The sequence below is a fragment of the Oryzias latipes genome, chromosome 7 (assembly GCF_053564925.1).
Source record: "Oryzias latipes strain Hd-rR chromosome 7, Olatipes_Hd-rR_3.1".
Lineage (NCBI taxonomy): Eukaryota > Metazoa > Chordata > Actinopteri > Beloniformes > Adrianichthyidae > Oryzias > Oryzias latipes.
In genome coordinates this window covers 21509770-21574657 of record NC_136243.1, presented here as the reverse complement: position 1 = coordinate 21574657, position 64888 = coordinate 21509770, and the positions used below count along the sequence as shown (strand labels likewise).

The 64888-nt window shown below is 39.3% G+C and overlaps 3 protein-coding genes across 3 annotated transcripts; 2 read left to right on the top strand and 1 right to left on the bottom strand.

Moving 5' to 3' along the window:
• Window positions 1-16381: 16381 nt before the first annotated feature.
• LOC101162528 (deoxynucleoside triphosphate triphosphohydrolase SAMHD1-like) lies at window positions 16382-25656 on the top strand. The gene is made up of 16 exons (XM_011477190.4): window positions 16382-16511; window positions 16782-16794; window positions 16877-17037; window positions 17110-17225; window positions 19103-19224; window positions 19426-19584; window positions 19665-19777; window positions 19904-20024; window positions 20117-20208; window positions 20336-20463; window positions 21475-21587; window positions 21938-21970; window positions 22246-22323; window positions 23753-23860; window positions 23967-24095; window positions 25056-25656. The coding sequence occupies exons 1-16, from the start codon at window positions 16501-16503 to the stop codon at window positions 25062-25064; spliced, it is 1506 nt and encodes a 501-aa protein (XP_011475492.1). The 5' UTR covers window positions 16382-16500; the 3' UTR covers window positions 25065-25656.
• A 1554-nt stretch (window positions 25657-27210) lies between these two features.
• samhd1 (SAM domain and HD domain 1) lies at window positions 27211-35800 on the top strand. The gene is made up of 16 exons (XM_004070493.5): window positions 27211-27575; window positions 27665-27731; window positions 27835-27907; window positions 28726-28886; window positions 29130-29245; window positions 29519-29589; window positions 30287-30442; window positions 30844-30944; window positions 31044-31152; window positions 31231-31322; window positions 31404-31519; window positions 32389-32528; window positions 32774-32869; window positions 33017-33121; window positions 34115-34252; window positions 35082-35800. Exons 1-16 carry the CDS (start codon window positions 27392-27394, stop codon window positions 35238-35240), a joined length of 1884 nt encoding a protein of 627 aa, XP_004070541.1. The 5' UTR covers window positions 27211-27391; the 3' UTR covers window positions 35241-35800.
• A 1777-nt stretch (window positions 35801-37577) lies between these two features.
• Window positions 37578-49956, bottom strand: LOC105354388 (deoxynucleoside triphosphate triphosphohydrolase SAMHD1-like). The gene is made up of 14 exons (XM_011477191.3): window positions 45074-49956; window positions 44887-45002; window positions 43906-43976; window positions 43546-43704; window positions 43353-43465; window positions 43106-43226; window positions 42921-43012; window positions 42681-42793; window positions 41504-41616; window positions 41156-41188; window positions 40815-40892; window positions 39318-39422; window positions 39067-39213; window positions 37578-38360 (listed from the first exon to the last, which is right to left on the bottom strand). Exons 6-14 carry the CDS (start codon window positions 43184-43186, stop codon window positions 38274-38276), a joined length of 849 nt encoding a protein of 282 aa, XP_011475493.1. The 5' UTR covers window positions 43187-43226; window positions 43353-43465; window positions 43546-43704; window positions 43906-43976; window positions 44887-45002; window positions 45074-49956; the 3' UTR covers window positions 37578-38273.
• Window positions 49957-64888: the final 14932 nt, after the last annotated feature.

Here is a 64888-nt window from a genome sequence, read left to right as displayed (position 1 = left end):
CTTGGGGGCCACGGTCAGTCTGACCTCTGGTTATCAGGAGACTGAGGTTCTGGTATTTCTTTTCTGGCTGGCGTGTGGCACATCTTACGGTGTGGCTTTTGACATGCCACGGTCCACTATGAGTGGCGATGTCCACAGGACGGCAGACCGCATCCTCCAGCTGATAAGCAAGGTCATCCGTCCTTCCCAGTGGGAATGAACTACCATAAGTCACCTCAGGTTTTTTAGCAGGTCGCTTGGTCTTGGGGAGCATTGATGGCTGCTACATAAGAACAAAGGCCCCAAAAGAAAATACAACTTTTAACAGGAAGCTTTTTTATTCCATTCAAATGCAGGCTGTATGTGATTCTAATGCCAAATTTATAGATATTTTTGTTGGGAATCCAGGATCAGTCACGGGTTCTACGTAAAAGCCCAATTTATGTACTGTAAATCAAACATACCCACGTGAAGGATCCTTTTTGGTGATGGTGGGTATCCCTGCATTGCTAATTGCCTACAGGGAACCCATGAGGAATGTGGTTGAGGCCCAATACAACTAGCACCACGCCACGGCACGCTCTGTGGTGGGGAGAGAGCATTTGGCATGATGAAGATGAGGAGCAGAGCAATATTTCTGGGGGCACTGGAAGTAAAACCAACCTTTGCAATGAAAATCATTGCCTGCAGCGCAATCCTGCACAATCTGTCATCAGCGAAGGGGACTGCTTGGAGCCGCAGATGTTGAGCCACAGAAGGACGACACCAGGAACCAGCAGGACAAGCAAAGTGGCATCTGTCTGCGAGGAAAAATTTCTGGTTTCCTTTCAGCTCACATGACTCTCGAAGACCACGATTATTGTTAACATGTATAAAAATAAATGTTAACATATAAAAACGAAATTGCAAATATGTACATTTGATATTTATATGAAAATCCTTTTGAGATTGTTAAAAATGGCTCAGATTTAAATAATACATGTAAATAATTCGTTTTTGTTTATGCATTTATTAAACAAATTGCAAAAACAATGACAACCTTACATTTTTTTGAAAAATATTTTCAACTCAAGTAGGCTAACAGACTCTCCTGTCGCTCTTCCTCCCTTCTTGGTCTTTCCTCCTCTTTTCTGGCTCTTTCAACAAAAACATTTACCCCAATATGACAACGATTAACAGTTTAATCATAAATGAAGACAAATCTGTGTGATTTCTTACTCCCATCCGGCACGAGCTTGCCTGAAAACTAACAGGCTATCTTTCTCCATCCGCAGATGGATCAGATTTTCCTCATCTTCCTCTGTCCCTACATATATAAACACATTTAAAACGTGTGTTAATAACTTATGACTACGGTTAGAACTCACTCCTTTTTTATGTAATATCAACAGGGTTTGTTTTTAGCCTTTGACGCTAATTCGCGTTAGCGTTAGCATTGCCGAAATTGATGAGCTTCAAAACAATGTAGATTGTCGATTGAGGAATATAACACATTACACATGTCATATTACATTTACAAATATATTTTACAACAGATACTTGATACTTTTTAATATACTTACATTTTTAAGTCCTCTTTCTTGCGCAACCATCCGCCATTTTCAAATGATTCAAATGTAATTCTGTCATTCTGGTACATACGCAATGCATTCTGGTTCGTACGCAGTGCATTCTGAACAATATTCGCCAATCGAGTGAGCATGGATCCACACTGGTTTTTCGTAGAGACGTCTGGGAAATTTCTAGTGCACACGATTTTTGACCTGTATTCGGACACAGAGCGGCCAAGATGGCATCTGCGTAGGTACGTAACTTCTGAGCTCCTGCAAAAGTTATCGGATATAACATCCATTTCATCCAAAAGACAGAGAAAACAGCTCAAAATGTTTCTGGAAGAGAAAGGATCTTTTGATTTTTGACCTTGATGTTCAGTCGAGAGAGAAAGAGAATGCAAAAAAGCGAAAAGGCTGTAGCACTGAGGACTACCACGGGTCATGACAACGCTAAATCGTCACCAACTTCAGACATGGAAGCTTTTTCCCCTTTTCCTAAAACTCCAATTAAGCCCCCAGCTGCAAAAAAAGCTTTGTTGGCAGCTGGAGAAAGCTCTTCAGATTCAATTGAAGTCATTGCTGTTTTATCTGAGCTGATGAACAAGCGAGCCGACTCGTTGGAAATGCGTGTAAATTCCTTGGAAAAGCTACTAAGTGAAAACTCAAAGAAGATAGATGAAAACACCCTGAAGTTTGAAGGGATAAGGAGAAGCTTAGAATTCCCATGCAACGAAATAAAAGACACTCAAAAGTCTTTGAAAGACGCTGACCAACGTTTGAAGAATGAAGAGAAAACCGTGGCAGCTCTTCAGGCCCAGGTTCTGGAATTGGATTCATATTCAAGGAGGTGGAACCTGAAACTCTTTGGTGTCACTGAAAGCCCTAATGAAGATGTAAAAGCCAAGGTCACTGAGATATGTCAGAGCATCATTGTAGAAAACTTGCAGCAGGCTTTTTCTGCCATTGATGTTGCACATCGCCTTGGGAAATCCAATCCAAGCAGCACACGCCCTAGAGCGATCATCATCCAGTTCTCCCAAAGATCTTACAGAGATGCAGTCTGGAGAGCCGCTAAAAACAGCTCCTTTCTTTGAGAGAAAAAGCTCCGCTTTGCCGAGGACCTTTCTACAGTTGTCAGAGAAGCCCGGCAGAAAGTGTGGCCCCTCATCCAAAAAGCCAGAGAGGAAGGAAAACGAGCTTACTTTGTGGGCAGCAGAGCCTTCATCAACGGTCAAAAAGTCAAGTAATCAGGTCACTGATGGTTATCTGATACTCTGACATGTCTTTAAATTGAAATTGTTGCCAAATCGCCAAAACGAAAACAGGATGGATTTGACTGAACTTCTAACTTACCGATGCCCACTTGGAAAACACATAACCAGCATATACTGATGTGGGCTTAGTTCAGTTTTTCCTCTTTCGGAAATGTTTTGAATACCTTCAGTATTCACAAAATATTGTTGAGCTATTGTGTTTGACACATTTACTAATGTGCAGGTTAAGCTCAGAGAATACGTTTCTTTTTCTTAGTGTTTGAGAGTATTTTTTCTTGTTCTAAATATTTCATTGTCTATTGTTTCCCTCAATGCCAGGGGGTTAAGAAGTAATATTAAACGAAAAGATATATTTTTATTTCTTAAGCAGCTGAATGCAGATATTTTATTTTGTCAGGAATCTCATTCTGTTTGTTCTGATTTAAATTTCTGGAAAACACAGAGCGGGAATGATTGATGGTTTTCTCATCACTCTGAAAAATCAGCAGGAGTTTTAACCCTGAAACATAAATATAACGGAAATATTCTGCGCACAGAATCTGATGCTAAAGGGCACTTTGTAGGGCAAGTTATCAATTATAATAATAATAATATCATAATTATTTTCAATATATACGGCTACAACTTGAACACTGAAAATATACAACTATTTCTTATAATTGAGAAAACATTGAAAAAATGGCTTCTAAACCCTGCAATTATTTTGGGGGAGATTTTAACATGACTTTGAACTCTCGAATTGATCGGTGGCCACCCTCGCATTATAATCGCAAAAACCTCCGGACAGCCTGTCAGATGAGCAGAAACTACAAATGATCAAACTACAGAAAGACTTGGATCAAATTTATAAAAGCAGAAGGAGCTTATATTTGATCCAGAAAGCAATGGCTCAAGCAAGGAGAACAAAATTCCTCTTATTTTTTTTTAAAATGGAGAAGCATCAAGGAAAAATAAACACTGTTAATGAGTTAAAAATTAAGACATAATTTGTAGTGATGCTCAAATAATCTCCAACTATTGTTCATCATTTTATATGAATCTGTATTCATCACAATATTCAGAAATAGAAGCTAAAATCTTTCTGAATTCTTTAAACAATACCAGAACAATTAAAGACTCTGAAAAAGAACTTTGTGATAATCCAGTAAGTCTTGGAGAAGTCTGTGACTGCATCAAGGAGTTAATACCAAATAAATCTCCAGGAACTGATGGATTAACTTCTGAATTTCATCCATTATCCTACCAACAGATGACACCCTTTTTATTGGAAGTTTACAATGACACCCTACCCTGGAGTATGACCTAGGGACTTATTATCCGTATCCCAAAACCACACAAAGATTTACTCTATATTGATAACTGGAGACCCATCTGTCTTCTTAATAATGATTATAAAATTTTAGCTTTAGTTTTTGCAAAAAGAATTAAATCTGTTCCTAACTCAGTAATAGATGAATCACAATCAGGTTTTTTACCCAACAGACATATCACAAACAATATTTGTTTAGTTTTGGACATATGCGATTACTCTTATCTAATTGCGGATGACTCTTATATGTTATTTCTGGACTTTTTTAAGGCCTTACAGTATACAGTAGAACATAACTTCCTGTATCACTCCTTACAAAAATTTGCTTTTGGTGACTACTTCTGCAAAGTTATTAAAACTCTTTAAAACAATGCCACCTGCTCTATTAAACTTAAACATGGTTCATCACCTAGGTTTGATATAAAACGTGGGATTAGACAGGGTTGTCCCATATCTACATATCTGTTTCTTCTTGTAGCTCAGCTTCTCTGTGACCACAGTAAATCTAGTCCATTACGAGGTATCTCCATCGCTAGACAGCTCACAAATTCCATTAGCAGTAAATATTATCAACTCTTTTTCCAAAGCATCAAGCCTTTCATTAAATTTGAAAAAATGTGAACTTCTCCAAATTAAATCTTGTGATTCAGATCCACTCTTTAATATTCCTGTAAAGACATCAGTCACATATCTTGGTATAATATTAAAAAACTGAAAATGATGGCTGCTCGGTGGCGCAGTGGTTAGCGCTCTTGCCTCACAGCAAGAAGGCCTCCGGTTCAAGTTCAAGACGTGAAAAAAAACTACATTAACAGGGGACCTTTCTGTGTGGAGTTTGCATGTTCTCCCTGTGCATGCGGGGGTGCTCTCTGGGGTCTCCGGCTTCCTCCCACCGTCCAAAAACATGCTTCATAGCTGAGTGTGAGAGTGAATGGATGTGTGTTTGTGGACATTCTACCCTGCGACAGACTGGCGACCTGTCCCGGTTGTCCCCTGCCTTCACCCACAAGTGGCCGGGATAGGCTCCGGCTGCCCCGTTACCCCGAAAGGGAAAAACGGTTAAGAAAATGAATGAATGAATGAAAATGATGGAGGTAATACTAACTTTCTTCCAATTATTGATAAAATGAAAAAGAGGTTTAACCTCTGGCTCTAACGTGACCTTTCCATTTAAGGTCGAATTCTCCTCTACAAGGCTGAAAGGCTCTCCAGAGTCATTCATGCTGCTCAGTCTCTTTATGTCAGCAACATCATTAGCAAAACTGTTGATAAACTGCTTTGCGACTTTGTCTGGAACAGCCGAACTCATCATATAAGGAAATCGGTTCTGATGAATTATTATAGTGGGGGTCTGAACTCCCTCGATTTCAGTACCTTAAATATTACTTTTAAAATTAATCGGACAAGAAAGTTTCTGAAAAATCCAAATTCCTTGTGGAACTTCATTCCCAAATATATTTTTCCCAGGTTGGTGGCCTCGACTTTTTACTGCTCTGCTCATACAAGCCCAACAAAGTGCCCATCAAACTGTCTTCATTTCATAAACAGATGTTGCTTGCTTGGTCCTTGATTTATAAACATAACTTTTCTCCTCACAGGTTTTACATTTGGAACAATGGTTATGTTCTTCACAAAAACAAAACTATCTTTTTTCAACAGGGGTTTGATAATAACATCGGACTAGTTAGTCAATTATTCAATCAACAAGGTCAACTTTACACTTACACCGAATTCCTTCAGTTCTACAAGATCCCTGTTTCTGTGAAGGACTTTTCAGTTGTTTTTAATGCCATTTCCCTCAACCTCACCTATCTTTATAAAGGAACTCCTACTCCATCTTCTCCCCAACCACAGCTTCACATGACGGACACTGTTGTCGGAAAACTCTGCTTCTCTGCTTTGACAAATCAAAACAAAGCCGTCCGAAGACTGTTCCAGCAGGAGCTAAAAACGGAATCCCCGGCCATAACTTTCTGGACTTCACTTCATGGTCAAATGTGTTGGGAAAAGGTTTGGCTTCTGCCAAACAAATATCTTATTAACAACAAAGTGAAAGAGGTTTCATTCAAGATCATTCATAGGTTTTATCCAACAAATCAGTATATGCAAAGGCTAAAAAGGGATATTGATAATACTGTTCTTTCTGTTCTCAGTTTGAGGAAACATTGGTGCATTTTTTTTGGACATGTAAGTACACTGAAAAAATATGGGACAAATTAACAAACCTGATAAAAGCTCAAATGTATCCTATCTTATCCATATATAAACATCTTATTTGGTCACGTTAATTATGATAATACATTTTTATCTGAATTTTATTTAAGAAATATTCTGATTTTATTAACCAAGTATGATATTCACAAATCTAAATTAAAGCTCCTAATTTTCTTGCTTTACAGCCCAAATTAGATATTACTTACATTTCATTTCCCCCAGTACAAACAAAAAAGTAATTAAAACGTATTACCTTGCTCAACTTTATAATCTAATATAAGTGTATTTTCTTGCTTGGCCCCATGGCCTTTACTGAACAATTGATGTACCGTTTATTGTTCCTTGTTCTTTTGCTGTGTGTCACCTTTGTTCTGAATATAAAAAAAATAAAAATAAAAAAGATTCGGACACCCCTACAAAATGGCGACCGACTATATAGTGCACTATATAGGGGTTAGGGCGGTAATTCGGACACGGTGAATTGTTTTTTTTCCACCGGTAGGGAAAAAAAGTCCTCATTTCCGTTGTGCTGAGGCTAATGCTAATGCTGCGGTTATGTCGTCGTGTTGCGGGAAATTTCGTCGTGCTTCAGGTAATTTCGTTGTGCTTCGGGTGATGCCATTGCGTTTTTTCTTTTGTATGTAGTGGCCGAACTTTCAGTTGGGCCACATTCCGCGATCCACCATTGCCTTGAGAGAACGGATCATACAGAGGGAGACTGAAGGACGGTTTTCCTCGTTCGAGCCTCTCTCAGCACTCTCACTGGCAGTTGCTCCTATAATAGGAGATGTCTCCATGTGCACGCGGTCACCCACGCGCGGGCCCCGCCGTCATGCTTGCGGCAACCTTTCCCCGAGGCGCCATCCGCAGACAACACCGGCACATCAGTGACAGGCAAACAAACCACACCCATTTCCACCAAGCTACTCACCAGCTGATCCTTCAGATTCTTTTTAATCAAGGGTTTGGGAAAACCGGAAAGAGGAAGTAATTTGCTATCTGCGTTAAAGTGCATTTGCGGCATTTTTGTAATTGTTTTAAGGTTGGATTAGCAATGAAATGCTCCAACCTAAAGCCAATTGCCATGGCTTACCCCTTTACAAACAGAGGCGTTGGATGAGGGAAATGAACACGTGCAAGTATCTATTTGTCTTTAAGTGGATGTGTCGGAATAGAGCAGAGCAGGGAGCTTGTTGCCTGCTGATGTCAACAACTACGGCCCAGCTACGTTTTCCCAAAGGCATTTTTTTATCTGATTGACAATTGAACATGTAAGTTCAAAGAGGCCCAAGTCCACAATTTCTTCAAAATAGAGATATTATATGTTCTATGGTCTTCAAGGGAAAAACTATCTGATTATGTGCAAAAAAGTCCCAAGTCCGTTGTAATGTGTTGACTATTCTTGACATTTAAAATGCATTAAGTGCAAGAAGGGCCAAATTCCTGGACTGGGGCCTCTCTTGCATGGGTTTAGCTTTATCCCATAGATGGCAGCACTAGTTATCCAATATAGCAGCGCCCCTGTTTAATTCAAAAAGGGCCCAAGTCCAGAGACTTTAGTTTGCTTGTCCTCTGAAATTACAAAATTGAGGTGCTTCATATTATAGCATTTGTAAACTATGAACTGGTGCTAAATCTGGGTAAAGTATTAATCATTTTGTGTGGCCTATTGCCAAGCTATGCAATTAAAATCATATCCTGAAAAAACAAACCTCTTGGGCTTGGGCCCCTTTTGAACTAACCGATACGATTTGAATGAAGAAATACTCAGAAAAGCAATTTTAATCTTAATTTTATTTATATATGTCTTCCATCATCAACAAATGCCACAAGGACATGTTAAAACAAAAAAGAAAAATTTAATTGAAGTGGATCTTTAACTTAACAAGGAAAAAAAGTTTACTCTTAAAAAAACAATTTTGATAGTTCATCTTAACAATGAATTATTTACACTGAAGCCTTTTGTATGTATTGTTTATAAAGTTTAGCACACCTACCATGTGTTCACCTGACAAGAAAAATGACATTTTTGTCTGCTATATTGAAAGTAAAGTTATGTAGTCTGATTATTAGAAGACTATATTTCAAATAAGTACTTCCTCTCACCACCCACAAGATAAACAAAAAATAAGTTTAGTTAAAAAGTGATATTGAAGTTAACATTTCTGATTTAAATTCAGATTTTAATGGTTGTCATGACCAAAATATCTTTCTAAACTACTTTGAGAATTGGTTGGGGGATTAAAACAAGTACCTTCTTCCTGGATAATCCATTAATCAAAGATACTGCCATATCTTATCAGACTTCATGTTAGAGATGGTTCTAGCTATAAATGAGCTTTGAGGGAAAGCAGATATTTAAAAAACGTTTTTGCAGTTTTGTGATTAAAAAGTTCAGCTTTTTCAACTAAGTATTTTTTTCTGTGGTGATAAGTTGTGTTTACTCCATCAGTGCATCTTACCTTAGGCTAAACTTATGTCTGGCTGCTGAGCAAATTACTTAAACAATTTTTCACTGAGACAGATGACAACTCTGTACATATTCAAAAATCTATAGCTAAAGCCTTTTTGTTTTGCCACACACTAGTTTTTTTTCTCTTTGGCTCAGCTGACACAGGCGATTTACATGTTATTTTTTAAGTTACACAACCAAACATGGAAAATAGTGGATATTTAAAATTTTCTAAATGAATGAAAGCTTGTTTGTACCTGGATTGGTTCTTTCCTTTTAGTTTAGTTTTATGCAAAAATGATGTTTAAAAATTTTGTGAATATATATACTAAAAATAACATTGATCAATTTTTTTGTTCTAAAAGAACAAGAGTTCATTTTTCAGCAGTTGGATGTGAAGGCAGAGTCTAAATGCTAATGAAAGACAAATAATAAAAGGTTACAGGCGGAGGTCGGATGGTTAACTTAGCCCGGATCAGGCACCTATTTTATATGAAAATCAATGGTGGGCAGATGGTCATGGAAATAAAAGAAACACACCAAAGGTACTATGAGACAGGTGGAGTTTTAAGCTACAAAAAGCCATTCTGATCAAACCCTTTTCTCATCGATCCTTTAACGCATAGACTGACTGCCTGAGATCCCCACCTGTCACTGATGAGATAGCGAGCGAACCAGAGATGAATGAACTGAAATCTCTTTGAAAGAATGCCCTGTTACATTTTCGAGAAAGTAAAAATACCCGTGTGTAAAATAGCTGCTCTGCTGTCGACGTTCTCCTCAATATATGTCTGCCAGTCCCTGTTTGTTACCTTGAAACACGTGAAATCAAGGCATCGGTCCGTTCTGACGACACTCACGTAAAGGAACTGATCAGAGTGCCTACAACTGAATATAAAACTGATCTGCAGAGGATTACTAGAAACTAGAGAAATCCTACTGAGATCATCATCCCATCACTGCAGCAAGGTAAGAAATTCTGAGATGTAGTTTGGAAAACACACCTGACTGAGCATGCTTGTGTGGATATTTTAATATTCCATCAATTATCAGTTTTTCGTGCAAAAAGTCAATCATTAGTCTAAAGAAAAGTTAAAAAAATAAAACATTTTTACTGAAGGTCAAAATATAATTTATGCTACACACATCTGAAATGTAATGTTTTTAATGTCTTTATTGTGAATATGAATGACTTAGACACCAGAAGGATGCTCTGTCCAGATGTTTGTGCATTTATGGTGTAAGTGTCATTGAAAGAGGAATGTTGAGAGACAAAGAATTACCAGTTAAATACTGTTGGATGAATAGTGAAATATTCAGTTTTGACAATCGTAAATCTGTCTTCAAAGGAGTCAGTGCCTCACCAGCCATTAACCTTACACCAGTGTATAGTCGCTGTGTTAACTAATTGAGGGTGGACACTTTCCTTGAAATAAACACAAGTACAATACTTGCTGTGGTATTGTAGGGAGAGGACTGTGTTATGGAAAATAATATGGCTTTAATAGCGTGTTTGTGTGTGTACGTTTTGGAAGGTCAGTGTGTGGTGTGGCTCTTTGACTCTAACAGTAAAAGAATTCGGCTCTTGGTGTCAAACTTGTTCGCCACCACTGCTCTTGAGGATTCGTTGTCATGGTGTCTCTGGCAGCTCTCCTCCCCCTCCCCTCTCTGCTCTTCTCCTGACTCAAACCTACTGTGGCCCCTCATTGGCCATTGGTCATTACCCTCCAGACCTCATAAGGAGATCCAGTTCCAGCATTCATCGCTAGTTCGTTACCCCTGATGGTGCATAGTCTGTCACTAAGTTTTGTTTAGCTCATGTGTTTTTTGCTCTTGCCTAATGTTGTTTTACGCCTCGTCTTCAGGAATTCCAAACCACGAGTGGTCACCTGAGTCTCCTGTCTTCCTGAGACAAAGTGCCTCACAGAAGCCAAGGAATTATCCCGCCACACCACAAGGCATTGCTTTACCTCCAGCCGCACCATGAGCCATTACTAACTTCCAGCCACGCCACAATCCTCCATCCAGCCTCCTGCCTCACCACGACTCCAAGCCACGCCGGATTAAAATAAACTTTATTCCTAACCTCTTAATTTACCTGTGATTTCCTTCTGGGTCCCACCGTCTGGGTCTGCCTTGCCTAGCAAGTCATGACATTTGTTACATTTTAATAAGGTAGTAACGGTTGTTTTGCAGCCGAAAAGTACTGCTCTTTCAATCTCTTTTTCAATCTGCGCCTAGTTCTGTTCTGTTTTGTTGAGGGATTTTGACATGTAGGCAACTGTTTTGCCATCTTGGAGTATAACTGCACCTAGTCCATTTTTGGAAGCATCTACCAGTAATTGGAGATGTAACTCCTTCTGGGGGTCAAAATAAGCTAGAACTGGACATAGCTCCAGTGTTATTAGGTCTTTCATTTGTAGAAATGCTCTGTCTTGAGCTGCATCCCATTTAACCCTTGTGCTATCTTAGATGACCACACCCTTACATTGACGTGTTCTCTCTACCATGACAAAGGTGGATAAAGGTGGAAAGATTTCATGTAATCCATGGACACCAGCGAAGATCACAAATCATTGAAGAAAAAAGGTTCAGTACACTGTCTAGTAGTGGGTCTAGATGACCCAACTCCCAATGTTAAAGTGCCTAGGATAGCACAAGGGTTACAACCATTGTTCTCTTTCAGCAGTTTTAGCAGTGGTGCATTGACTTCTGATAGATGTAGTGCAAACCAGGCCAGGTATGTGAACATACCGAGAACTGTCTCCAACTCTGTCTTGTTCTGTGGTGCTTGCATCTCTTAGACCACTTTTATTTTCTGTGGGTCAGGTTTCATACCTTTGTCTGATAACGTGTTGCCAAAGTAGCTTACCTCTTCCACAGATGTGCGGCATTTGTCAGGATTAAGCCTCACACCCCTTTTCCTTGTGCGCTGCAACATTGCTCTGAGGTTGCGATCGTGTTCCTGCTTGCTTTTTCCAAAAACCACAACGTTGTCCACTAAGGCAGCGACACACTTCAAGACCCTCTTGTAGGTCTCATCCACACGCCTCTGGAACTCATCCTGCGCCGAAATGATGCCAAAGTAGCCTGAGGAAGCGGTATCTACCGAACGCAGTATGAAATGTGTATAACAGTTTGATGTTCCTGTACCCTGAGCAGGCATCTAACACACTGACATATTTTTTTCTTTCAAGCTTTGCTGTGACATCCTCAAGTGTGGGAAGTGGGTAGTAATGTTTCTGAATTGCCTTGTTTAGTGGTCTGGGGTCTAGACAAACTCTGAGATTTCCTGATTTTAGTTTTTCGACAACAACAAGTGCATTCACCCATGCTGTTGGCTCAGTGACCTTACAGATGATGCCATTCTTCTTAATGCTTTCGAGCTCTTTTTTAAGCTTACTTCGCAGAACAAAAGATATTCTGTGGGGAGGGAAGCAACTGGTGTTATTTCTGGATCAACATGAAAATTCTCATTCAAACGAATGGGAAGGTGTGTCCAAACTTTTGGTCTGTACTGTACATTCCTCTGGAAACACTCCTTTGCCGCGAAACACATTTTCAAACTCTTCCCAGATGTTTTGTCAGTCTGTGTCAGTCTTTTCCTTTGTTACTGCTGTCACAGTTTTAATCAAGTTTAATTCTCTGCAGTCTTTCATTGCCAAGACTGGTTTCCATGTCGTTGACTTGTGTCAATGACACGGAGTGGCACGGAATGACACGGGTCTTTATGTTTACATCTCAATTTGCATGTGCCATCCACATTTACGGAGTGTCCACCTTAGTCTGTGAGTCTGTGGTTTGCCGGTTCCAAGGTATAACAATGTAAATAATGTTTGAAAAAGGTTCACTGAAATTGTGTTGGCTTGTGCCCCAGTATCTACTTTGAATTTAACTTTTCAAGATGATGAGCTAAGCTCCAGATCTGCATAGACTTGTTCATTACTTTGGCCTTCATTTTCAATGGTTATGCTGCCAATATAAAGTCCTGTCTCTTAATCCCTTGACTGATGGCTGTTCTTGCAGTCTCCCACTGAGTGTAACATCTTGTGATGAGATTTTGGCTGGAAAGGAATTTTGGATCTGCAGCCATTTGAAAAGATTAAACTTCTTGCACTTTATGCATTGCTTTCCTTCCTAGCTCGGCACGTGTCTTTTTGGCTGTGTTGCCATGCACATTGGCTGCAAATCTTGTAAGCAGAGACAAGCCAGAGACCAGGTACCCGGTCAGGTACAGGGGCATAGCCAAGCACACAACCAAGTACAGGAACGTTTAAAATATAACACATTACATAGATAGATATCATTGCAAACATTTTGAATTTCTAAGGTTTTTGGTGCTCTGATTTGATCAGAATGGTTTTCCGTTGCTTAAATCTCCATGTTTCTCATAGTACCTTTGGTAGCTTTCTTTTATTTCCATGACCATCTGCCCACCATTGATTTTCATACAAAATAGGTGCCTGATCCGGGCTAAGTTAACCATCCAAACTCCGCCTGTAACCTTTTATTATTTGTCTTTCATCAGCATTTAGACTCTGCCTTCACATCCAACTGCAGAAAAATGATTTTTTTTCTCTTTTAGAACAAAAAGATTGATCAATGTTATTTTTAATATATGTGTTTCAGTTCACAAAATTTTTAAATATAATTTTTGCATAAAACTAAACTTAGAGGAGAGAACCAACCCAGGTACAAACAACCATTCATTCATTTAGAAAATTTTGAATATCCACTATTTTTTTCATATTTGGGTGTGTAACTTTAAAAATAATATGCAAATCGCCTGTGTCAGCTGAGCCAAAGAGAAAAAAAACTAGTGCGTGGCAAAACAAAAAGGCTTTAGCTTTAGATTTTTGAATATGTACAGAATTGTCATTTATCTCAGTGAAAATTTGTTTAAGTAATTTGCTCTTCATCCCTTGATTGATGGCTGTTTTTGCATTCTCCCACTGAGTGTAACATCTCGTGATGAGATTTTGGCTGGAAAAGAATTTTGGCTCTGGAGCCCTTTGAAAAGTGATTAAACTTCTTGCACTTTATGCATTGCTTTCCTTCGTAGCTCGGCACGTGTCTTTTTGGCTGTGTTGCCATGCACATTGGCTGCAAATATTGTAAGCAGAGACAAGCCAGAGACCAGGTACACGGTCAGGTAAGGGGGCACAGCCAAGCACACAACCAAGTACAGGAACATATAATACATTACATGGTTAGAAATCATTGCAAACATTTTGAATTTTTAAGGTTTTTGGTGCTCTTATTTGATCAGAATGGTTTTCCATAGCTTAAAACTCCATGTTTCTCATAGTACCTTTGGTGTGTTTCTTTTATTTCCATGACCATCTGCCCACCATTGATTTTCATACAAAACAGGTGCCTGATCCTGGCTAAGTTAACCATCCAAACTCCGCCTGTAACCTTTTATTATTTGTCTTTCATCAGCATTTAGACTCTGCCTTCACATCCAACTGCAGAAAAATGATTTTTTTTCTCTTTTAGAACAAAAAGATTGATCAATGTTATTTTTAATATATGTGTTTCAGTTCACAAAATTTTTAAATATAATTTTTGCATAAAACTAAACTTAGAGGAGAGAACCAACCCAGGTACAAACAACCATTCATTCATTTAGAAAATTTTGAATATCCACTATTTTTTTCATATTTGGGTGTGTAACTTTAAAAATAATATGCAAATCGCCTGTGTCAGCTGAGCCAAAGAGAAAAAAAACTAGTGCGTGGCAAAACAAAAAGGCTTTAGCTTTAGATTTTTGAATATGTACAGAATTGTCATCTATATCAGTGAAAATTTGTTTAACTAATTTGCTCTTCATCCCTTGATTGATGGCTGTTTTTGCATTCTCCCACTGAGTGTAACATCTTGTGATGAGATTTTGGCTGGAAATGAATTTTGGCTCTGCAGCCCTTTGAAAAGTGATTAAACTTCTTGCACTTTATGCATTGCTTTCCTTCCTAGCTCGACATTTGTCTTTTTGGCTGTGTTGCTATGCACATTGGCTGCAAATCTTGTAAGCATCTGTCTCTATGGCAATTTTGATTTTTTTTTCTTTGATTTTTTTTTTGTTGTTCTTGTTTATGTAACTAAAATGTAAAGTTGTGAATAATCTATCATGTTTATAAATGAGGATAATTGATTAATTTCAAGCATTACAGTCAAAGCGATAAAGAATTCACAAAGATTTATCAAACTCATTATAGAAATGATTAAATAAGTAAAATGTATTTTTTATTTAATCAAAGTCGTTATGCTTTTTATGTTCATTTGAGCTTTTATTGTGAATTTTCTTGCAGTTACAAACCCTGAAGAAGTCCTGCACCGTTACCAAACTCTGCTGAAGGAATTTTGATGGACAAAAAGCACGACCCTCAGGCCAATAATGTGTTTTTTGAAATACTCCTTTGTACTGTTTTGTACTTAAAACAAATTTTATTGTGATAACACTTTGTATGCTGCAGACATGTATCATATTAAAGATTGTTGTTTTCACTGCTGTCTCGTTTCTCTTTAAACTTGCCTCATGTTACAAGAAGTAATCAGGCCAGAACATGTTTTTACAATGTAGTTACTTTACCCTTACCAACAAGTTAGCATTGTCTCATTTGGTGAGGTCAGAAGACCAAGTGTGTATGTACACTGGACAGGAAGGTAATACGTGAACATACCCTGCATTTACTACTGAAAGTACCATGTAATAGAGTGGAAACAGGGCTGACTTTCTTTTACAGTCCAGTTTCAGTGTACTTAAGGGGTAGTTTCTGTGGTAAATTCATGGTAAATACCATGAAACATGCAGCGAGTGCAGACCTAAAGGTCAAGGTACTTTATTTGTACTTACCTTGTTCTTACATGTGGTAAGTACCATAAAAGACACCTTTGCACAACATGTAAATACCCAGTAAGAATATTATAAATACCCAGTATGTAGCTGTTATGTTTAATGGTTTGAAAGAATGTTTCTTTTTGCGTGTTACCTTGATGAATACAGATTGAAAATAAACACATTAAACCATATTCTTTGTTTTCTGCATTTATTTAATGACATGCAAAAATCTTATTGTATTTGGCCTACTGTCCGGGATCACATTTAGATATTGGCCCTTGGAGGAAAAACGTTTGGGCACCCCTGCCCTACAGGTTAAGCTGGTGGTGCCCTAGAACAATGGATTCCCAAGAGGAAACACTGGAGTAAAAAACATCAGAATAAAAATTATCATAAAATAACAACAATAAAAAAAGAAAAGGATAAAAAATAAAAGAAGATATTACAATGTTAGTAATTAATAAATGAAATACGTAAACTGATAGCACATAGTCTCCCTTGCATATTTTGAAATTGATCTTTTCCTAAATCTTAAATTGATTTTAACTTTTTGTCTTGGTAGGTCCTTCTAATGGCGACATGGCACAATAAATTATGCAATGTAAACTAAATTAAAAGGAAAAACAACTCTAACATGCAGTTTGTCTTCAAGATCTTTACAAATGAGATTTGCAAATGAGATGGGCAGTAGTCAAACTGATGGGTGTGGCTAAAAATTGTATTTAAACTCAATCCCAACTCATTTTTGTTAGCTGATCAGTCTTCTTCGATCAGTTGTATTACATTATCATCTATACTATTTCTTGGAACAAGGAAGCAGAACATTGTTAGAACTTTAGCTTGTTCTTTGACAAAAGAGCTTCAACACAAAAAGTAAAATGGACCCAATGTAAGTTTTAATACCTATTTAACATTTTTAGAAATGAACTGTATTATTCTGAGTTAAAACATTATTAACTTCAGCATGTTTTACATGCAAATTCTGACTCAAAAGACTATGTATGAGTTTGTATAAAATAAAATTACTTGATCAGCAACCAGGTGCAGAGCCTATCCAATTCCAGAATTTAAGTTACTCTGATGGAAAGAAAATATTGATGCTTTCAGTTCATGTCTAACATTTTTCTCAACATGTCTTTCTCTTTCCTTCTGATGACAGAAACCCTGGCAAGGTGAGAAATGTTTAAATCCTTAAAAAAATCTTGATTTTATCAGTTAATCAAATGAACAACTTCCAACTTCTTCCACTGTCAGGTGTTTAATGATTCCATCCATGGTCATGTGGAGTTACATCCACTTCTGGTCCAAATCATTGACACGCCTCAGTTCCAAAGACTGCGATACATCAAGCAGCTCGGCGGGGGCTATTTTGTTTACCCAGGGGCCTCACACAATCGCTTTGAACATTCTATTGGGTGAGTGGTTATCATTTAAACAGTGACATTGAGATACCGCCACAATTTTAATGTTTCTGTTTGAATACAAAGGGTGGCGTATTTGGCAGGACTGCAGGCAAAAACCCTTAAGGAAAATCAACCAAAACTAAACATCACTGACAAAGACATCCTCTGTGTGGAGATTGCAGGTCTTTGCCATGACCTTGGTAAGGAAAACAAAACTGGTAGTTTTTATGAAACAATATTGTAAAGCGCATATTGTAGTCTAAACATTTAACCCCTCGATGCCTGAATTTCTTTCAGCTATAGAAAAAAAAAATTACCTATGATTTTGCTTTCACGAAGATGGAAAATTAGGGTAATTTTGGAGCCGAGGTGGTCTGATGCATAAATAGTTGACAAGAATCAGTTTTTCTGAATTAAGTTGTCTTACTTGTTTTATGTTAAACAAATCATGTAGGTCTTTTAGAAATTCTATTTTTTATTTTTTTTTTAAATAAAAATCTGAGTTTTCATATTTTAATCCTTTTCATATTTCGTCTCTTAATGAAAGTAAATAAACACAACAAACGTCCAGACATTCTGAGAAGAAGCTCCAATATAAACTCAAACTCAAACTTTATTTAGTTTGTATAGTGCTTTTCATTCCAGTTGAAAACAAAAAAATGCTTTACATAAAATAGTCAAAAATGTGAAAATTAATTTAAAACATAAACCACAGGACAATCTCACACACTTGGCACCACTCCCTCACCAGATTCCTCCCTCCACACACCCAGTTTCCCCGATATAACCCTGAACAAAAGCATAGGAACCGCAGCTTCCCGCTCAAACATTTTGACTCTGTACTGCTGTGAGGAGACAGTATAATGGACCAGGACCACTGGGGTCATTGCTACAGCCCCCGCCCAACACAGACCAGCCTAGGGCCCACTCCACGGCTATTAGACACAGAGCGGGACCCCAGCCAGCCTACTGAGAATGAGCACCGCAGTAACAGCACCCCCTATAGGCGAGGCCGGTAATGCCCCAGAACAATGGCTCCCCAAGAGGAAACACTGAAGTACGAAAAAAACATCAGTATATTAATATTAATAATATTAATAATAAAATAAGACATAGAAATAATATTAAAAAAATAATATGAAAAAATATAAATAATAATAAAATAAGATATAACAATGATAGTAATTATAAAATAAAGGAAATTATTGAAAATATTATGAATATCATAGTAATAAAAGGCTAAAATATCCTAATAGCCCTTATATGAGTAAAAAAAAGAATTTAAGTAGGGAATAAAGATAAATCAATAAATAGATAACGAATAAAATAATTGGGCAATTACAAAAGTCCTGTTAAAACAGGATTAAAAAGGTCAGTCTTCAGCCTCTTCTTAAAAAGCTCCACAATCTCTGCGGCCCTAAGGCTCTCCTGGAGACTCCTGCATAGGCGAGGATCATGATGGTGGAATGAGGCCTCACCGTGCGTTTTGGTCCTCATCTTGGGAACAAGTAAGAGGCCTGCGCCAGAGGACTGCAGTGTCCATGAGAGTTCATATCTTAATAACAGGTCTTTAAATTTGAAGATTATTGTATGAGTTACAAATCAAGAAGTATGCACATACAACTCGGTTGAGACTATTTTCTCTCCATAAATGCTAGCTTGGGGTTGTGAGGGGCTGTGAGGTAGCAGGAGAGAGTGCAAACTAAGGGATGATGGGACATCAGTGGAGGGTTACTTCTGTGCCACCAGTTCTGCCCACAAATGAGAGGTGAATTTCTGCTGCTTGCAGAAAATATGTCTTAAAAAATGACAGGCTTTTTGATTTGGGCTAAAAACTGCATAATCATAATTAAAACACCACTGGGAATAATTTTACAACATATAAAAACATTGCTAGAGTGGGGCTTTAAAATATCCACGAGTGAGAAAGTGTCAACCAACCCCTGAACAACCAATGACCACAAGAAAATACAGAAACATCCAATAGAAATGTAAAAATGAGCTAATCTTAAAACAGGATTTAAAGTCTTTTATACTGGTCCACATCATGACAGCAGTTACATTTCTCTATCTTCAGGACATGGACCCTTTTCTCATCTGTTTGACCAAATGTTTATGCCACAAGCACACGATGAAGACGATGAAGACGATAAAGAACGGAAGGTCCAAGCACGCAACAAAGACGACAAAGAATGGAGGGTAAAATAAAAGACACCTGAAGTTCTGTAATTCATGCTGGTCTTTGTGACAGAAAGATCTTTTTTACAGATATTCTTGTGCTCTTCTTTTCTGTGCCTGCACACTAAAAAAGGGTGGTTTGAAAATTGATTCAGAAGAAAAAGGGATTACTGGAACAAATTAAATTAATACTTTTAAAACAAATGAATTTTTTTCTTGTAGCATGAGGATGCTTCTGTAGAGATGTTTCAATACCTGCTGGAAAAGAACAGAGAACTTCTGACAGAGATGAAAAACTCTAGGCTGGAAGACAATGATCTGGTCTTCATCAAAGAGCTTATTCTTGGAGAGCCTCTGAAGAAGAAATCAGATAAACCAGAGGTAGTGTGAGTGTATATTGAAATCAACTTACATTCAACTCAGAAACACAGACTGTAAAGCCTTACACTTTGATTCTGCAGGATCCCTCAGATTGGCCATATGAAGGTCGGGGAGAAGACAAGTCATTTCTCTATGAAATTGTCTCAAACAAGCAAAATGGCATTGATGTGGACAAGTTTGACTACTTTGCCAGGTAAAGCCTGCACAAAATCGTGACAGTTTTTACCTCTACCACATTACTCATTTTATAATTGTTTATAAAATAATCTGAAAGTTCCAACTAGTGGTTTTCTTTTTATTTCTGCGAATTTCATCTCAGGGACTGCCACCACCTTGGGCTCAAGAACAACTTTGACCACATGCGCTACTTCAAGTTTACCAGGGTGATTGGGGTGGAAAAAAACAAGCTAAAAAGAAAACACATCTGCTCAAGAGATAAGGTGTTTGACCCATAATTCATTCTCTTCTGGCACAAAAATAGAAACATGCATTAGATATTCTTTCACTAAACCATATGGGATTGTTTTTCCAGGAAGCAGGAAATCTCTATGATTTGTTCTATACAAGAGACCGCCTCCACAGACGAGCCTACCAGCATAAAGTAACCAAGAACGTGGAGATCATGTAAGTGTTGTGGTGTGCTTTAAAATATTTTCTGTTTTATGTGATGGTTTTTTGGGCTGAAACTTCTACAATATTTGATGCAACAAAAACTGTTTCAAAAGGAAAACCGTATTCTCCTTCAATACAGGATCAAAGATGCCCTTTTAAAGGCAAACAAACATATTAAGTTTAAGGGAAAAGATAAGGAAAAAAAAGAAAACTTCTTCACTATTTCTGATGCAAAAGATAACATGGAGGCCTACACCCAACTGACAGGTCAGTAGATGCCAGCCTAAACAATCAAAATGTCTCTTTCATCCTTCAAATGTATAAACATTTTGACAGAACCACAATGGCTTTGAAAACTGTGGGGTTAAATTTTCTGTTTTCAAAATTTTGGAGAAAACTTGATGATGAGAATTTAATTTGTTTTGATGTGGTATTAATTAATAGTGGGAGAGTTGTATCGAGTCACTGATTGTTAGTTTTGTCAAATGTATTTGCAGACAGTAAAAAAACAAATAGAAAAATTCATGTCTGATTTTCTAAATGATGTTATTCAACAATAGTACTTAAATATGAAGAAAAATGTACCGCCACACTTCCCACTACAAAGAAATATGTGACAGTCAGAGGCCAATTCACCTCATTTTCTCAAAGAAAAACTTAATTTAGCTTTAAAAATGAAAAAGTATGTGTGTGCGTGGGGGGGGGGGGGGTGTTGGACAGTTTTGTTTTCTTACTGCATTTGAAATAAAGGAAAAAACATTTTTAAATATATGTTTTATTAAACTTTTTTTTCTTTTTCATTTAAGTTGTTCACCTTTCGGCACAATTCGTCAGGAGTGTCACACCGGTGATTTTGGCAAACAGTTTTTATTCTGGATGCTCTTCCTGAAAAAAAACCTGTATTTTCAAGACACAGGGAGACCCAGACCGGCAGCAGCACAAAGGGTCTTGCTGTGTTGTTTCTTTATTGATACAATGACATTAAGATTACAGCAAAGCTCCCAGGCTGTAATAACCTGCTGATGTAGTAAAAGACTGCCTTTGACACATAAAGCAGGAAGGGAGTTTGATCAAATTAAATCTAGGTGCATGCTATAATTTAAAATATAACTGGAATCATTTGTGAAATTATTTTTAAACTTGCACTCAGTGCACTCCACTCTTTCTTTTAAATTATTGCACATAAAATATCTTGTTTTACATTTATTCAAAGCTGACATTAATTTCCTCTTGGTTTAAACTGACTTCTCTTCCTCCATGTTGGTGATTTCTAAATAGACCAAGTAACTCAAAGAATACTGGAGTCCAGTAGTTCTGAACTGGAACAGGCAAGAAATATTCTAGAAAGAATCAAGACACGAGATTTGTACGAGCTGGTTGATGAAGCCAAGGTGGGTCATTTTAACAATTCTCTATACCTGAAGCACAGTATGATTGGAGAAATCAAATGCTCACATTACAAAATAACAGTAAATGATTTTGTAGTTAAGTCAGTTCAAATGAAATATTTTAGAGCACTCACCAAGTTTCCATCTGCAGTAATAATGAATATGAAATAGCTCCAAGTCATAGAAAGCACATTTTGAGTATTTAAAACATTAAAGCTAATCACAATTAAACCAAGATCCACGTCTAAAAAACGTTTATTTGGCGGATTCTCTTTTATAAATAGGTTTAAGAAAAAGGTTTTAAAACATGAAGCATTTGTTAACAGATTCTCTAATTTAAATCTCTACTTCAGGGGCAGAATAAACAACACAAGAAAATATCTAAGGTATGTGCAACATTACTGTCACTAAAGTATAACTGATAATAGTAAACTTTTTCTTTTTTTGGAGAATTTGTTAATATGGCTGATTGTCTTTTACAATGACAGTATTAAACAAAAACTTTAAAAATGAGGTATTTGTAAGCAATTCAGTGCACTATCCCTATTTTACTCTTCAGTGGAGGTGATAAAAAACAACACAAGGAATATCAACGTAATTAAAAAATGAAATAATACAAAATCTGTTGTTTCAGTTACTGAAAAACACTGTCTTATTTTAGGAGACAATTACAAACGAACTGAAAGTGGTCCTGCCAGGAGAAGTTAGAGACCATCACAACGATTACTTTGAAGTGGTGGTGAGTTCTTCATCCTATTGGTCTTACACACTTTCTAAAACAGTTTTCCTTGTTTTGTTTTGCATTCCATTACCATTCCATTCCATACCAGCTGTTGTGAATCATTGTGGTTGTTTTCATGCTCCGTAAAATAATAATTCAACCAAAGACAACAATGAGGCGTACAGTAACTGTGCAAAGGTGTTTTAAATTTTCCACAAGATCTTTAGAATCTTTTTTTGGAGAAATTGTTCCAAATGATTCAATCTTCCAATCGTTGCATTTCTGCCATTACTACTGAATCCAAAGAGAGTTCTTTAAATACAGTGTTGCTAATCAGCAAAGTGCAGGCAGGGTATTACAGCCAGCCTCCACAAAACCAAGAAAAATGACAGCAAAAGAAAACTTTCACACTAGCAAATCATGATAAGTTATGCATCTTTACTATGTGTTTCAGATGCATGTGTGGAAAGAAAACATCTTAAGTGCAGTTTGAATTATTACTACAATTAGAAATCTTTTTCAGACATGTTTGTATTCTGACAAACGGCTGTCATGCACATATGTATGTTTGTTTAATCCAGACTTTCACATTTAGCCTGGAAAAGACATCAACTATTTCAAGATTTTGCTTGTTTTTAGTAGCATTGGAAAACTGTCATGTTTTTTTCATTTTTTTTTTTTTTTTAATTTACCAAGGCTGTGTCCCACCAAGGTGGGGTAGCCTAGACAAGGCACACAACTTTAGCTCCCTCTGTCTCTTCCCCAAACCCTCCTCCTTCAGTGTGTGAGTGCGTGTGTGCGTATGTGCGTGCGACTGGTCTGAGATCTGGTCTAAGCCACACCACACTGCACCAGGGTCAGCTGCACAGCCCAGTGTGGGCACCTCCACAGCAGGGCCTCAGCCAAGGCTGGTTTCCCCTTGCCGCTTCATCCCAAGACCAGACCTCTACCACACCCATCCATTCATTCATACACAAGCTCTCTCCACCCATCCCTGTCCTGAGCAGCCTCTCTCCTCTGCACCACAGTCATCCCTCTTGCATTCAACGCTCTTCTTACACCCTCTGTCCATCCCATTCGCGGTCTTCCTCTCATTCTCACTCATATTCCCTTTTCACCAATCGCTCCCTTTCCATTCTTTCAACATGTCCAAACCATCCCAGTGCCTTTTGCTCTGCTCTTTCAGCCAACTCTCGCGTCACACCAGTTCTCTCTCGGATAACTTCATTTCTCACACGATCCATACGCGTCACACCACACATACTCCTCAAACATCTCATCTCAACTACATTCAGCTTCCTCTTTTCCGCCACTTTCAGTCCTAACTGTTGTTTTGTAAAGTAAAACATAACCAAAACAATACTTACGTTGATTATTACAATGTTGTTGACTTGAAGAATAATTTTCTAATGAATATAAACATTGGCTTTATCTCATTTTCTTTTAGCTGGTCACTTACAGTTATGGCAAAGGGGACAAAGATCCAGTGGAATGTTCTTACTTCTACAAGAAGGATGGTGAACCACCAGAAGCATTTCAGATCACCAGACAGCAGGTCAGAGCTGCACCAGACATGTCATTTTTGTGCTTTCTTTATTCTTTTGTGTTGAAAACCAGAATTATTTAGAAGTTCAAAAAGTTTGTTGATGTCTTTCTGTCAGGTGTCCAACTTCCTCCCTGAGTGTTTTTGGGAACAAACCATCAGGCTTTACTGGAAAAATAAAGATAAAACACACTGGCATGATGTTGCCGAAAAGTTCACAGTCTGGTGCGAGCACAACAGATTTCAGGTAATATTTAGGCCAGCAATGTTAAAAGTAAAGTGTTTCAAAGGAATTAGACTGAAAATTTAGCAAGGATGCAGAGGTCATTTCAGGTTATGATGGAAGAAACCCGCCTGATAGATACACCAGGGATTATGGCAGGGACAACTGTTAAACACACAGGCTGGTAGATAAGAAAGACCAGGATGTCCTGTTTAACCTAGATAAGAAAGTGATGAAAGTAACTAAATAATGGTAAAGACTTAGGGTATGGCAAACTATTGTTTGCTGCAATGGAACAGAAAAGTGAACATGCTTACTGTATAAACTTCAGCTCTACAAAACTCATCATCTGCCATCTCCATCAATTCCAATATTTTTTGGCAAATTTTGATCTTTTTAGTGTTATTTTAATTTACAAAAGCAAAAACGTTTAGCTTTGGTTGCTTAAAAGTCCCCCCGGGACATTTTTTATATAAAAATAATCCCAGTGGTGTTTTAATTATCATTATGGGGTTTTTAGCCAAGATCCCACAACCTAAATGTCTTAAAAATCCATATTTCATGTCTGTTTGAACCCTTAGTTTCCCAAATCTCCTCTACATGGGTGTTGCCATTGGTGCTGAGCTTAGTTGACCCGCCCTTGTCCCCCCCCTTCCTGATAATGATAGCTGTGTCTTGCATAAAGGAAAGGTTAGGGGTGCAAATGTTTTGTGTAACGTTATAAAAATTCTCAGGTGTAGTAAACTTGTGTAATGGATGAATATGTTAGCCTAATTACTTTCCTTTTTACATTTCTTACGTATAGTTTATGTTTTTTTTTTACTATATTTCTATCAGCTAAATTGAAAGATCCAGCAATAACTATAAAAATGTGAAAATAACGGAATATTAAAATTCAAGGAGTCATTATAATTGTCATCATTTTTATAATAAAATAGATTGAAGATGATTTAGCTTAATATCGTTTTCTTCTCGTCTTTCCAGAAATATTAGGTCAACATCTATCCTCATCAGCCTCATCAGGATGAAGCACAGCATCAGTAACCGTCCACAAAACGTCAAAAAGGAAAATAGTCTTAAAGTAAAGAATAAGAAATGAAGATGCACTTGAATTCATCACCTTGACCTCACACATGCTTAAAATCAGGTTTTTTAATGGGAAATTTACAAAAATGTTTAAAAGTAAAAAAAAATGTATATTATTTTGCTGATGTCTCCTGGGTGTGCCACTTGTGTGCTAATTTATTGCTTCTTGTATTTTATTAAATGATAATGCCTCTACAGGTTTGTTCAGGGGAGGAATGATTTTCAGTTATTCTGATCATATAAAGCAGTGAAACATTTCACGTGTCTTCTTGACTCAAAAACATTGTACCTGTATTTGTGGGTAATTTACTTGTATCTTCAGAAATATATACTTTGTTGTTACTTTTGAACTAAACTGATTTATCATAGTTGGTGAGGGGAAAATACTTATTTTCAATATATTCTTGTAATCAGACTACATAACACAGAAACCTTTCTAATTTGATTTAAATGAATAATTGTTCAAATAAACCGTTGGAAACCATTTGTTTAAAAGAAATGTTTTCTTCCCTGTTTGTGTTCATTTGAGTTTTTTTATATATATACTGTATATAAAAAAACAAAGCTATGAAAAACAATGCATTGCATTTAAGAGCATCACTATTTTTGGCTTGATGAAGAAAAAAACAGAAATCTGATAATGTGAGTTTCACAGCACATTACATTTTTTTTGACAGAACTGGACTGAGCCATCAGGTACTTCCTATTGGAACAGGGGTGGGGTGTAGATTGCTCAGTCCAATACAGTCAGTACCACCATGGAGATCCTACCACGTATCAAAGGAACACATATTTACTTAAAATTGATATAGCCACATCTCATGATGACATGGAAGGATAAAGGGAGGCACTACCTTACCTGCAGACCTTGATTTTTTATACACATATTTATAGAGAGTAGTCCAACTTTTGCTCTTGTTTGGTTTTGTCAAGATAAAGTTAAAGTAAAATGTCTGTGCATTTTGTCATTTTGCTTCTTTAAATTTAAGAAGCATCTGATTGCATCTGTCGTTTTAAATTGGCATCAGTTGTTTAATCTACGTTCCGGATTATGCAGCAGTCCCTGTATGTAAATCAAACTACACTGTTTTTAATTTTTTATAAGTGCTCGTTGTTTTTGTTTTGTTTTTTCTCTAATGCCGGATGCTGAAACAGCCTGCCAATATTTTATTTCTTTTTTCATCTTTCGGTTTCTTTATAGTGTTCATAGGAAATCCGTGTATTTTATTTAGAGGAAAACAGATTTACAAATTAGCGAGAATTTACGGTGACAACGCTCCATTTACTGCCATGCGCGATTTAAGACTCCAAAAGCAGAAGTAATCTTGCTCCGCCCTCCTCACGTCACTGAAAGCGCGAGCGCGGATAAAAAGATGCAAATGTACCGGAAGTAAGCCTTCTATCTACCCCGTATCCTGTCAAGATAAAGCCACAGTTGTTTGGTTAATAAGAAAATATGGCAGTCCAAATCTCTATTACTGTCAATGGGTATACCCTGGATATACATTGAATAGGGTCACTGATCCATTGATTTTAGATATTTTTATTCCCAATTTACCCTGTGATTGTATGTCTTTCTCTCCCCTCTTAACTTGAGGTCTGAAAGTTTGGAATTTGCAGGAACCATTCTTCCAGATGAAGCACAGCACTTATAATTGTAGCTCCCACACAGACCAATGTCTGTCAGACCTATGGTAGTTCCTGATCTTGAACATTGTTTCTCCCTGGTGATGTTATTTTTTGGGATTGCTCAATTTATCAATAGTAAGGCATTGTCTCTGTATTTTCCAGCATTATTATGTCCTGTCTCTAATTCAAAACAAATTTAAAGCACAAAATTGTGACTTTTTTTTGACTGCAAATTAAGATAAGGCAGTGTTTTCATGTTTTATGCTCTGAAGCAATAACATACCAATTAAGACAACAGTCGCTACTAACAGAGTTTCATATAAAATGTTTAAAACTCAAATGTCCCAATGTTTTCTTGAGACATAATTTTAGCTCAACACTCAATTGAAAATTCTAACGATAGTTTTATTGTGAAAAACAGAACCGGAAAGCCCGGTTCATGAAGTGATGCATTTAGAGGAAACACAAAACCCGGGATCTTTCTGTTTGGCGTGCTGCGTTGGACACCGGTAGATCAGTCGTTGAAATCGTCTCAAGACACGTTGTTTGCGACGTTGTATTCGCCCTATTAGCCGTCGATTAGCTGTCCTTTGGCCTTTTTCTGCATGGAGAACAGAAAGCGACCGCTGGACTCCGTGTTGAGCTCCAACGACCGCTTCAAAACCCCAGAGAAGAAGAGGCTGTCGCCGGTCCTGCTGCCGGGGTCTGACCTGCTGCAGTGGGGAGTGGAGGAAACCTGTCAGTTTCTGCGAAAGGAAGGTCTCGGGGAATGGGAGAATGCATTTAGAGGTGAGGTGTGCTGTGTACCTGCAGCTTCAGTATGTGTACACCCATGTTGTTGTTACTTTTCTTTTATTTGTTTGTTTTGCTGTGTTAAGCACAAAGAATCACAGGCGTTGGACTGCGCTATCTCAATGATGCAGACCTGAAAACAATAGGCATAGAGTAAGTGTAAAGAGAGAGAAATGCTTATCTTTTAGACCCCTTTCCCTTCCATCATTTGTCACAGTGTTTCTCTGGTTCATACCTGTGTGATCAAACCTTTCAGGTGTCTTGGTGTCCGCCTGCGCATCCTGCACAGCCTCAGGAAACTCTGGCAAATAGACACAGAGGCGAACAAGGTAAAGGCGTATGGGCTTTGAGGTCAAATGAGTTCACTTTCACCTTTTGGTGACCTCTGAGGAAAAAAAGTATTTGCCATGATGTTCAACCCCAATAGAGAAATCTTATTATGCTTGTGAGTTATGTTCTCTGAAGCTATGCACACACCTGGCATTTGATGCAGGTTCAAAAACACACTACATGCATGTTCTTCAGCGTGCATTAGCCCTTGGTGTTCACACTGGACAAACAGGGAGGGGCTTGTTCTTCTTTTTTTCCTACTGTTTACTAGCGCATGTTCACCACCTGCTGCTGGGAAAATCTTGGTGTGAAATGTCACAGTGGCCTAAATCAAGCGATTTGGGCACAAACGGGAAAAGGTTTGGTTCATTTCTAGCATCCTGACAATGGCAGATATGGATTACCATCATGTCAGGAGAGTAGCCTTGGTTTTTATATTTATTTGACAAACAAACGTCGTCAGGCTTGTTGGTGTGTCTGGGTTCATCAGATAAACCATATCCATAAGTCACTGCCAAGTGCAGGTCAAAATTTGATCTGGTTTACCGTTTACTTGCAACGCACATTCCATGGCCACACATTTTGTTTTTGGGCCCAAAGTGATTGTAAAAGCTTGCATAGATAGAGCGAGAGCTTTGAATGCAGAACCCGGAATGCGTATTTACATAGGCTTTTTATTGGAAGTACTTGAACGTGTGTTGCCGAGGGCGATGTGAACGTAGCTTCATACATCAAAAATGAGGATATGAGTTGTTTTCTATACTAATTTGATTTAGCTCCAGTTTTGGATCAAGCTTGTTGTTTTGTTTTGTTCCAGGTGTTCAATGACCCCATTCACGGCCATGTGGAGTTGCACCCCCTCCTCATCAAAATTATTGACACGCCACAGTTCCAGAGACTACGCAATATCAAGCAGCTTGGAGGGACATACTTTGTTTTCCCTGGAGCATCCCACAACCGCTTTGAACACAGTATTGGGTACAAACAGAATTAGATTGGAATGAATCAGGGTTTTTCACACCTTGATTTGCTGTTATATACAACTAAGGAGTAAAAACATATCAGGATTAGGGTTTAGACAGTCTGGGTTAGTGCCTTCAGTAAGTTATGGATATGGCCTTTGCCTAGAGAATTATATGACAAACCAGGGAATTCCTTTTAAATAATTGTTTGTTTTTAATCCTAATTTATGAAAGTGTTTTTCTTTCTTTCTTCACACAGTGTGGGTTATTTGGCTGGACAACTTGTTCAGGCTCTAAATGAAAGACAGCCTGAACTGCTGATCTGTCATAGAGACATCCTATGTGTGCAGATTGCAGGGCTCTGCCATGATCTGGGTGAGTAGAGAATCTGCAGAAAAATTATTCCAGATATTTTTATTATTATTATTTTTGCTAGATGCAACAGCAAATTAGTTATTTTCAAAGCCATCAAAACTTTTCTGTTTTAGCACACAAAAATAAAGACAAACAAAGTCACGTTTTATAAAAGTAAAACCTGATCAATTCATTGAACAAATTCATTTACAAACTGTTCTGTTTGTTTGTGCACCAAGGTGCTCATGATGTTGTTAATTCTGTTTACATTTGTCCTGTTGACCTGTATTTCAGGACACGGACCCTTTTCCCACATGTTTGATGGCATGTTTATCCCTAAAGCCTGTCCACAAGTTAATTGGAAGGTAGGAAAGTCACCTTGTTTCAACTCCTTTTAGAGACGAGCTTTATCTTATCTTAGTTGTGTTGTGACTCACAAAATCAACACACCAGTGCAGACAGGGGTGCTTTGCAAATGACAATAAATATTGATGCAGAAAATAAATAGCTATGCTTCTACAACCACAAATCTTTCAGCCAATATTTGAAGTTTCCATGCTAACTCAATTAACAGATCTTTTGACTAAATTCTTTTTAATGGTTTAGCTATAATTTCTGGGAAATAGTTTTGCAGAAATGTTTAGTGTTTGCAAAAGTTGTTTTTAAGAGACAAACGGAAAGCGCCTGGAGCCACTGATGAGTCATTGATAAAACACTAGCACCACCCTAACAACAGTTTAACTTTGCATCACATGAATGTTCATGTTTAATATTCCTAGAATCTTTGTATGAGACGAAATCTTTTCTTCATGTTGGAGACAAACTCACAAATTTACTCTCTTTCTTTTTATTGGCTCTTGTAAAAGAGGAGAGGCTTGATGTTTTGTTCATGAATATCATTTTATAACTTCTCAGTTGAACTTTGATAAAAATACTAAGAATGTGTTTCTGTGCAGCTCCAGTATAAGAGATGAACCTTCATATCCTATCTTATTCAAACAGAGGGAAGCTGTAAATTTGAGTCTGTGCCTTCATTTTCATCCCCAAGTCTTTGTCTTCCAGCATGAGACAGCATCTCTGGACATGTTTGATCATCTCGTGGAGAGCAATGGCCTGAAGGTTGTGATGGAGGAGCATGGCCTCGTGCTTCCAGAGGATCTGGATTTCATAAAAGAACAGATTGCAGGACCACTCAGCACTCAAACTCCAGGCCAGAAGGTTCCCATCATTCACATTGCCTTCAATTTTAATCCTAAGTGTTTAATCTTTTTTAATAAATGCAGAAATGTTCAGATATTTATGGGAGCTGGCTGTTCTAAAACAACAAAAATAGGTTTAAACGAAGTGTTGGTATTTGCAAAGGTGTGATAAGAATATTTCTAGTGGGTATTTCCAGTCATTAAATCCACCGTGCAAATGCTCTTTATATGCGTCATCAGAAAAGTCTTAAAACAAATATGTTAATTGCATTAATAGTGAATTATTCATTCTAAAAATGTTTGTGTTAAATCGGTCCTGGTCTTCTTTGTTCTTTCTGTTTCATGTCAAATCTGCTAGAATCATGTAGAGCGGTTTAACTAAGTCACCTTTTCATTCCGATTGTCTTTTCGTTTGGGCAGTGGCCGTACAAAGGCCGACCTGAAGACAAGTCCTTCCTCTATGAGATTGTAGCCAACAAAAGGAATGGCATTGATGTAGATAAATGGGACTACTTTGCCAGGTGGGCCTTTTTTGAAATACGTGTATATTATTTGTTCTTTTCTACGTTTTTGTTTGCAGTAGTTCTAAATCTTATTTACTTTCTGTCGTCTTGTTGTAGGGACTGTTACCATTTGGGCATTCAGAACAACTTTGACTATCAGCGATTCCTTAAATTTGCCCGGGTGTGTGAGGTTGACGGGCAGAAGCACATCTGCACCAGAGACAAGGTACTTTAAATTCTTATAAGTATGCAGTCATTTACAGATACATGTTTTCCACTAAAATTACATTTGTTTTTGTAACAGGAAGTTGGAAATCTGTATGACATGTTCCACACCAGAAACTGTCTGCACAGACGAGCTTACCAGCACAAAGTGTGCAATATCATTGAGACCATGTGAGGAAAAAAAGCTTTTTGTTTCCTCTCACTGCCTGCAGGAATGTTCTCCGGTCTGATGTTGATATTCTGTTTCTTCAGGATCACTGAGGCCTTTTTAAAAGCAGACCCATACATACAAATTGAAGGTACTGAGGGGAAGATGTTCACTCTCTCCACAGCTATTGATGACATGGTGGCCTACACCAAACTAACAGGTGATGGAATACAGCAATGCGTATTTATGTTTACTGCTTTTATAAATTCAGTCCAGGAGGTTTTTTTATACTTAAAGTCTCTGTGCACACTACAGGAACTGAGAAAAGTGTCTGGTTTCTGATTGTGGGAAGGAACAAAGTGAAATAGGATTTCTGACCAATCAAACCAAAACTATTGGACAAGAAAAAAAATGTTCTGCTCAGGCAATGTGTCTGAAGAATCCTCCTGAACCAAGACATCATGGGAAAGAAAGCAATCTCTCTGTTCTTGCACAGTACAGAGCTTTAAGGACAAAGCTCTTTGTCTGGATATTTACTCAATTTATTTTTATTCTGAACATGCTCATGTGAATGTATTTTATAGCATTTAGATCATAATTTTACCCTCATAGCAGTTTTGTACGAAGACCCATTCAGATGAAAATTGTTGAATTCAACATGTTCTTGTAGCATTTTTGTGATGATAGGGGGCATATGTTAAGATAATTGAGCTTTAATTGCATTTCTGAGTATTTGTTTATTTCAAATCGCTTGAAATCAAGACAAGACGAAATAATGCAGTTAAAAAAAAAAGCTTATTTGTGACAAATAATACACTGGGCTGCCGCTTATTCTGATGCATCCACTTTTGGACTAAAAAGAGGTGAATTTCTCTTGAACTACTAAAGCTCTGCAGAAAAATGAATTTCTTGAAAACAACGCAGATTTTTTACATTTTGGCTCAAAATGGCAAACTTCAAAAAACACTTAAAATGGAACAAAAGAAAATTGGAGTGGGAGGTTAAAAGAAAAAGGAATAACTTTCCAATTGTTTTCTTTTTTGCTTTGATTTTAATAAAGCTCTCATTTCTGCTCTTCCCCGTCTATAGATTATGTGTTTGAACAGATCCTCAACTCCTCCTCTTCAGAGCTCCGTGAGGCGAGGGAGATACTGCACAACATCGTCTGCAGACGCCTCTACAAATGTCTGGGACAAACTCAGCCAGACCAAACCGTGACTGTCAGCCAGGTGTGTGCTCATGTTAGTTTAGAAAACAGTTGCAGTTTTCTGGTGATACTGACACAAGTAGAAAAGCTTCCTGACTGCTTTGCACCTCTTTCTGTTTCGTACGAGTTTCTGCCTCAGTTAGAATTCAAGAAGTTTCCAAAAGATGATTCTGTTCTGCAGATTCTCATGAAACAAAAGAACCACTATCTGATTGTGGTTGGATGAAAGGATTGTCAGATATTTTCTTTTGTTTTTCATTTTTAAAGGAGACCATCAAGATCTGGGAGCAAGAGTTATCTGAATCCACTCCTCAGAATAGCAGCTCTGCTGTCAGTCTGCAACCACAGGACTTTATCGTCAATGTAGGTTTATCCCCGCATTTGACGTCATCTCATGAAGTTCATCTGTTAGAAAAATGTCACAATCCTTTTAGAACCTTTGTTCTGTCATTTGTTACATATGGTACTGAATTGTTCTTCATGCCTCATTCCAATATCAATGACTTTCAGGTCATTGTTATGGACTATGGGATGAAGGAGAAAAACCCCATCAACAATGTGCGATTCTACTGCAAGAATGACCCAAATAAAGCCATCCAGATCCGCAAAAACCAGGTTGGAACCAGTGGCTTTCACTATACATGTTCTGCAAATATTCTTGCTGAAAAACTTGACAGAGGTCTGCAATGTTCAAGATGAGTTAGCATCAACTGTAAGAATCCAAGAAATCACATTATATGATTTTTTTTTAAAGAATTTATTTTTAAAATAGTAAAGAAAATAAGTTTTACAGACATCTCTCATCATTTTAGGTGGGACAGCATGCAGAATTGGTGACTGCCAAATACTTTTTTGCTCCAAAGTTGCTCCATAAATACTTTAAAATACATATTTATGATAACACACATAAACGCTTCAATACTTATAATTAAACAGCAGAAGACTTAAATGACATTTACATTGTTGCACATGGATCCACCAAGTCTCACAAAGAAATTTTAGCTAAATGTCGTAGTAGTGCATGATTGTGTGTGTTCTTGTTTGCAGAGCAGCACACTAAACTCATTGTCAAAGTGACAGGGTCACAATTAGTGTGTTCACACACCATCAATGCCTGCACACTGAAAAGGGAAGCATGCATTGATGGATGAAACTGTCATCATCTACAAGAGCGGATCTGTTTTCCAAATGTATTAATTGGAAGGTGTTCTTCTAGTCAGCAAGGAATAAGAAGATTCTGTCACTTGTTTAATATGACCCGATAAACATAACATTGGAGAAGAAATCTATTCAGCCTCAACAATGCTCAATACCAGCAACTCAAGCTTTTCCCATTGTTTTGGTTTAGGTATTCGTCCTAAAAGAGCTGCAGCAGTCAGCCAAAAAGAGGCTTTTACCAGTCGTGTGATTCTGTTAGACAATAAAAGCAGTTCATACTTTACTTTTTCCATAACAAAGCAAGTTGTTTAACAATGAAGACTTCTAGCTGAGCTTTAAAGCCATTCCAGAGGTTGGCAGCTCCAAATGCAGGTTTCTAAGTATCTGAAATAAAGAAAACCGGAATAGCCGGAACTAAAACCTGAACTGTGTTCCTTTGTTCTGCTTTAGGTGTCTAAACTTCTTCCGGAGCATTTTGCTGAGCAGCTGATCAGAGTGTACTTCAAAAAGACGGACAACGAGAGTCTGGAGGCGGCCAAGAAGCACTTTATTCAGTGGTGCATGAACAAGAACTTCTCAAAGCCTCAGGTGATTTATGTGTTTCTGCCTTTTTGATAGAAGTTACAGTTGGCATTGGCCAAAAAACTAAATAAATTAAAAAACAACCTACAGATACTCTTGCAGGCAGAAATGGAGCACAGCAGCGACTCCACTGCAAACTACACATGACATTTAGACCTTTAGCTGTTTTTTTTTAACAAATCAACATTGCGGTATTATTTCAACATTGAAGTAATACCGCACGGATATTAAGGGGTTTAATTCTCTCTGTGACATTCTGGGTGTTTACAGCATGCCGTTAGATTTTGTTCTTCCTCTGATCCATCTTTGTTTCGCTGATGGAATATATTTGTATGAGTGTAGCAGCGCTGCAGGAAGAAGGTTCAACTTTTCATTGTTAAGAAAAGATGTTGCAAATAAGGAGTTAAAAATTGTTCAAACCTAGTCTTTTTTACAGCTAGTCTAAACTCTGCTCAACCATTTTTCTTTAAATAAATTAAGTTTGATTAACTGGGCAGTTTGCTTACAGGCAGACATACATTTATGCAGCCACAATAACTAGAGGCTGACCTCTTTGCTCTGGTGGTTTATTGTTCTCACAGGCCATTAGTTACACTATAATATCAAAGCAGACGCACTATTTTTAAAAGAAAAAGGTTTAATCAAAGCAGTTCAATCTGGAGAGATCTGGAGGTTCTTCTTAAGAATTGCCCCAACAGTGAGCTCTGTTCAATTATAGTAGATCTTCAAGTGCCCAGACTAACGTCAAGTTGCATTGTTCCAGTATGGTCAGTGATGGACAACCTTACCATGTGCTCTCTGCACTGATTGTCTCAATGACTCTATTCCCACCCAGGACGGAGACATAATAGCCCCCGAGCTGACTCCTCTTAAAGCCAGCTGGTGCAACAACAACGAAGGCGAGAACAGCGACGAGGCGAACCCAACAGAAAGAAACAAGAATCTTGTGAACGGACAAAAGAAGATCAAAACTCAGCTGTTTAAGAAAAAGTGAAAGAATAACTTGCACTGTCTGCATTTATTAATGCCAGGTGACAGATATTTACTTATTTGGAATGATAATGTTCACTTAGTTTTATTTTTTAAGTTTGTGTTTAAAAAACCTTATCAGTCCTAATATGTGACTGAAATACTCAGGGCAGTGTGTTTTTGCACTGTTATGAATGTGTTTCAAAGCTCAGTTATTGAGCTTTGTTCGTATTCATAACCCATCTTTCAATTTTCAACAAAGAACACCAAAGTCAACTATTCTTGAGTACAATTTATTATATTTAAATTATTTTTTCTGATGGCATGTTTTCCCATTGATCTTTTATTATATTTTTTAATTTCTTAAATGTTAAGTTACAATGGTCATCATAGACTCCTAATGTCACTTGGCAGTTGTTACAGATCCCTTTACATGGCTTTAAAATTTCTATTTAAAGGTCCCATAATATATTTTGAGGGTTTCTATTGAAAGTTTTGTATTTAGAAAAAAAAACATCATGTTACAATGCTAATATAAACCTGACTCAGGTTTTAAAACATGCAATAAAAACGAATTGCAAAGAGCATCAGATGTTGAACTTGCCTACAAACACAGATGCAGCTCATTGCATCGAGACATCCAGCCATCCATCCACTGCCAGATTTCTGCCCTATTCTAATGGACATGTTTCATATTTTGTTTAGGCTATGCAAAAATAGTAAGCGTGCCACAGTTCCTTTTTAGCAGCATGCACAGTTCTGATTTCCCACTTTTGGGTGTTCTAGTTTTCAGACCTCTGAACTTACTTGTTTCCCAGTAGAGAACTGTCCTTGAGAATGTTTCCAGCTTTAGTGAGACGTCTGGAGGAAGCAAAGACTTCATAGACTCCATCAAGCTGGTTTTGAATTCATTTCTCTGTAGGAGTCTCAGGAGCTGCAGTCTTCTCTGTACCTGAACACTCCAGTCCAGGTCTATAGCCCTGCATGCTCACAATGCTTGGCAAATGAAGGTCATGTGGTGGTTCCAGTACTACATGTCATAAGAGAAGCGGAGATGCAGCTGCATTTGCAGCCAGTAAAGGGCTGAATTATTTTCAACACTGGAGCTCTTTTTTTGTCTTGGCTAAGTATTTTTTTTCTAAGCACTTTACTACCCTGTATGACCCTAACCTATTTTTTTCCATTTTTTGTTCCTCATTTGTTAGTTGCTTTTGATATAAGAATCTGCTCAAACTAAATGTTTTTTGCTGTCTAAGCAAAGGACATTAAAAAATCATTGCATCACCATAAGCTTCATCAATGTGTCTGCTTCCCCTTTTGCAAACTGGATGTAACACCATACAACCAGTTGTTTAAAACTGTTGTAGTAACAACTCGTATAAATTATTGTCCAATTAGCCTTTCTTGTTTGTCATAATCTAACTGAAATACACCAGTGAGTCAAATAGATAGATAGATATAGCCAGCTTGATGTAATCCATGTAGAGGAGGTGACTGATGTTGGCCCCATTTCTGAGTCGGTATCCATAGCCAGTCTTGTTGATTATTTGGCTGAGGGGGTTTAGACCTATGCAGAACAGCAGTGGGGACAGAGCATCACCTTGGTATATCCCACATTTGATGGACACTTGTGCAAGTGGCTTCCCATTGGCTTCAAGGGTGGTTTTCCACAGCTTCATTGAGTTTCCTATGAAGGCTTTTAGAGTCCTGTTGATGTTGTACAGCTCCAAGCATTCAGTGATCCACGTGTGTGGCATTGAGTCATAAGCTTTCTTGTAATCAATCCAGGCTGTGCACAGGTTGGTGTGTTGTGACCTGCAGTCTTGAGCGACTGTTCTGTGAACCAGGAGTTGGTGTTTGGCTCCTCTGGAGTCTCTACCAATGCCCTTCTGTGTTGCTCATGTATTGATCCATGTGCCTATTTATCTTGGTTGCAATGATGCCTGACATGAGCTTCCATGTTGTGGAGAGACAGATTATTGACCGATAGTGGGATGGGACTGCACCCTTTGAGGGATCCTTCTGGATCAGGATTGTTGTCCCTTCCGTTAGCCATTCAGGGTGAGTCCCATCTCTTAGCAGCTGGTTCATTTGTGCTTCCAGGCGCTCGTGGAGTGCGGTGAGTTTGTGTAGCCAGTAGGCATGTATCATGTCAGGGTCCAGTGCTGTCCAGTTCTTCATACCTGAGACTCTTTCTTGTATTTTTATTTTTTATTTTTTTATATATATATATATATATATATATATATACATACACACACATACAGTCAGGACCATAAATATTTGGACAGAGACACATTCTTTTTAATTTTGTTTCTGTATATTACCACAGTGAATTTTAAATAAAACTACTCAGATGCCATTGAAGTGCAGACTTTCAGTTTTTATTCCATGGGTTGAACAAAAAGATTGCATAAAAATGTGAAAAACTAAAGCATTTTTCAACACAATCCCTTCATTTCATGGGCTCATAAGTAATTGGACAAATGACTTCCATGCTATTGCATGGGCAGGTGTGGGCAATCCCCTTGTTATGTCATTATGACTGATGCAGATAAAAGGCCTGGAGTTGATTAGAGGACTTGTGCTTGCATTTGGAAGATTTTGCTGTGAACAGACAACATGTGGTCAAAGGAACTCTCCATGTAGGTGAAAGGAGCCATCATTAAGCTGAGAAAACAGGAAAAAAAAACATGCGAGAAATTGCTACAGTTTTAGGAGTGGCAAAATCAACACAGTGTTATCTAATTTAATTATTTGCTGCAGTTAAGATGCATAATTTTTTTTCGTTAAATCAGCTTAAAAATAACATGTAGTTATCAGTTATTTTACTTTCATTCAAATTAATTCAATTAAGTAGGTGTAACTTTGGTGCTGCTGTTAGATCGGCACCACAAGGAGTTGTGGGATACCATTACCTTTGTGAAGCAACATATTAGCACACAAGGGGCACACCTAGGAGACTTCAGCAAAATTATATAAAAAAATGATTTACTTTTAAACAGTTTTATAAATTTCCCATCACAAAAACAGATTTTTAGCATGTGAGGTCAACACTTCAAGACTGTTTTCTCTTTTGACGTTTTGTGGACGGTTCCTGATGCTGTGCTTCATCCTGAGGAGGCTGATGAGGATAGATGTCGACCTAAAAAGACGAGGAGAAAACAGTATTAAGCTAAACCATCTGCAATCTGTTTTATTATTAAAAATGATGACAAGTTTCAGTGACTTATTGAATTTTAATATTTAGTTATTTTCACATTTTTATAGTTATTGCTGGATTTGTTTCTCTTAGTTGATACAAATATTGTCAAAAAACATAAACTGTACCTAAGAAGTATAAATGTACGTTTATGCAAAGTAATTAGGGTCAAATATTTATCCATTAAACAAGTTTACTACATCTCAGATTTTTTCTCAAATATGATAAATCTTTTGCAACCCCCCAACCTCCCCTTTATGCACGACACAGCTATCATTATCAGGAAGGGGGGGATCAAGGGCGAGGCTACTCAGCTCAGCACCAAGGGCCACGCCCATGTTGAGGAGATTTTGGAAACAGAGGGTTCAGATAAACATGAAATATGGCTTTTTAAGACCTTTAGGATTTTGATTAAAAACTCCATAATTATGGGTAAAACACCACTGGGAACAGTTTTATTTAAAATTTACTGTTGTAAATTATAATGACACTAAAATAATCAAAATTTGACTAAATTTGACTTAGCAAAATAATTATTCACATCTTAAGTCATTCATAAACACGGATATGCTCTCAGTCCTGCCGGAAAAGTGACCTGATGTAAATAATTCGCATGAATTATTTTGAGGGGAACTGGCCTAAATATTACCTGAAATCCATTGTCCTTGCACCAGACCTTGAACTTTTCAGCAACATCCTTCAGCTGTTTTTTATCTTCTTCTTTATCTTCATCTTTATTCTTCCAGTAAAGCCTGATGGTTTGCTCCAAAAAACACTCAGGGAGGAAGTTGGACACCTGACAGAAAGACATCAACAAACTTTTTGAACTTCTAAATAATTTTGGTTTGCAACACAAAAGAATAAAGAAAGCACAAAAATGACATGTCAGTCATGTCTGACCTGCTGTTTGCTGATCTTAAATGCTTTTTGTGGTTCATCCTTCTTGTAGAAGTAAGAACATTCCACCGGATCTTTGTCCCCTTTGCCGTAACTATAAGTGACTGGCTAAAAGAGAATGAGATAAAGCCTATGTTTACATTAACTAGAAAATGATTCTTCAAGTCAACAAAATTGTAAGAATCAACTTAAGTATTCTTACAAAACAACAGTTATGACATTGAAAGTATAGAAAAAAACATGACAATTTTCCAACACTTCTAAAAACATGCAAATTCTTGTATTAAATGCATAATCTTGAAATAGTTAACATATTTTCCAGGCTAAATGTGAAAGTCTGGCTTAAACAAACATACATGCGCAAGACAGCAGTTTGTCAGAATGCAAACATGTCTAAAAAATCTTTTTAATTCAAACTGCACTTAGGATGTTTTCTTTCCGCAAATGCATCTCAAACACATTGTAAAGATGCATAACTTATGATTTGCTAGTTTGAATGTTTTCTTTTGCCGTCATTTTCCTTGGTTTTTTGTGCACAATAGCTGTGAAAATACCCTGCCTGCACTTTGCTGATTAGCAACACTGTGTTTAAGGAACTCTCTTTGGATTCAGTAGTGATGGCAGAAATGGAACGATGTGAAGATTGAATCATTTGGAACAATTTCTCCCAAAAAAGATTCTTAAGATCTTGTGGAACATTTAAAACACCTCTGGACAGTGACATCTGGTGGCTGAAAATGTTTTAAAAATTCTGAACTTCATAAAGAAGAATGTTAGATCCATTTGAGCTTTTTAAACTTCATTGGTTGGTTTATATAGTAATTTTCACTATATAAACTAGAAAGGACATTTTAATCTAACCAAACTGTATTCATGTAGGGATGCATACATTGATGTGGAATGCTGACCTGTTTTGTAATCCTTGCATTGTAAATATTACAAAAATAGTATTATTCTAAGAGCAAACAAAGTATTAATGAATTTGAGTATAGATATATGTATATAATTAGATTTAGAACTGGGTTGAGCTGAGCTTCGACTGGATGAAACAATGGATGTTTTATTAAGTGTCTCCACATTGATGTGTTTAACAACAAGGTTAAATGTTGTATACAACACACACAGTGGCCATTTTTCTCCTCAAGAAGCTCATAGTGATCCCAGACAGCCTATCTGGGAGGCTTTCTTTTTCCTTCCATTTCTGTCTTCAAAATACTTGAGACTCATCACTTAATTACAAGAGGCCATACATCCCAAATAAACATAGTTTGGAGAAGCTTCTAAATGCTCTGCCGATATACGGTGATTGCTAACTACCAATCAGCAAAGTCAGAAAAATTTAATGTCAGATTAAAAAAAGAGAGGATTGAATTATTATTCTATAGCGCTTATAAAAACAACCTTAACAATTTGAAACAGCTGGTGAGGTAAAGGGATGCAAATTAAAATAAGGAAAAATGTTTTAGAAGGTGTGTAAGACTAATTGGACGAAGAACTCACCACCACTTCAAAGTAATCGTTGTGATGGCCTTTAACTCCTCTTGGCAGGACTGCTTTCAGTTTGTTTGTGATTTTCTTCTAAATAAGACAGTGTTTGCAGTAACTGAAACATTTAGTTTGTATTTTTTCATTTTTTAATTACTTTGATATCACTTTTTCATCACCTCTACTGAAGGATAAAATACAGAGTGCATGGAATTGGTAACAAACACTTCATTTTTAACTTTTCCGTTTAATATTGTCATTGTAAAAGTGAATCAGTCATAAAAACATATCTTCTCCTAAAAAGAAAAAGTTTACTATTATCAGTTATACTTTAGTGACAGTAATGTTGCACATACCTTAGATATTTTCTTGTGTTGTTTATTCTGCCCCTGAAATAGAGGTTTAAATGAGAGAATCTGTTAACAAATGCTTCATGTTTTAAAACCTTTTTCTTAAACCTAATTATTTTAAAAGAGAATCTGCCATATAAATGATTTTTCGACTTGGATCTTGGTTTAATTGTGATTATCTTTAATGTTTCAAATACTCAAAAGTCAGAGTGCACCTTTCATTACTTGGAGCTATTTTTTATACATTATTACTGATCTAACTACAAACTCATTTACTGTTATTTTGTAATGTGAGCATTTGATTTCTCCAATCATACTGCGCTTCAGGTATAGAGATTTGTTAAAATGACCCACCTTGGCTTCACCAACCAGCTTGTACAAATCTCGTCTCATGATTCTCTCTAGAATATTTTTTGCCTGTTCCAGTTCAGGACTACTGGACCCCAGTATTCTTTCAGTTACTTGGTCTGTTTAGAAATCACAAACATGGAGGAAGAGAAGTCAGTTTAAACCAAGAGGAAATTAGTGTCAGCTTTGCATAAATTTAAAACAAGATATTTTATATGCAATAATTTAAAAGAGAGTGTGGAGTGCACTAAGTGCAAATTTGAAAATAAATTGACAAATGATTCCTGTTTTATTATAAAACATGGCATGCATCTAGATTTAAATCTGGGCAAACTTAAGCTGTTTGTATATCCACATCTTTTTCAAACTTCCTTCCTGTCTTTACCACAGCAGCTGCTTATTACGGCCTGGGAGCTTTGCTGTAATTTTACTGTCATAACAATAAAGAAACAACACAGAGGTCCTTAGGCAAGACCCTTTGTGCTGCTGCCGGTCTGGGTCTCTTGTGTCTTGAAAACACAGGATTGTCTCAGGAAGGGCATCCAGCATAAAAACTCTGCCAAAATCACCTGTGTGAGTCAGTGAAAGCTCATTTGGTGTGGTGACCCCTGATGGGATGTGCCAAAAGGTGAACAACTTAAAAGACATTTGAAAAAAATAAGAATAGTCAAATAAAACATATGTTTTTTAAAAAAAATTTTTTTTCTTTATTTCAAATACAGTAAGAAGAGGAAAACTGCCCAAACAGTTTTTTCCCCCCATTTTCATTCTTAAGGCTAAATGAAGCTTTTTGTTGAGAAAATGAGGTAAATTGGCCTGACTGTCACATATTTCTCTATGGTGGGAAATGTGGTGGTACTTTTTCTTCATATTTATGTACCGTACTATTGTTATATACAATCATTGTAAAAAATCAGACTTGAGTTTTTCTATTTTTGTTGTACTGTCTGTCTCTGCAAATACATTTCACAGAACTAACAATCAGTGACTTGATACAACTCTCTCACTATTTCTTGATATCACATCAAAACAACTTAAATTCTCATCATCAAGTTTTCTCCTAAATTTTGAAAACAGAAAACTGAACCCCATAGTTTTTGAAGCCATTGTGGTTCTGTCAAAATGTTTATACATTTGAAGGATGAAAGAGACATTTTGATTGTTTAGGCTGGCATCTACTGACCTGTCAGTTGGATGTAGGCCTCCATGTCATTTTTTGCATCAGAAATAGTGAACTCTCCATCTCTTCCCTTAAACTGAATCAGGTTGTTTGCCTTTAAAAGGGCATCTTTGATCCTGTATTGAAGGAGAATACGGTTTTCCTTTTGAAACAGTTTTTGCTGCATCATATATTGTAGAAGCTTCAGCCCAAAAAATCATCACATAAAACAGAAAATATTTTAAAGCACACCACAACACTTACATGATCTCCACGTTCTTGGTTACTTTATGCTGGTAGGCTCGTCTGTGGAGACGGTCCCTTGTATGGAACAAATCATAGAGATTCCCTGCTTCCTGGAAAAACAATCCTATATGGTTTAGTGAAAGAATATCTAATGCCTGTTTCTGTTTTTTGTGCTAGAAGATAAAGAATCATGGGTCAAACACCTTATCTCTTGAGCAGATGTGTTTTCTTTTTAGCTTGTTTTTTTTCACCCCAATCACCCTGGTAAACTTGAAGTAGCGCATGTGGTCAAAGTTGTTCTTGAGCCCAAGGTGGTGGCAGTCTCTGAGATGAAATACGCAGAAATAAAAAGAAAACCACTAGTTGAAACTTTCAGATTACTTCATAAACAATTATAAAATGAGTAATGTGGTAGAGGTAAAAACTGTCACGATTTTATGCAGGCTTTACCTGGCGAAGTAGTCAAACTTGTCCACATCAATGCCATTTTGCTTGTTTGACACAATCTCATAGAGAAATTACTTGTTTTTTCCTCGACCTTTATACGGCCAATCTGAGGGAGACTGAAGAATCAAAGTGTAAGGCTTTACAGTCGATGTTTCTGTGCTGAATTTAAGTTGATTTCAATATACACTCACACTACCTCTGGTTTATCTGATTTATTCTTCAGAGGCTTTCCAAGAATAAGCTCTTCGATGAAGACCAGATCATTATTTTTCAGCCCAGAGTATTCCATCTCTGTCAGATGTTTTCTGTTCTGTTTCAGCAGGTATTTAAACATCTCTACAGAAGCATCCTCATGCTACAAGAAAAACAATTATTTGTTTTAAAAGAATTGATTTCATTTGTTCCAGTAATCCCTTTTTTCTGAATTAATTTTCAAACCACCATTTTTTAGTGTGTAGGCACAGAAAAGAGTAGGGTACAAGAATATCTGAAAAAAAGACCTTTCTGTCACAAAGACCAGCATGAATTACAGAACTTCAAGTGTCTTTTACTTTACCTTCCATTCTTCATTTCCACATGCTTGGGGCATAAACATTTGGTCAAACAGATGAGAAAAGGGTCAATGTCCTGAAGATAGAGAAATGTAACTGCTGTCATGATGTGGACCAGTATAAAAGATAGACTTTAAATCCTGTTTGCAGGTTTGCTCATTTTTATTTTTCTATTGGATACCTTTAATCCTTGTACTATCCTAGGCACTTTAACATTGGGAGTTGGGTCATCTAGACCCCACAAGACAGTGTGCTGAACCTTTTTTCTTCAACGATTTGTGATTTTCACTGGTGTCCTTGGATTACATGAAATCCTCTCCACCTTTGTCATGGTAGGAATAACACGTCAATGGTCATCTTGACCCCATAGCACAAGGGTGAAGGACCTTTAAGGAGTTCTCCGTTGTACTTTAATGATCTCACTTTCAGTGTCAATAAGGAAAGATGAGTTCATTGTTGAAAAATAAAGATAGTTTTACATTAGTTGACATCAGATGGTCATCATTTGGTTGTCATCACAACACCACTGTAATTATATTACTGGAGCTTCTTCTCAGAATGTTGTATTTCTGTAAATCCACAACGTTTGTTGTGTTTATTTACTTCCATTAAGAGACAAAATATGAATCAGGATTTAAAGATAAAATCCAGATTTTTATCAAAAAAACAAAAAACCTCAAAACAAATAGAATTTCAAAAAGACCTACATGATTTGTTTCAACCTTAAACTTGTAAGACAACTTAATTCAGAACAACTGATCCCTTACTATTTACTATTTACTTCTTGTCAACTATTTATGCAAGTATGCATCAGACCACCTCGTCTTAAAAATCACCTTAATTTTCCATCTACATGAAAGCAAAATCATAAGTGATTTTTTTTCCATGGCTGAAAGAAATTCAGGCGTTGAGGGGTTAAAGGTTTAGACTACAATATGCACTTTACATTATTGTTTCATAAAAACTAGCAGTTTTGTTTTCCTTACCAAGGTCATGGCAAAGACCTGCAATCTCCAAACAGAGGATGTCTTTGTCAGTGATGTTTAGTTTTGGTTGATTTTCCTTAAGGGTTTTTGCCTGCAGTCCTGCCAAATACGCCACCCTTTGTATTCAAACAGAAACATTAAAATTGTGGCTGTATCTAATGTCAGTGTTTAAATGATAACAACTTACCCAATAGAATGTTCAAAGCGATTGTGTGAGGCCCCTGGGTAAACAAAATAGCCCCCGCCGAGCTGCTTTTAAATGAAAAGTGCTATATAAAGATTGATGGATGGATGCATGGATGGATGGATGGATCAATTGATTCTATTGCAAGAAGGAGGAGGGATTTCAACTGGTCCATTGATTTTGGCACATCTTCATCCTGATCTCCTTTTTTAATTCGGGCCAGTCTGGAGAAGGACCGTTTCCCTTCACAGTTTATTTTGACAGGGTCAAAAACAGTCTGAGTGCTATATAAACATTTGGGAGAGTGGACTGTAAATACAATATTACCATGGTCTTTAGCATTATATTTGGGCATTTTTGTTCTTCTGAAATGAATGATTCGTACTGACCAAGTTCATCTGCCAAGCTCATGGTCAGATCAGTGGGATATGCTGCAGCAAGAGATTCAGCCCTTAAAGTGAGCTCACTGTTGGATATTATCAGGCATGAGAAGAACATGAAAAAGATTGGTCAAGTGTGTGTATGCAGTTAACCCATGGTTAAGACTGGACACAAATTAGTCAATTGGAACACTGAACGTTTCAATCTGAAACTTTTCTTTTCCACTCATTTCAGCACCTGGCTCTGCACTTTCATCAGCCATTCATTTGTGCTTCAATGTGCGCTGGAGGTCATGTCTGTAGTTTTGGGAGACTGAATCCTTTGGAGATGGTCAGCTAGAGAAGGGTCAAATTTGGCCAACAGTTCGTTAATGCCCAAGAATTTTTGTCTCTAAAGCGAATTAAAACCTACGCAGAAACACAACTGGTACAGACTCGGCTCTCAGCACTGACCTCGATGGCAATAGAAAAGGACTTCTTGACGGAACTGAAGTATGATGATCTCACGACAAGGTGGTTTTTGATGAAAGAGAGGAGGATGGATTTCGTCTTCAAATAATCTGATATTTTGATGTGTGAAATGATAAATATCATAATAAATAATCATGTTTCCATGTTTGAGTTCATTAGATCATTCAGAGATTCTCCCAGAGTCTCAGCTTCAGCTCCAGCAGTTAAAACTGCATCTTGATGACGGCCACTTCAGCGGTGTTTCCATCTCTCTCTGAACGAGTTTGAAAGCTTGCTGTCCCATGTTAACCCAGGAGGGAAAATAAAACCAGGGGACTTGATTTATAATTATTGTCTGGATGAAAATAAGAAATATCATAAGGTTCAGGAGGCCCAAGCATGCTGACTCCCATTTTCACAGCAGATCTCTGTCTGGACGCTTGCTCACCTTCCGGGAGCTGGCATAGTGATCGCATGTAAGGCAAACGTTTATGTGACATCAGACTGGATCTGTGAGCACTGACAGCGGAGATGTGTTAGCTACAGACCAGAGAAGAGCTCTGAGAGGATTGCGTGAGAATTTTCGGAAAAACCTGTGCATTTTCCAGAAACGCTGCCATGTTTAACAAAGGAAATCCTTGAATAAAATGAACAGCAGGCTCCAAAACTGCTGTTGCTTGCGTCCCCCCCGTCGCAGTCATAGAAGGGTTGGGCGGTTTTTTGTTGGGTCTGGTGGTTTTCAGATGACTTTTGGGCTGGAAAACTCGGAGACTATCTGGCACTCCTGTAAGCTACCGTCAAAAGTTTTTTTCGCCCTCCTTATGACAGATGCACAAGATGCTTAGAGATCCCGTGTATTTATACTGAAGAGCTCCACAAAGTTGTGGTACTACTCAGCATGAGTCTTTTTTGATGAACACAAAGCTGATACCCTGGTGAAGGTCAATGTTTTCAGATCAATGAAAATGAATGATTTCCCGTGGCACACCTGACCATCTGTCACGGCACACTAGTGTGCCACGGCACAGTGGTTGAAAAACACTGGGTTAAAGTAGAAAAAACAACTCTCAGGAAAGAGCCACTTTCACACCAAACACGATTCGTGCGTCAAATCCGCGTCGGCTGCCTGTCCTTCGCTGTGTGGCTAATTCTCTGCTTCCAAAAATGTGTTCATAGGTTAACACCGCAGTGTGGGAGGAGCTTCCAGCGAATATTTTTTGCTTCATCGCTACATGGAGCAGTGCCTGTGTTTATCTCATTCACAGTGCATGGAAGACACAGATAATGTTGAGGTTTATTTATTTAGAGCTCTACAAAAACATGGGCAATCACATCTCAATGTTTAGGTTCCAACTAATAAATTACAAAACGTCTCAGTTTGTGAGAAACCTGGGTGTTATTTTTGTCTCTGAGATTAATTATAATCCTCAATTTAAAAATATTACAAAAACAGGATTTTGTCATCTTAAAAATATTGACAGAGTCCGCCCAATTCTCTCTCTTTTATTTCCAGCAGATTAGATTATTGTTATGCCCATCTCTCTGTTCTTCCCAGAACAAGAATGTCGAATCTTTAACTGAGGCAAAATTCAGCCGCTCGCGTGCTGACGAAGACCAGGGGGTGGGAACACATTATACCCTTTTTTTTTTAAATCATTGCATTGGCTCCCTGTTCGTTTCAGGATTGATTTTAAAGTTCTTTTATTGGTTTATAAATGTTTTTATGGTCTCGGGCCTTCTTACTATCTATGATTTTAAAGTATGAGCCCTCGTGAACTCTGAGGTCCTCTGATACAGGCCTTTTGGTTATTCCAAAAGTTAGAACTACAGCATAAGGCAAGACCTCATTTAATTTTTATGGACCCCACATGTGGAACAGCCTCCCAGAGAGCCTCAGGGTCGCAGAGACTGTTCATGTTTTTAAAGGAAGATTCAAGACCTGCCTTTTTAATTTAGCTTTTAGTTTAAATTTAGGTACTTACTTGATATTTTATTTATTCATGTTCCTAAATTTAAACTAAAGGCTTTTTTACCAGTTTCATATATGTGTAAGTATATACATTCATTTATTTTTTACTTGTTTATTTACATATTTATGTATTTTAAAAAAAGATTATTCAAACTTACCATTTTATATGTTTACTAAGTTTTATACATGTACTTATTTTGTTTTTGTTTTTTGTTGTTTTAAATATATTTTAATTTTATTCCTTTTACATTTCAGTTGTAACTTCAGTGTTTTCCTGAGAGGGATCCTCTACATCAGGGACTAACCCTTATCAGTAAACGGGGGTTGTTGCAGTAGGATATCTCAGGTCAGGCTCTTTTGACCAGATCTGTGTGTGTGTGGGGGGGGGGGGGGGGGGGGGTCACTGACGTGGACATGTCCCCAAAATATATTTTCCTCACAGTAAGAAGCCTGGTTTCTACATCGCGTCATTTTATTATGGTGTGTGTATGTGTGTGTGTCTGGGAGGAGGGGGGGTCGGCATTGTGCAGGAGTTAAACAAAATATTTGTTTGTCTTGTCGTTTTGTTTTTAAATTTGATAATGTTTTATGCAATGCACTTTGAGTGACCTGTATTGCAAAAGTGCTATATAAATTAAGCTAGATTTGATATGAATTGATTTGATGCGATCATTCCAAGATTCTCCCAAGACTGGCAGCTTTACTCCTGCTCCAAGAGTTGTGTATGTTTGACAGCCACTTCCGCTGTGTTTCTGTGACCGAGTTTGAAGGCTCACTGTCCCGCGTTAATCCAAGAGGGGAAAAATAAAACAAAATTGGGGGGGCTTTTTTATCATAGTCTCTATGAAAATAAGAAAAATATCCCTATGTTCAGGAGGCCTGAGCAGGCAGCCTTCTCATCCCCAGCAGCTCTCTGTCTGCCAACGTAGTAAATAAGTGAGCAAGCTCCGCTGGCCACCGGGATGCTGGCGGGCTGGGAGACAGAGAGCAATCTTGTGGGTCTCTTGCCTCCAAAAGACAGCCTGTCTCTGTGGTTGAGACAGGCTGGCGACTTAGGGTGTACAACGCCTTTGCTCAACAGTAGCCGGGATGGTCTCCGTAAATCCCAGGGCCCCAGCGAGTTTACAAAATAGATGAAAGTTCAGGACAAACTCTTGCATTGGATGTGTATTATACCCGCTGATCAATTCACTGAAAATGTCACGTGCCCAAAAATGAGTCCTTGATTGGTAGATGTGACAATATTCAAACTCTGGCCTTGCTGCCCAAATCGCGCTACTGCTAGACCTTTTGGCCACTCAAATCGCACCGCAGGACTTCAGATAGCATCTGTACCATTGATTTAACATTTAACTGTCCGCCTTTGCTCTGCAAATTGCAATCAGTGTGATTCCAGCATTAGAGCTATTTCATTCGCGTCAGACGGTTTTTGGACCAACAGCATCCGCACTGTGCTAAGAATGTCAGCAGTTCCACTCATTTCTTGAAGATTCTGTTTTTTTCACAGTCAGTAAGGACCACAGCCTGCTCCACTATCTATGGGGGAGCGGCTGATTATTAAATGTGCTGTGATTACCAGCAGATCGAAGCATAAAAAGATGAAACCCCTTTGGGACAACTACAAAAAGATGAGGCAGGGTTGTGACAAAAATAGTGGGTCATCTGCAGTGCTGTCCAGGAGGTGGACTGGACTGTCCGGTCATCTCATTCTTGGACCTTCATGAAATAAAAAGTATGCAACTTCTAAAACCATTATGTGGTTTTATGGTCTTTTGAAACACCTGAATCTTCAAGAAATTAGCGGAGCTGCCAACAGAATTTGCACCGCGCTGATAGTGTTCGGTCTGAATTTGGCAGATTTCAAATGTTCAGTGCGCTGCCATTGAAGTCGCAGATTTGTTGCCGAATCAGAGAGCAATGAGAAAGCAGGTTAGACATGCACAAAGAACCTAGCTTAGCCACCAGAATTTTCCTTCCGACCAGCTGTTTGACCTGCTCGCAAGGCTGCAGCGTTCTCTTCTTTTTAGAATGATGTCGGTGGGTAGAATGCATGCAATCAAATTTAGTGTTAAAATAGTCCACAATTTTGTCTTTGACCTGCTTCTTGAATCTTCTTGAATTTTTTCAATCTCTGCAGTTAGGAAATCTTCCGGATTAAATTTGCGGTACACAAAACCACACGTCAGTTTTCAAAGGTAAATTAGCTGATGTCTAATTTTGATACTAGTCGAATTTTGTTGTTGTATTCTCCGCCTCCTGCAAATTTCATGAGAAAACAAAATTTAGCAGGTACTGTTTTTACATTCACATGCCTCTGTGTCCATGAGATCGTGTGACCGATTTTGAGTAAGCTGATTGGCTCTAACCAATGTCAATATCAACAAACATACAGGAGCAGATGTAGCTTTATGAAATACTTTTAAAACTTGGTATTTTTAACAAGATAAATTGTTTTATTATTGTTTTATTTATTTACAAAATAATAATCAAGAATTTTTAAAAATAGGTTATAATTGTTTTACCCTTTTAGTTTAATATTTTTACAGACTTTGTAGACATTATTTGAATTCATTTTTTTCTAACTTTCAGTATGTATTTTAACTTTTTTTTAATGAAAATTTGGTCTGCCAAAGGAGCCGGGATTGAGAACATATCTAGTTCTTCCTTCAACAGAAATGTTCCATCCTCTCTTCCTGGCTGCAGAAACAAGTTTGGTTGGTACTATTACAAATTTCTTTGTTTTGATCGGAAGTTGTGTGATGTTTACTTTGCCAATAATTCTCCAACCATTCTAGCAGTTTCACCTGAGGTAACAAAAAACTGCTTCATCCAGAAATGTGTGTATTACAGGCAGGGCCAGATTTCTTTCTGCTCATCCTTCCTGCAAAGTCTTCCTCTAACTCATCAAAGTTGAGCTGTCGAACAAACTCGGATTCTATTGCAAGAAGGAGGAGTGATTTCAACTGGTCCACCGATTTTGGCACATCTTCATCCTGAGCCCCATTTTAATTTGAGCCAGTCTGGAGAATGACCGTTTCCCTTCACAGTTTGTTATTGGCAGGGTTGTGCTAGTTGTTGAAATGAGTGGAAAAGAAAAGTTTCAGATTGAAACGTTCAGTGTTCCAATTGACTAATTTGTGTCCCGTCTTAACCATTGGTTAACTGCATACACACACTTGACCAATCTTTTTCATGTTCTTCTCATGCCTGATAATATCCAACAGTGAGCTCACTTTAAGGGCTGAATCTCTTGCTGCAGCATTTCCCACTGATCTGACCATGAGCTTGGCAGATGAACTTGGTCAGTACAAATCATTCATTTCAGAAGAACAAAAATGCCCAAATATAATGCTAAAGACCATGGTAATATTGTATTTACAGTCCACTCTCCCAAATGTTTATATAGCACTCAGACTGTTTTTGACCCTGTCAAAATAAACTGTGAAGGGAAACGGTCCTTCTCCAGACTGGCCCGAATTAAAAAAGGAGATCAGGATGAAGATGTGCCAAAATCAATGGACCAGTTGAAATCACTCCTCCTTCTTGCAATAGAATCCGAGTTTGTTCGACAGCTCAACTTTGATGAGTTAGAGGAAGACTTTGCAGGAAGGATGAGCAGAAAGAAATCTGGCCCTGCCTGTAATACACACATTTCTGGATGAAGCAGTTTTTTGTTACCTCAGGTGAAACTGCTAGAATGGTTGGAGAATTATTGGCAAAGTAAACATCACACACCTTCAGATCAAAACAAAGAAATATGTAATAGTACCAACCAAACTTGTTTCTGCAGCCACGAAAAGAGGATGGAACATTTCTGTTGAAGGAAGAACTGATAAAAACTGATGGGCGTTGCTGAAAATATTGTATATGATCTCAATCCCGGCTCCTTTGGCAGACCAAATTTTCATTAAAAAAAAGTTAAAACAAATGATGAAAGTTGGAAAATATATATATATAAAAATATTTTCAAATAATGTCTACAAAGTCTGTAGAAATATTAAACTAAAAGGGTAAAAATATTATAACCTATTTTTAAAAAGTCTTGATTATTATTTTTTAAATAAATATAACAATAATAAAACAATTTAACTTGTTAAAATACCAAGTTTTAAAAGTATTTCATAAAGCTACATCTGCTCCTGTGTTTATTGACTTTGACATTGGTTAGAGCCAATCAGCTTACTCAAAACCGGTCACATGATCTCATGGACACAGAGGCTTGTGAATGTAAAAACAGTACCTGCTAACTTTTGTTTTCTCATGAAATTTGCAGGAGGTGGAGAATACAACAACAAAATTCGACTAGTATCAAAGTTAGACATCAACTAACTTACCTTAGAAAACTGACGTGTGGTTTTTTGAACCACAAATTTCATCCGGAAAATGTCCTAAATTGTACTGCAGAGATTGATAACATTCAAGAAGCAGGTCAAAGACAAAATTGTGGACTATTTTAACACTAAATTTGTTTGTGGTACGTGTTGTGATGCGATATTCGGGAGGCAACCCCAGAGGGTAGGACGGAGGGGTGATTTGCTTGACTATTTGGAATGGATTGACATACCTGGGACTGAGCGTCTTGCAGGGGAGCCACAGCCGAAGGTCTGGGGTGGTGAGCCATACTCACTAACCGGGAACCCGGGGGTGGATCTTCCCGTCTGCGTCGGTTGGCCTGCTCTTGAGTTCGGTGAACGGCTTGACGTAGCTGAACATGAGCTGCCTCCCTCGTCTCCTCACAGCAACGGAACCAATCGTCCACTTCAACCAGCTCCGTGGGTTCTCCTGACCAGGGAAAGAACTGAGTTTGAACCCCTAGCACACACTAAAATGGCGAGAGTCCCGAGTCCTGTCTTCTTCAGGGAATTTTTGGTGTATTCAGCCCAAACTAGAAACCGACTCCAGTGCTCTTGATGTCGACTACAGCATAGGTTCAAAGGAACCAGGTGATCTCCTGGTTCAGGTACTCCACTTGTCCATTGGATTGAGAGTGGTAGCTGGAGGTGAGACTCACGTTGATGCACAGACCCTTACACATTTCATGCCACATTCGTGAGGTGAACTGGGGACCACGGTTCGACACAATGTCCTCTGGGAGACCATAGTGCCAGAACAGAAGGTCGATGAGTTGTTCTGCCATTTTCAGAGCTTTGGGCAGCTTATGCATTGGGGTAAACTGGCTTGCCTTGGAAAAACGATCAATCATTGAGAGGATGGTGACATTATCTCTTGATCAGTGATGAAATCCACTGAGATGTGGGACCAGGGACGTCAAGGTGAACATCCCTGGTAGTTCCTGGTCGAGTGGATGCAGATGACCAGCGGGAAGCTGTCGGGGAGACTTGGCCATTTGGCAGGATGCACATTGGGTCACTTACTGGGCCATGTCTGCCTGCAGCGTGGGCCACGAGAAAGTTTGCTGTTAAGGATTGTGTGCTGGCCAATCCTGGATGTCCGGCTGCAAGCAAGTTGTGTACAAGGTGGAGAACCTGCTTATATGGGACGGAGGGACGTACACCTTATCAGCCGGACAGGTCGGAGATGGAACCTTAGTGGCATTGAGTTCAGACAACTCTGTCATTATGTCCCACTAAACATAAACCAACGTGCCTGTCGTGGGTTCAACCGGTTGGCAAATTTAATATACTCAAGGTTCAAGTGGTCTGTTAGGACCAGGAAGCGTTGAGCTGACCCTTCAAGCCAATGCCTCCGTTCAGCGAACGCCTCCTTCATGGCCAGCAACTCCCGGTCGGCCAAGTCATAATTTCACGCCGGGTTGTTGAGTTTCTTGGAGAAGGAGGCACACGGCGAATATTTTGGCTGGCTGACCATGGCATGAGAGAATACAGCTCCAACCCCTCCACAATGAACTGGCTGGGTCCGGATTATAGAGGATGGGCGCCTGGGTACCATGCTGTTTCAGGGTCTGGAATGCCTCTGTGGCTGCTCGAATCCAGAGCAGGTGTTTGGAAGTGCCCTTTAGCAGGGAGGTGAGAGCTGAAGCATCGAATGAAACGCTGGTAGAAATTTGCAACCCCTAGGAACTGCAGCTCCTTTACTGTAGTCGACTGGGCCACTGCAGCACCACCTCCACCTTGCCCTGGTCATTCACCACGCCCCCCACAGTGACTGCATAACCCAGAAAAGAAACTGAGGTTTTATGAAACTTACATTTCTCCCCTTTGGCGTACAGGTTATGTTAGATCAGCCACTGCAGCACCTGCTGTACATGCACAATGTGTTCCTCCAAAGTATCCGAGTATATCAAGATGTCGTTGATGTAGACGACAATGGCCGCGGTTATATGCGCAAAATATTTTGATCGGATCAATGGTCGGATTAAAATCCAACCGTGTACATGGGATCAGAAAAACTTTTTCCAAGTAGAACGAACGTTCACATGGTCACATTTTCGATCAGAATAAATCATTTGGGCATGCGCAGTAGTGTTGAAAATACTGGAAGAGGAAATGTAAATGTAAACAAACTGAGTTGCCATATACATTTATGCAGCAGCTCGGTAATATACGAGATGATCTTCTAAATGTGCTTTTATTAATGTTATGAATTTTATGAAGTGCCTGTTCGCTCATCATTTTATTTTTAATCCGTGTTGTCCGTGCTTTTTTTTGTGGAAGACCAGAGCTGGAAGAAGCCAGGGTTAGGAGAAGGCCAACATTGGCTGCACGTAAATATGTTGGAATGACATCAGCCTTTATTTTGTCGGGACACGACTGGAAACACAAATCCACGTGATTGTTTGAACGGTTTCTGAGGACTGAGCGACATTTCTGCTTTGAAAAGCTCACACACACCGCCCCAAAGCCGGTGTGGGCTGGCGGCCCGAGCTCTGCTCGGACACATGGTTCTCCTGAGTCCGGCAGCTGCTAACCCAGAGCGGTGGGACGGATCACAGTCTGAAGTATCTCACACATAACAAAACAACAAAACCCACACGTAACAAAGCTTCCTCCCCTCCCCTCAAACACAAAGTAAAAATCCGGCTGCTCTGGTCAGAGACACGGTTCGCTCGGTCCACCGACACCCAAGCCCGGACCGCACAGGGTCCAGATGTCACGGGGCACGAAGCGCTCCTCCCCCGCACCCCTCCTCGTGAGGGGTGTAAGAGAGGGGTGAGGCGAAGATTTTGTGAATTTTGGCCATTTCTGGCGACTAAAACCGTATCTAGTTGCTTTTTAGGCGAATCTGATAACTTTAAAAAAAAAACACATCACTTGAGTGTCAAAATCACTGTATTTTAATGTAACTTCAGCTCTGCAATAGAAGCCCTCTGATATTGCAAATGGCATCTGCATTGATTTGGACACCCCCCCAGGTCCCTGGGCCCCTGGGCGAAGGCCCCAATGCCCCGGTTCATAATTCAGCCCTGATTATTTGGATGGCTAATTTCTGTGCAATCTGGCTTCTTACCACAGTCAAAATATGATTATGCCTAATAGATTAGTTAACACAGACTGGAAGAAATGGGTATAGATAATAGTTGGATGAATGGGCACTTTTTGTTGACGGATGAGTGTGGATTTTTCATGTGATTGCACCTAATGAACACTAGAGGGAGATATTGTTCTATGTGTTGGACTGAAAATTCTCTGAAAAAGTTTGAGTATAAAATTGCTTTTTTTGTAATTTCATTTATTTTATTTGTGGTATTTTCTTGTTCAAGTACAGAAAATGACAGAATCCACATCAGAATAATGCTTGGAGAGGGGTTCCTGATGAGTCTGAGGTTGTCACACACACTACTGGGCAGTCTTCATTCAACATCCTGTGGTGCTGTGGCAGCAACAGCATACTCACTTCGCTCATTTGCATTTGCAACAGGAAAAGGACAACTGCTTGGCAGTATGTTTATGATCTTTATCCACCCTGACCTGTTGCACCCTCTCTGGCGCCAGTGGTCTATGACCCCCCCCCCCCCCCTCCCTCATACACTTACACAGACGTGCTTCTGTGAATAATTGAGACCAGCTGTTACAAGGTGCCTGTCGCCTTGACCCTGCACCTTCCTTCTCTCTGCTGCTGCCGCTGCACTTGCCTCTGTGTCAGAAAGCTAATCCAATCCCCCTTTTTCTCACATTCAACATTTTAAATTCATGTCTAATGTGTCTAATTGGTTTTGACAGTTTAGTTTTTTCCTTTAGGGTGTCCAGCATCACAGAAATACAGCTTATAAAACTAACAATTTTCATTAAAAAGGGCAACTCAATAAATCATAAAGCCTATTTTCAGACACTCAGATTAAAAAGTTGAACACAGGATTTATTGTTTACACATTTTTAGGTTAAGGTTTATTATAATTGCATCTCATTTCTAATAAAAAGCCTATAATAACTCCGAATTTAGTACCTCAAATAGTTTAAAAAATGCTTGACAACTCTGTTTTTGTTCTGTTTTTTTCTTCCTTTTATGAAGAGTTCCACATTACATAAACATAAGAACACGCATTTGCATGACTTGTTACTGGCGTCAGAAAAGGGGCTACTTTCTATTCTGGTCCTGTTAGACTTCAGTGCAGCCTTTGACACTATCGACCAAAATATTTTACTCCATAGATTAGAGCAGGACATAGGGATCAGAGGATCTGCTCTCCAGTGGTTTGTGTCCAATAGGTATCAGTTCGTTGATGTAAATGGACATTCCTCTCAGTGCACTCGAGTTAACTATGGAGTCCCACAGGGCTCAGTCTTGGGACCGATCCTGTTTACGCTTTATATGCTACCCTTAGGAAACATAATCAGGAAACACAGCATTAATTTTCATTGTTATGCCGACGATACGCAGTTGTATTTATCCATGAAGCCTGACCAGAATGACAATATAGAGAAACTGAACGCCTGCATCAGAGACATCAAGACCTGGATGACAATTAATTACCTCCTCTTGAACCCAGAAAAAACTGAGGTCATTATACTTGGTCCTAAAAACCTCAGAGATACTCTGTCTGCTCAGATAGTCTCCCTGGATGGCATAAGTATAGCCCCTAATTCCACAGTTAGAAACCTTGGGGTTTTATTTGACCAGGATTTATCATTTAAGGCTCACACATCTCAGGCGTGCAGAACTGCCTTTTTCACCTGCGGAATATTGCTAAGATCAGAAATATACTTTCTAAGAGTGATGCTGAAAAACTCATCCATGCATTTGTTACGTCGAGGCTGGATTACTGTAACTCCTTGTTAGCAGCGTGTCCTAAGAGTTCCTTAAGAAGTCTCCAGCTTGTTCAGAACGCAGCAGAAAGATTGTTAGCAGGAATTAGCAGAAGAGATCACATCACTCCTGTGTTAGTTTCACTCCATTGGCTCCCAGTTGATTCTAGAATCAAGTTCAAGATCCTCCTGTTAACCTATAAGGCCTTACATGGAATGGCCCCGTCCTATATTAAGGACCTCACAGTCCCTTACCATCCAATAAGAACACTTCGCTAGCAAAATGCAGGACTGCTTGTGGTTCCTAGAATTAGTAAAAGTACGGTTGGAGGTAGAGTGTTTAGCCACCAAGCCCCTGTCTTATGGAATAAACTCCCAGCTCATGTAAGAGAGGCCGACTCAGTTTCTACATTCAAAGTTAGACTGAAAACGTTCCTCTTTGGACAGGCTTATTGTCAGACTAGTTAGTATTCAGAGATTATTTAACTTAATGTTAATGTGTTTAAATTAAACTTAATAACAATAACTTTTTGTTTTAAAAGGCTGCTAGAAGTTGAAGCTGGGGTAACTATGGTGCACTGGGGTTCTGTCCTCTTTCCTTTTTTTACTTCTACCCTTCCTCTCCTCTATTCTTGATCATCATTTATCATTTAGTTCTCCATGCCTCTGTTTGGTGCAGTGCGATTCATGTATTGTCCCTCTTTTCCTCTCCCCTCCTGGGGAGTGGGAGTGCTTCCAGACTCCAGTTGGCTCATCCGTGCTCCAGTTCCTGACCGTGTACCTCGCCTTTGCTCCCGCTCCTACACCTGGCTGTGGATCCTGCCTCTGGCTCATCTCTGGCTCGTCTCTGCTCTGTGCCTTACCGAGTACCTCGTCTCTGCTCCTGCTCCTACACCTGGCTGTAGTTCCTGTCTCCGGCTCGACTCGCGCCCCTGACTGTCCTCCCAACCACGGCTGGATGAAGCTCGTCTGCTGGACTTTAAATATGTAGTTGTAGTGTTAGATAAGTTAATTCTTCTCTAAGAGTTCTGGTAAATCGCCTGTCCGTCCTGGGGGAGGATCCCTCCTTCATGTGGGCACCCCTGAGGTTTCTTCGTTTTTTCCGGAATCCGTTTTTTTTAGGAGTTTTTCCTTACCGCGAAGGGGGGTCTAAGGGCAGGGATGCCAGTATAGCATAGTCAGTTTGTTATTTCACTTTAGTATTTTCCTATTGAACTCTTTGTATTCATGATCCTTTTGAGTTCATGTTTTAATTCGAAGCCCATCGAGACGACTGTTGTTGTGATTTTGGGCTATACAAATAAAATTGAATTGAATTGAATTAGAAGAATGAAATTCTTATTTTATTTCTGCCCCTGTATCAAATCTTAGATGGAGGGCAAAAAAAGAGACGATCCCAGATTAGCTTTGCCACCTTGCGCCACATACAACATTAACCACATCTAACATGTTCCTTAAAATTTATTCTTTACAAGTATTTTTCTAAAATAAAAGTAAATTTGAACAACTTTTCAGAATTTTATGTTGGAAATTCCCAACTTTGACCAAGACAAAATAAAACTTTTTATCTTTAAAGTGCTGTAAGTAACTTGAAATTACTTACACCTCACATCTCCTCCTGTGATTTTCATCCTCTGAGGTAAAAATGAGCAATTATTGTAGGCTTTGTGGCACCTCTATTTTTAACTTTAAACATGCCTAATAAAGTTTGCTGTTCCGCTAAATCTTAAACTGTCCTGACTGAAAAAAAATAATATGTCAGTCAAATAAACGCACAGTGTTGTTGACCACAATCCCACACTGCAGCTGAAAAGTGTGCAGTTTAAGAAAAAAAAAAGAGGAGCTCCGGAGAACAGAATGGAGGGCAAGGACACGCATTTCACTTTTCTCAGCTGGTCTTGAGGGGGGGGGTCATACTGTGTGTGCATGTCCTGGCCTCTCATTAGGGGGTGAGACGCTGTGGCTCCAGACCCCCCCATGGCAGGGGTGCAGTGCAAGTCTGCAGCAAACCTGCTACTTTGATGCCCCTAACCCTTCCTGGCCCCCAGTAAGAGGTTAATGAGTCTCCAGTGAGCTCTGATTGCATGCAAGTGTCATGCATTAGAACTGAGGTGGGAGACGTCCTTAATGCCCTGAGATGCCCTTTGTCGTCCCTTTTAGTAGTGGAATGAACAGGTGTGCAGAATTAGCTTAAAAAAATTACATTTTTATATTTTATAAATTCATTTTTAAACCAACTCATGTAAAACTTTCATTTGGAATTGGTGTCTTTTAGGTGAAGTATTCAAAGCACTGCAATGGGAGTTAAGTAGAGTTTTAGACATCAAGTTTTAATTTACATTTAACTTCTTAATAACAGAGCCAAAGAAAAAATTTAAATGGTGTGGGCATCAGTTGTAGATTGTCCTTTCAAAATTATTTTTTCATATTGAACTGCACAGTGCAAAAATAACTCAGTTTTGTTCATTTTTTTCTGATTTAATTCAAATGTATGTTCATAAACCTAAAGAAATGACTGCATTTTTGTTTTGATTTACTGATATATGCAGCTTTAGATCACTAATTGTCCCTGTTTATCCCTCCTTGGCTGTTTTCTGCTCAATCTGTGCCTGTGTGTGCCTGAAAACTGACCCTGTTGCTGCTGCACATAGCTGAGCCGACAGAGATGTAAAGTGTGCTGTTTGGGGTGGGGAACAGCAAGTCCCAGCCCGCAAAAAGGAAGCCTGAAACAGGTGCTATGGTTGTCTTTTTTTTCATCGTTCTTTCTCCTTGCACACCTGTTGCAGTGTGAGGACTTATGCTTATTTCTCAGGACAATTTAACCCAACCTGAACTGTGCTAGATTAGATCAGATCTGATATAGGTTTTAAAACCCCAACTCAATTACTTGTCCGTTTTTCAAAGAGGAGGTGTTACATAAAGGTCTTTTACCTATTTTCCTTGTGGTTTAATGCAAAGAAAGAAAAGATGCAAGACTCTGTGATTCTTTTGATTCTTCATCAAGCTGAAAAAAAATACCACCAAAACTGTCTTAAAGTCATTAACAATAAAACTTTCTTTAAATCTTGAATGTTTTGCAATGGTTTATACCCATTACACTAAAAGTTACTTTACCTTTTAGGAAATACAATACTACTTTGTATTGTATGTTAATTTGAGTAATGTCCTTTATTTAAATGAACTTTTTTTGCACGAATAATAACAGAAAAGAGGAAACAACTTTTTTTTTATTATTTGTTTGTTTTTTTGTCTTTTGCAAAGACTCATTAGTTCCTTTTAAAACAGAGAACACCCTGGCCCACATAAGATCATCATGCTGCAGGAAATCTGCCTAAATAAATTTTTCTAAACCACACACTTGAAAAAAAACAAACCTTAAACCTACTTTAGCGTGATGTCTCCCTTTTCCTACTCATCTGCGGTGAACCACAATTTCATCAGGATCCCATAGTGAAGGTATATAAATTATTTACAAGTATCCCTACGACTGACTGGCAACCTGTTCTGGGGGTACTCTGTCTTTGCCTAACAGTAGCTCTGATATGCTCTGGCACCCCTGTGACCTCGAAAAGGCTTTAGTAGGTCTGAAAGATGGATCCAAACATACATTTAGCACTTTCACTCATTGTTGTGCATTAAACTTATTCTAATAATAAATTCATTTTAAGAAGTTTTGCACAGTATTTTAATATTGTGCATTTTAAAGGAATGGCAGACCACACAAGACCTTTTGGTTGGGTGTAATACTTGTAGCTGGAAAAACGTACTCTTATTTTTAAATAATAAATACTATCATTTGAGTTTTATTCAGCCAGAAAGCCACAGTAGAGGAGTAAAAGTGTGGCTCCAGAGCCTCTGGTTGCAGAGTCCTCTGATATGTGACCACTAAGAGAGATGGTTTATGCCCCCTGGTGGCAAATATTCACAAAGCACCACCACTGTTTTACCATAGCTGAGATTTACCCTGTTTAAGACTTCTGTCTCAGTCGGTCCCTTCACATGGCCACTACTGATAAAGGCCTGACTGAGGTGTGACTATGGTCTGTCACTTCTCACATAATTTCAGTTCACACTGCCCGCATGAGGGTGGATCCTTCACGTCTCTGTAGATGCTGTCAAATAGCCCTCCAGCATGACAGAATCAAAAATTTTGCAACAGGTGAGACTCCTTATGGGCTGAATATTAATAGGACAGAAACAAGTCACCACCTCAAAGAACAAGATTGGTTATCTTTGCTGGACATGTAACACTCCAAACAGGCAAGGTTTTAGCATCTGCTCTGTTATTTTCCAATGATATTCAGATTTCTGTGAACAATGGTCAGCATTCAAGACTTGCTCCAGAAGGAGAACAGCTGAGTCCACAGCAGGATGGCTGGAAAGCAGGCGCACCTGAGTGTCAAAGACATGATTATCACCGTGTTGTTGGCGGCCTAAAATTGGCAACCAACTCTGTAACCCTCAACCCTCCTTATAGCTGTATGTTTGGCTGCATGAGAAATACTTGTAATCGTTTTAGATTGCCTTCAGTGTTTAGGTGTGACCATGTGATACAGTGAACACAAACATGTGAACATACACAATTCTAATGTATTAAACCACACAGAAGCTGAGTTGACAACATGAGTGACATCTGTCATTGCTGCATCACACTATTGCTGTAGTAACTTGTGTCACCCTTAGACACACACCACCATGCTTTTGTGTCTACCACTGGAGACATCTTACAGACGGAATAAAACATCATGCCATTACAGAACAAACTCAGTGATGCACAATAAAGATGCTTTAATGGTGAACCCCTGAAGCCTCTTTGGGCGTTAGGCCAGTCCTAATGAGGCCAAATGCAATTTTCTAAGCACTTGCTTAGCAAGTGTCTGAATGGAGGTCACATTAAACCTGTTATTATGCCTTAATTGTTTGACACTATTAAAGTTGATCACAATTAATAACTGGATTCCATCCATCCATCTTCCTCCGCTTATCCGGGACCGGGTCGCGGGGGCAGCAGACTGAGCAGAGATGCCCAGACTTCCCTCACCCCAGCTACTTCCTTCAGCTCCTCTGGGGGGACCCCGAGGCGTTCCCAGGCCAGCCGAGAGACGTAGTCTCTCCAGCGTGTCCTGGGTCTTCCCCGGGGCCTCCGCCCAGTGGGACATGCCCGGAACACCTCTCCAGGGAGGCGTCCAGGGGGCATCCGGACTAGATGCCCGAGCCACCTCAGTTCGCTCCTTTCGATGTGGAGGAGAAGCGGTTCTACTCCGAGCTCCCCGCGGGTGGCCGAGCTTCTCACCCTATCTCTAAGGGAGCGCCCAGCCACCCTACGGAGGAAGCTCATTTCAGCCGCTTGTATTCGGGACCTCGTTCTTTCGGTCATGACCCATAGCTCATGACCATAGGTGAGTATTGGAACATAGATCGCCCGTTAAATTGAGAGCTTTGCTTTTCGGCTCAGCTCTCTCTTCACCACAACGGACCGATAGAGCGACCGCATAACTACGGACGCCGCTCCGATCCGCCTGTCAATCTCACGCTCCGATCTTCCCTCACTCGTGAACAAGACCCCAAGGTATTTAAACTCCTCCTCCTGGGGCAAGGACACTCCACCGACCGAGAGATGGCAAACTACCTTTCTCCGGTCAAGGACCATGGCCTCAGATTTAGCGGTGCTGACCCTCATCCCAGCCGCTTCACACTCGGCCGCAAACCGCCCCAATGCCCGCTGGAGGTCCCGGTTCGATGAAGTCAACAGGACAACATCATCTGCAAAAAGCAGAGAGGAAATCCTGTGGTCCCCAAACCAGATCCTTTCCGGCCCCTGGCTGCGCCTAGAAATTCTGTCCATAAAAACTATGAACAGAACCGGTGATAAAGGGCAGCCCTGCCGGAGTCCAACGTGGACCGGGAACAGGTCTGACTTACTGCCGGCTATGCGAACCAAGCTCCTACTCCGGTCATACAGAGACCGGACAGCCCTCAGTAAGGCTCCCCGGACCCCATACTCCCAGAGCACCCCCCACAGGATGCCACGGGGGACGCGGTCAAACGCCTTCTCCAAATCCACAAAACACATATGGACTGGATGAGCGAACTCCCACAATCCCTCCAGCACCCTAGATAGGGTGTAGAGCTGGTCCACTGTTCCACGACCAGGACGGAAACCGCACTGTTGTTCCTGAATCCGAGGTTCGACTATCGGACGGACTCTCCTCTCCAGTACCCTGGCATAGACTTTCCCAGGGAGGCTGAGGAGTGTAATTCCCCTATGGTTGGAACACACCCTCCGGTCCCCCTTCTTAAAGAGGGGAACCACCACCCCTGTCTGCCAGTCCAGTGGTACGGTTCCCGACCGCCACGCGATGCTGCAGAGACGTGTCAGCCAAGACACTCCCACAGCATCCAGAGACTTGAGGTGCTCAGGGCGGACTTCATCCACCCCCGGGGCCTTGCCACCGAGGAGCTCGTTGACTACCTCAGTGACTTCAGCCCGGGTAATAGACAGCCCCACCCCAAAGTCCTCACTCTCCGCTTCTTCAAAAGAAGGCGTGTCAGTGGGATTGAGGAGATCCTCGAAGTACTCCTTCCACCGCCCGACAATGTCCCCAGTCGAAGTCAACAGCTCCCCACCTGCACTGAAAACGGTGCCTGTGGAGAACTGCTTTCCCCTCCTGAGTCGTCGGATGGTTTGCCAGAATTTCTTCGAGGCCAACCGATAGTCCTTCTCCATTGCCTCACCGAACTCCTCCCAGGACCGAGTTTTCGCCTCCGCAACAGTCCGGGCCGCAGCTCGCTTAGACTGCCGGTACCCGTCAGCTGCCTCTGGAGTCCCGCAGGTCAGCCAGGCCTGGTAGGACTCCTTCTTCAGCTTGACGGCATCCCTTACTTCCGGTGTCCACCACCGGGTTCGGGGGTTACCGCCGCGACAGGCACCAGAGACCTTGTGACCACAGCTCCGAGCAGCAGCAGACACACTGGAGGTGGAATACATTTAGTCCGAGTGGACCATGTTTGAAGACCCTCACAGTACGTTTGGGTCTTCCAAGTCTTTCCGGCCTCCTTCCCCGCCAGCGAATCCAACTCACCACTAGGTAGTGATCGGTGGACAGCTCCGCCCCTCTCTTCACCCGAGTGTCCAAGACACAGGGCCGAAGGTCGCCTGAAACAACTACAAAGTCGATCATTGACCTCCTGCCTAGGGTGTCCTGATGCCAGGTGTATTGATGGACACCCTTGTGCTCGAACATGGTGTTCGTTATGGACAAACTATGACGAGCACAGAAGTCCAATAACAAAACACCACTCGGGTTCAGATCAGGGGGGGCGTTCCTACCAATCACACCCCTCCAGGTGCCACTGTCATTGCCCACGTGGGCATTGAAGTCCCCCAGGAAGACAATGGAGTCCCCCGTTGGGGCACTTTCCAGTACCCCTTCGAGAGACACCAAGAAGGCCTGGTACTCCGAACTGCTGTTCGGCCCGTAAGCCGAAACCACAGTTAGAGACCTGTCCCCCACCCGGAGGCGGAGGGACATGACCCTCTCGTCCACCGGTGTGAACTCCAATACTTGGCGGCTGAGCTGGGGGCTCACGAGTAAGCCCACGCCAGCCCGCCGCCTCTCACCTCGGGCAACTCCAGAGTGGTAGAGAGTCCAACCCCTCTCTAAGGACTGAGTTTCAGAGCCCAGGCTATGTATGGAGGTGAGCCCGACTATATCTAGACGGTATCTCTCAACCTCTCGCAACAGTTCAGGCTCCTTCCCTCCCAGAGAGGTGACATTCCATGTCCCAAAAGCCAGGTTCCATGATCGGGGTTTGGGCCGCCCGAGGCACCCGCCCTCGACTGCCACCCAAACCA

What these genes read in the sequence shown, in the direction of transcription:
- LOC101162528 (XM_011477190.4), top strand. An exon ending in AAGTTTGACTACTTTGCCAG is followed by an intron (nt 19,778 to 19,903) that starts GTAAAGCCTGCA and finishes ATTTCATCTCAG; the next exon opens with GGACTGCCACCACCTTGGGC. An exon ending in ACATCTGCTCAAGAGATAAG is followed by an intron (nt 20,025 to 20,116) that starts GTGTTTGACCCA and finishes TTGTTTTTCCAG; the next exon opens with GAAGCAGGAAATCTCTATGA.
- samhd1 (XM_004070493.5), top strand. Translation starts at nt 27,392, where the DNA reads ATGGAGAACAGAAAGCGACCGCTGGACTCCGTGTTGAGCTCCAACGAC. An exon ending in ATGGGAGAATGCATTTAGAG is followed by an intron (nt 27,576 to 27,664) that starts GTGAGGTGTGCT and finishes TGCTGTGTTAAG; the next exon opens with CACAAAGAATCACAGGCGTT. An exon ending in ACATCTGCACCAGAGACAAG is followed by an intron (nt 31,153 to 31,230) that starts GTACTTTAAATT and finishes TTTTTGTAACAG; the next exon opens with GAAGTTGGAAATCTGTATGA.
- LOC105354388 (XM_011477191.3), bottom strand. Translation starts at nt 43,186, where the DNA reads ATGCGCTACTTCAAGTTTACCAGGGTGATTGGGGTGAAAAAAAACAAG. An exon ending in ACATCTGCTCAAGAGATAAG is followed by an intron (nt 43,013 to 43,105) that starts GTGTTTGACCCA and finishes TTGTTTTTCCAG; the next exon opens with GAAGCAGGGAATCTCTATGA. An exon ending in AGCTGGTTGGTGAAGCCAAG is followed by an intron (nt 41,189 to 41,503) that starts GTGGGTCATTTT and finishes CCTCTATTTCAG; the next exon opens with GGGCAGAATAAACAACACAA.